This window comes from Amphiprion ocellaris, chromosome 7 (assembly GCF_022539595.1).
Source record: "Amphiprion ocellaris isolate individual 3 ecotype Okinawa chromosome 7, ASM2253959v1, whole genome shotgun sequence".
NCBI classification, from domain to species: domain Eukaryota; kingdom Metazoa; phylum Chordata; class Actinopteri; family Pomacentridae; genus Amphiprion; species Amphiprion ocellaris.
In genome coordinates this window covers 21,916,672-21,975,455 of record NC_072772.1, presented here as the reverse complement: position 1 = coordinate 21,975,455, position 58,784 = coordinate 21,916,672, and the positions used below count along the sequence as shown (strand labels likewise).

Genomic DNA, 58,784 nt, shown 5'->3' with positions numbered 1-58,784 from the left:
GCCTCCAGCTGAGACCAGAACACACAGCAGTGTTTATAAAGCAGTTCTCCTGCTGCACAGTTGCACTGGTTTAGCTCAGTGGTTACTTCGACCATCAATTCTCTCTACAGAATTGGCTGATCTCCATCCCTCCCTGGGATCAAACCACGGGTGCTGTCCGGTGTTTTTATGGTTCCCTCTCATTCCAAAATTCTCCTTTACTCTAATAAAGACATTGTTGCAGAGCTGCAAGTTCATTTCTGCTCAGCAACGTCTCATTAAGAAGTGCAGCATCAGATTCAGCAGCTGTATAAAAGCAGGGTTTGCTGTCTGCAGAGTCGCACTGGTTTAGCTCAGTGGTTACTTTTCTGCAACAGTCTACTTGATTTTGTGGTTCAATCCCTCCTCAGGGTAAAACCACAGACTCTGTCCAGTGTCTTCTGGTTTTCCTTTTGATTCCAACCTGCACCTTTCATGTCTGAGTTTAAACCTGAGCAGGTTTACAACATCTTCACAGAGTGCAAACAGCAAATACACTGAAGTCACTGATAGGGACTGAAAGTATTATTATTATTAGTGAGAGAGAGAAGTAGACCTGCTGTTTTCCTTCATATTTAAGTACAATGAGTTCATGTTATTAGTGTGCATGTGGTTATTAGTCTTTAAATGTCCTGCAGGTCTCAGACAGAAACAAGTTTTTACCACAGCCATGAAATCTGTTTCCAGCAGATCCAAATGATCAAATGGCTCCAGCAGAGGCCAAGATTTTGATGACTGGTCCTTGAAAATGGAAAAATCTTCCAAAAACTGTGAATTTGAGGACCCAGAAAGTTCCTGTAAGTGTGTCTATGTAAATATATGCATATTTCCCACTAGAAATGCAGTTTTTAGTGGACATTTCAACAGCTTTTGAGGTGTCTAACAGTGGAATCTAATGTGTGGGATTTAATGGTAAGTCAAGGTTCCAGTTTTTGTCTGCTTTGATAAAATGCTGATGTGGATTCATTCCTAGGACCACAGAAACTGCTCTTCATTCAACTTAATACCAACATGTGAACTGATGAATGAGTGAAGGTGAGACAGACTGTAGGGAGATGTTGAAACCTCTGACCTTTGATTTTCTGTCCATGAAAACTGAACTCCTCAAACAGCAGTTTCAAACACATTCCTCTCATCCACCCAAAGCTTCACTGTCAAACTTCTCTCTGAAGTGTCTCCTCCTAGTGGTCATTCATACGATCATATTCACATTACAACCTTCACACTGAACCAGTTCAGTCTAAACATCCAGATCCAACAAAGATCCCATCATGTCTGAATCTGATGAAGACAGTCATCTGAGGCACACTGGAGCTGCAACAGCAGACCTGTTTGCTGTTTGCTGCTCAGGATCATTTCTACAACTCTTTTTTCATGGTCAAAGGTTTTTTGGGGTCCCAGGATGTGGTCTGCTTGTGTCTGTAGGTGCAGGTGTTGATGGTTCACCTGCAGCATAATCCAACCATCTAGCATGTTGGATAAGAGCTCACTTTTAGAGCCAGCAATGCAGTGATTTAAGGTGGTTTCAGAAAACAAGAGCCTGATAAACAAATAAATTCCATCCAGTATGTGTCTCAGCTGACAGAGAAGGAGCTCCCAGGTTCAGCACACAGCTCACTAACATCACTGTAATCATCAGCAGTAATGAATCTGAATGGTTGAAGAGTCACAGCTGATAAACGCATGAAGAAAATGTCTCCATCATCCAACACTGACACAGAAGTTTCCTCAGTTTGAGTTTTTCTACACTGCAGCAGGAAACCTTCTCTATCAATCCCAAATGTTTGCAGCTTGACGCAGGTGAAATAGAAACAGCAGACAGAGATCAGTGTTGAGGCGGAGATCAGCTGGACGTCTGACTGCTTTCATGGCTCATTTTCAGCCTGTTTACAGCAACACGTATAGTTCTGTGTCTTACAAACCTCCTCAGAGGGAGAAAGATCAGGAAGAACAATGACAGGAGTCAACAGCAGATGTTTAGTTGTGTCAGATTGGTCTCACTCGGGGAAATCAGTGTTAAATTTAACAGTAAGCAAACTGATCTGTGTTATTGTGTAAATACTGACTGTTCTATGAGAAAACTGAGGATTTATAGCGTCAGCCCAGACCCGAGGAGAAGAAAAGACACTGGACAGCACCCGTGGTTTGATCCCAGAGAGGGATAGAGATCAGCTAATTCTGCAGAGAGAATTGATGGTCGAAGTAACCACTGAGCTAAACCAGTGCAACTGTGCAGACAGGAAACCCTGCTTTTATACAGCTGCTGAATCTGATGCTGCACTTCTTAATGGGACGTTGCAGAGCAGAAATGAACTTGCAGCTCTTCAGCAATGTCTTTATTAGAGCAAAGGAGCATTTTGGAATCAGAGGGAACTGTCGTGTTCTTTAATTGAACAAAATAACGTGGGACAACTGTGTGGTGTCAACATAAGGCTTTTACTGAGCAGCGGGAGCAGGCCGACAACAAACTGACGTTACAGCGTCGGCTACGTCACACGTTAGGTGCGTGTAGTGATGGTCCTCTGATACCCGAGGCTTCGACACATGCGCTGTAGCTCACGAAGCAAACGTATCGAGCCACTGTGCCGAGGCGTGGTTTGGTCACGTGACTCGTGACGTTTGAATCACTTCAGTGACGTTTGAAGCACTCAACTGCTTCGAATCACCTGATTGGTTCGGTTTGTTATGTGAATCACTCAGCGGGATCGAGTGTTCCGGGATAGGAGATCCCTATTTAGTGTTGTTCATTTGAATTGTTTTTCGCAGAATAGATTGTTTTTTTTGCTGTTGTTTTTGCTTTGAGAGTTAGTAGTATGTCAGATTTCGTATTTCGTAGAGAATAGATAGATTATATTTTTATATTTTTATATATATATATATATATATATATATATATATATATATATATATATATATATATATATATATATATATATATATATATATATATATTCCCAACTCACCACCCCCATGCCACAACACCTGGCACAGAACCTTGTCAGGTGCTTAGCTGACAGACTACAAACCAAAGAAAAGAACAGTTCACTGACTGTTGCTACGTACTTGTGGCTCTGCAGTTCAAAACTTTTGGATTCACCAATCAGAGTGGCAGCCAGTGTGAAAGAACATTTAATAACAGAATGCACAACAATTAACATAAAGAATGCCAAGCAGCAGTCATCTACGTCACAAGCACCACCGCAGCCTCGTCCTCCACCACCAGCAGCACCTTCCACAGGTATTCTTTTTCTCTTCTGAATAGGGAATGACTGACATTTCTGGTGATGATGATGATGATCTTCAATATTTTTCAGTTCAACTGTGGAGCCTATTAGACGAAGACGCAAGTAGAGCCTGGCAAATGCAAAGCGCCACAGCGAATGCAATTGTAGAAAGAACGGCAGACCCACTGGCTTACTGGGCAACCCACAAAACTGTTTACCCAAACTTGTACAATGGAGCCAAACATTTCCTGTGTACCTCAGCCTCATCTGTGCCGTGTGAACAGGTTTTTTTTTCTAAGGCTGGGGAGATAGTGAGTAAAAGAAGGAACTGCTTGAGTCCCAAACAATGTTCCCTGTAATTTTTCATGAGTCTGAGCAAACACACAAACTCCCTGAGCGTCCCTTGGACCAATGTGAGCAACATCAGACGTGTGCACTGTGGTCACACCAGCATCACATCCATTCAAGTTACATGGTTCATTAAAAGAATCAAATTACAGCATTTACATTTCTGTTAAAACACTTTGTCAACAGGAGCCAGTTGAAGGCTGCAGTGATTTTAGTGACACTACAATGTATAAGAGTGAAGTTATTGAATATTTGTCTCTCTTTACTGTTGCAGTGGTTTTGCAAATTGCAGACGGACCCTGTTCACTCCATAGACACCAATGTTATTCCTGTAGCTTGAAAGACAGCTACTTTTGATAAAACTGGGCTTGTAGCACATTGTCTGCCTTGCAACAATGGGAAAGAGGCACCGTTTATGTTTTGACAACCTATATCTAATGAATTATTGATGCTGGAAGTCCGAATCTGTGAATATCTTTCCAACTTTACTGAACTTGGGGTCACTACCACCTAAGGAGTGATATATTTAATTTTGAAAAAAGCATTTAGCCATACTTAAAGCTTTAAGTGCTTTATTAACACGGAACTAAAAATTTTGTATTGTTTTATTATCACAGGTTCTGTCTGAAAAGAGGTGGCATCATTTTAAACAGTGAAATCAAACTAATAAAATGTAATGACCAACCAGTGAGCAATACTGGATTCTGCAAAAACATAAACAACTTTTTTAAAAATCTAAATCTTAACACAGTTAATGTATTAAGTTATTTTTGTGTGTATGCATGTATTTATTGATTTATTTAGTACTGTTAACATATCAGAGTTCTGAGTGAGTTTTTCGTAAGATAGGCAAAGGCCATTTATTGATTACATATTGGCTCTTAAATGTTTATTAAAAACTAAAAAGCATTTAAAAAAAACAACTTAGGCATTTATTGAGTCACTAAAATACTGTAGAGTACAGACCACATCAGCATGATTATAAGCATCCTCTGGTAAATTAACAACCAGATACTGATGTCTCTCACCATATGGACTTCAGGAGATGACTGGGGGATGATAAACTGTGACCTACTGGTTGGATTCTCTCTGTTCTCATGTTTCTTACATGTTTGTCCCCCTGACAGCCAGGTCCTAATGTTTTTTGAGCAACACACCATACTATGACGTTTTTACAATGATGGTTCTACTATGGAACCAGTTTGACATGTTCAGGTGTTCTTTGTGTGAAAACTCAGAGATTTCAGGTATCAGAAGGTGGTTTTCAACTTTCTTTGTTAACTTTCTGCTTCAACTTTAAACTAAATTTCCTTCACTAACCCAGCCCTCTGGACTTCCAGTAAGCTGTGTTCCTATTGGCTGTCCAGGTGGCTGCTTGGTGTTATCAGGAACACCTGAGCAGCTCAGTGTTATCAGGAACACCTGAGCAGCTCAGTGTCTTCCTGCTTTATTTAGCTGCAGACAAACATTTCCTCTGCTTCTCTTCACCAGTGAACTGGGTTTGGCTCCATTGCTTTAGTTTGTTCTTTAGGTGTTGACTTGCAGCTTCCAGCAGTAAAATCGTCTTTAATGTGTTTCTTGGTGTGTTTTAGGGCTTTGTACTGAATAGTTGTCTTGGTAAATGAGGTTCTTTAGCCACAGTTAGCACATGGTGCTAATGTGTGCAGTGATTAGTGGATTTGGTCCAGCTGAGTTGTGTCTTTATCTTGGCTGTAGTGAGTCTTCAGAGGTTTTTGGTCAGACACATTCTGTATTCTTGTTTGTGAACCAACGTTGGTTGTCCAGAAGGTAAGAGTTCCTGTCCTGATTCTCTGTTCTCAGAGGTTCTCTGGTAGGCTGCAGGAGACTTTAGTGTTTGGGTTGTGCTAGTTTGGTTTTTGTACGGTTTCATTTGGACGACTATCTTGAGGCCCCTCCATGTGGTTTAGTGAGGTTTTCTGGAACAGTTCTACAAAGCAACCTGCAGCAGAAGAGACTTTGAGAGTTTTTAGGAAGTTCTGGAGACCAGACTGTAGAGCAGCAGAAACATTTGTCAGCAGTTTGAGCAGGAGAAGGTGAGCTTCAGAGTAGAAATGAGACAGAAACCTTATTGACCCGTGTGGTGAGGTCCTCTACCAAGAGTTTGAGCAGGTTGTGAAGAGTCTGTAGTTCTTTGGTCTGAAAGCACAAGAAGAGTCGACTCATTAAAGGAGAAAACAGGAGATATTGTTGGTTCTTCTGTCGCTCTGCAGTTTCCTTAGACTGAATATCAAGTTTATATTTTAAATGATTTACTATGTGAGCCCAAGAAGACTTCAATAAACTCCCTCCATCCCCTGGACACAACATATTTTATTACCATGTTAAATTTTTTTTTTTTTTTTTTTTTTTTTAATGTTTTTGAGTTTTAATCATAGTTTTTTCTCTTTGCTTGTTTAGTTTTGTCATCTGTGTAAAAGGTGCTCAACCAATAAAGTTGAATTGATAAACTGAATAAGTAACTAACTCATGATTGTGACAACAGAAATATTTTCATTGTGATTTAAGGGTTTATTTCATTTTTAAGGTTGGGGTTAAAATCTTGACAGAAAAAGAAGATTAAAAAAATAAACTACATAACAAAAAGCAGTTAAATCAAACAAAAAAATGTATACAATAAAACTTTTAAAAAGGTTTATTGTTAAAAAGATTTAAGAAATTTAAGATGTAATTTTCTAATTAAACATTTAATTTTTTAATTAAATGTTTTGTCTTTTTAAAGGCTTAATAATCTAATTAAATGTTTTGCATTTTTTTAAATGTTTAATATTCTTGTTCAATTATATTTTTTAAATGTTTAATTATGGAAAATATTTTATCTGTAATTTTTAATATTTTTATTTGAAAAATTTTGTTTAATTTCATAATGACATGTATGTTGTTGAATTATCTAATTCAATATTTTGTCTGTTTAATAGAGTTAAACATTAAATACAATTAAATTATATGTACATATACCACCTTTTAATGTTTAGTTTTCTTTTTAAATGCTTCATTGTATTTTCTGTTTAATTCCTATTTGAAGTTTTATTGTCTTTATGATGTAATTTTCTAATTAAACATTTAATTTTTTAATTAAATATTTTGTCTTTTTAAGGGTTTAATAATCTGATTAAATGTTTTGCATTTTTAAAAATGTTTAACATTCTTCTTGTTTAATTGTATTCTTTAAATGTTTAATGATGGAAAATACTTCATCTGTAATTTCTAATATTTGTATTTTAAAAATTTTGTTTAATTTCATAACGACATGTATTGTATCGTGTTGAATGATCTCATTCCATATTTTTGTCTGTTTAATAGAGTTAATTAATTAAATGTTTAATTATATTAAACAGACAAAATATGGAATGAGATCATTCAACACGATACAATACATGTCGTTATGAAATTAAACAAAATTTTTAAAATACAAATATTAGAAATTACAGATAAAGTATTTTCCATCATTAAACATTTAAAAAATACAATTAAACAAGAAGAATGTTAAACATTTTTAAAAATGCAAAACATTTAATCAGATTATTAAACCCTTAAAAAGACAAAACATGGGTGCCCATATAGCTCAACGGGTTAAGCGGGTGACCATGTACAGGGGCTGGTCCCTGACGCAGCGTCCCGGGTTCGAGTCCCGCTAGTGGCCCTTTGCTGCAAGTCTTCCCCCGTTTCCTGTCTGTCTCTCACTACACCTATCCAATAAAAAGACAAAACATTTAATTAAAAAATTAAATGTTTAATTAGAAAATTATATCTTAAAGACAATAAAAGTTCAAATAGGAATTACACTGAAAATACAATGAAGGATTTAAAAAGAAAATTAAACATTAAAAGGTGGTAAAACATTTAAAAAGAAAAACCTTAAAGATTTAATCGAAACATTAACAGACTGTCTGAAGGTTCAAACTAACAGAGAACTACTCAAGAACTTTTAAGATTTCAGTCCTCAGACTGTGTGAAGGTTCAAACTAACAGAGAAGTACTCAGGAACTTAGAAGATATCAGTCCTTGGACTGTCTGGAAGTTCAATCTAACAGAGAACTACTGTGGGACTTAGAAAATTTCAGCCCTCAGACTGTGTGAAAGCTCAGGTCCTGAGGACTCGGGAGGTCTGGAGGCTTTGAAAGTCTTGGAACTGAGGGTTCAACCCTCCAGCACAAAGGCTAAAGTCCAACCTCCTGAGAAAAACGATCGAGTCGAGACTCAAGTTAAAAAAAACTCGAAAATGGCAAAAAAAATAGATGATAAATGCGCAAAAAAAAAAAAAAAAAAGTATCGCGCGCAGCTTAGAGGGAACAGTGGTCCCAAAACTGTTGATAAATTATTTCTCAATAAAACCTCATAACCAGTTACATAAGCACACCCTCTTTACTGACCTCTTTACCAATAAACCCCAAGACATACTTTGCCAAAATCCATAATAATCCATAAAATCTTTATTTGCACCAGCCCCATGTGAAAATGACATCAGTCTGTATTTGTAGAGCATCTCATGAATGTAGCAGCACCGTTTAAATGTTTCATAACACAGAATATAAGCAAAGAGTATATAGGGATACAGACAAACATGGGAAATAAGAAACGTGCTCTTCAATAGTTATTGTCATTATTATTACTAGTAATATTATTTTTGTGTCCACTACAACCCATACAATCATCTAGTGTAGTCAAACAGGAATGTGTGCATGGCGAATCAAATCCAAAACAATCCATGAACCAACGACCACGTCTTGATTGCACTTCATATTATTGACCACTAGATGTCCTACTCGAGCACTGTGTGTCATTGAGGCCTCGAGTAATGAACCATGTTTTGAATGAAGTGTCGAAAGCTTCAACAAAGCCTCGATCAGCCATCACTAGGTGCCGTGCCTCAAAGAGTATTAACAACACAAAGAATAATACTGTGCTGTAGAAATACACCACAGGAAAGCTGTAGTGGTTTATCTTAAGTTCTGTAGTTCTTTCCTTACTTCTCTTCTCTTTTCTTGTTTCCATAACCACTTCATGAGGCGAAGAGCGAGATATCGTTTTACGCGTTTATTAAGCAACACTCAATCATAAGAACCAAGATAATGATGACAATGATAATGACATACGTGTATAAAACTATCGTGTTTGCTCTGGCTCCCGCTCGTATTACTGAAAACAAAACATAACAACTTCCGGCCACCATTCTTCTTCGTGGCTGCATTTTACACAGCCTACGGAAGCCTAACAGGATTAATATATTAAGTCGAAACACTCTCAACTCATCTCAATTTACAAAAATCTGCATTTCAGCACCGAAGATGATAATATCTTAAATTATAACAGGACTGCCAAAAATATGGCGCTTACAGGAACCATAAAAACACTGGACAGCACCCGTGGTTTGATCCAGGGAGGGATTGGAGATCAGCGAAGTCTGTAGAGAGAATTGATGGTCGAAGTAACCACTGAGCTGTAAACCAGTGCATCAGACGGAGCAGGAGAACTGCTTTATAAACACCTGCTGTGTGTTCTGGTCTCAGCTGGAGGCTGAACACACAGCAACTTCATCTCTGTTCATTTTTCTTGTGATGCTTGTTGCCCAACACAGCCAGTTTTTATTGAGGTGTCCAGGCTGAGGAGCATCAGTCTGAATGGACATGAGAGTTCATATCCAGTATAAGAAGCCTTTTAAATGTAAACCTCAGATGATCAGAACCTGCAATGGCTGCTTAAGTTAGGCTTTTTAAATTGTTGATAAAGTCCATAAGATCATTTTTCTATTTCAGTTACATTAGATAAGTTATGTCCTTGTAGTGCTCAACAAAACCCAACACTGTGAAAATAGAAACTAAGTAAACAACAAAAATATTCAGAAAAAAATGATGAAAATCTCACAGCAAGGTTGCCAGACAAAATATGTAAAACACAAAAAACAACAACAAACAAAAACACACCAGAATACTGTAGTCTTCAAAAAACAGTCTCCACATTGGGCATTACAGCTGCCAGGAAAAAAATCCCTGTTAAAAATCAGGTACATTTTCAAAGTGTAACAGTCAGCTATATTTACCACAGATGCAGAAACAGAATCTGTTATTTAACAGGTAGCTTCTCTTTCAGGATAAATCACTGTCATTTAATGAAAAATAAATGAAAAATAAAAACATACATTTCACTTGTAAAGCAGCAAACACCATTAAATTAAAGAAATATCAGGAAATGTGCAAATTATTACCTTTGGAAAAAAAACAAAAACGCAAAATAGCATCAACAAAATCCAAAATGAAAAATGTGTAACTTAACATGATTACATCCCTGAAGCTGCCAATAAAAGACTGTGAAAAAAAACACGTGTAAATTGACTAAATATTGTAGTGATGTTAAGATGCGAATTTTACAGTGAATGTTGGATCTCAAAGAACATTTATGTGAATTAATAAAATGTGAATAAGGTGGTTCTACTCAATGACAGTCTTGTCTTTCCATCAGCAAATGATCTGAGTGACTGATCAAAAAAATGGCTATTGGCGCCCTCAGAGATTTGCAGAGAAAGCCTGACTACACTATATAAAGTCTGTCTGAATGAATAAAACTAGCAATCACTGCAGAGTTCTCCATGAGTTGCTGTTTTTCAGCCCTCCAGCTGAGACCAGAACACACGAGCAGTGTTTATAAAGCAGTTCTACCTGCTCCTTCTGATGCACTGGTTTAGCTCAGTGGTTACTCTCGACCAATCAATTCTCTCTACAGACTTCGCTGATCTCCATCCCTCCCTGGATCAAACCACGGGTGCTGTCTCCAGTGTGTTTTATGTGTTCCTGTAAGCGCATTTTTTGCAGTCCTGTTATAATTGAAGAAATTATCATCTTCGGTGCTGAAATGCAGATTTTTGTAAATTGAGATAGGGTTGACGTGTTCTCGACTTAATTATTATCCTGTTAGGCTTCCGTAGGCTTGTAAATGCAGCACGAAGAAGAATGTGGCCGGAAGTTGTTATGTTTTGTTTTCAGTATACGAGCGGGAGCAGAGCAACACGATAGTTTTACCGTTGTCATTATCATTGTCATCATTATCTTGGTTCTTATGATGATGTTGCTTAATAAACGCGTAAAACGATATCTCGCCTCTCGCTCATGAAGTGGTTATGGAAACAAGAAAGAGAAGAGAAGTAAGGAAAGAACTACAGAACTTAAGATAACCACTACAGTTCCTGTGGTGTATTCTATAGCACAGTATTATCTTGTGTTGTTACTACTCTTTGGGCACGCACCTAACGTGTGACGTAGCCGACGCTGTAACGTCAGTTTGTTGTCGGCCTGCTCCCGCTGCTCAGTAAAAGCCTTATGTTGACACCACACAGTTGTCCCACGTTATTTTGTTCAATTAAAGAACACGACAGTTCCCTCTGATTCCAAAATGCTCCTTTGCTCTAATAAAGACATTACTGAAGAGCTGCAAGTTCATTTCTGCTCTGCAACGTCCCATTAAGAAGTGCAGCATCAGATTCAGCAGCTGTATAAAAGCAGGGTTTCCTGTCTGCAGAGTCGCACTGGTTTAGCTCAGTGGTTACTTTTCTGCAACAGTCTACTTGATTTTGTGGTTCAATCCCTCCTCAGGGTAAAACCACAGACTCTGTCCAGTGTCTTCTGGTTTTCCTTTTGATTCCAACCTGCACCTTTCATGTCTGAGTTTAAACCTGAGCAGGTTTACAACATCTTCACAGAGTGCAAACAGCAAATATACTGAAGTCACTGATAGGGACTGAAAGTATTATTATTATTAGTGAGAGAGAGAAGTAGACCTGCTGTTTTCCTTCATATTTAAGTACAATGAGTTCATGTTATTAGTGTGCATGTGGTTATTAGTCTTTAAATGTCCTGCAGGTCTCAGACAGAAACAAGTTTTTACCACAGCCATGAAATCTGTTTCCAGCAGATCCAAATGATCAAATGGCTCCAGCAGAGGCCAAGATTTTGATGACTGGTCCTTGAAAATGGAAAAATCTTCCAAAAACTGTGAATTTGAGGACCCAGAAAGCTCCTGTAAGTGTGTCTATGTAAATATATTCATATTTCCCACTAGAAATGCAGTTTTAGGTTGATATTTCAGCTGCTGAATCTGATGCTGCACTTCTTAATGGGACGTTGCAGAGCAGAAATGAACTTGCAGTTCTGCTACAATGTCTTTATTAGAGTAAAGGAGAATTTTGGAATCAGAGGGAACCATAAAAACACTGGACAGCACCCGTGGTTTGATCCCAGGGAGGGATGGAGATCAGCTAATTCTATAGAGAGAATTGATGGTCGAAGTAACCACTGAGCTAAACCAGTGCATCAGAAGGAGCAGGAGAGCTGCTTTATAAACGCTGCAGCTGGCAAAAAGTTTCTTGGGGTCTCAGGATGTTACACTGACCTGCCGCTTAAACTGAGGCCATGATTTTAATGAGATTGGTGTTTTTCTTCCAAAATAAATTGAGAGTTGAATGAGGACAATTTGTTGGCTGCAAATGATTCACAACAGCACCAAAATGAATCAATGAAATCACAATGTAAGGGATAACCTCCTTTAGCAACATTAATTTTGACAGTCTGATCAATATTTGGACAATACCTGTCACTGAAATAGGAAATGCTCTTTTAAGATGTATTTATATAGAAATTTTTGCACAAAGTTACTTTTGTAATGTTGAATACAATCTTTTTCATTTCCCCCCCTATGGTTCTAGAAGTTAGAATTGTTGAATTGAATCAGTCATAAGCACCAGTAAGTTCAGCAGGTTGCTTCATTTTGACTTTATGGATCTGTAGCTGTTTAGAGCATTCATTTCAAAATGTGATGATTAATGTCGTTCTGAAACAGCGTGACCGACTATATTATTATAAATCCACTGTGATGACCAGAGCTGCTTTGTGTTGGGAAGCTAAAATGTCACACATATATTTTATACTATGAATTTAAAACATTTCTCTCTGTGATGCAGTACACATAGCAGTGTTTACCCAAACATGTGCTTAGAGCAAACTTGAAACAAACCAATAATGAAACCCATGATGTGATCCAACACTTTTAATCTATAAGGGAATGCAAAAACAAAAATCACAACATTTAAAACTGTCAAATGTATGAGTGCATTTCCGCCAAAGCCTCCAGTGATGATGTTTAGTAGAGTGGCTCATGTGGGCTGGCTGTCTGTAAGCAGGACTGTCCACAGAGACACAGTCACCACAGGCCACAGTGAGGCTGGAGGCTGGTGCAGCAGTAAACCTGTGGCACCAGGACAGTCCTTGATATGTTCTGAAGAGAAACACACACACACAGATTAGACTCAGTCTCCTTCATCAACAGTGATGCTGATGATACTGAACTCTGTACTTCAGTCACAGCTGTAACACGTTTTATTCATATCTAGTTCATTTAATTTAAAAAAAAGTTTTACTTTCAGACCACTTCACCCATCTGACTTAAGATGTTGAGTTGAATGAAAGTCCTGTTGAGAGTTCATTGAAGTTTAACAACATTACCAGACTTCCTAGTAATCATAGTTTGAGAGTCAAAAGAAAGAGACCCTTGTTTTAGTAGTCTGAAGAAATTAACAAATTATAGTTTTGTAAACTGCAGTGGAGCTCAGTCAGTAAACTCTTGCAGTCATTGTGACAATGAGTTGCCACAACGTCTGTTCTTCATGTGAAGAAGTTACTCAGTTAAACACTGTGCAAATGTAGATCCATCCATTATCTATACACCGCTTAATCCTCATTAGGGTCACGGGGGGGGGGGGCTGGAGCCTATCCCAGCTGACTCGGGCGAAGGCAGGGGACACCCTAGACAGGTCGCCAGTCTGTCGCAGGGCTACATACAGAGACAAACAATCACTTTCACATTCACACCTACGGGCAATTTAGAATAATCAATTAACCTCAGCATATTTTTGGACTGTGGGAGGAAGCCAGAGTACCTGGAGAAAACCCACACATGCACAGGGAGAACATGCAAACTCCATGCAGAAAGATCCCGGGAAAGCCGGGACGCGAACCAGGGATCTTCTCGCTGCAAGGCGAAAGTGCTAACCACTACGCCACTGTGCAGCCCGCAAATGTAGATGTTCACAAATAATGTTTGACAGCATGACTGAAAAGTTGTTGATTCCACTAAATATTTTGAATTTATTGAATTTGTTTTCTTTAGTATTTTTAAGGCAGCAAAGATCCCTATATCCTGAAGCTGAATCAATGTTCAAAAAAAAATAATTAAAGTTATATAGTTCAGAAGCTGTACTGTAATATGGTAAAATACTGTAAAAACTATAGTAAAACTGAATGTGCATTCTTTAAATTGGGGAACACTGATATCAGATTATTTTGACTCTTGACGAGTAAAAGTGATCCCACTCACACTTTCAATTTGGCCATTGAGGAACAATTACATGAATTCTAGATGGTTTTAAGTTTGTAATAAAATGTCCAAAAGTAGTGAAAGATCATCCTCCTCTCAAGTGCATCATACACTGATCAGCCACAACATTCTGACCACTGACAGGTGAAGTGAAGAACATCCATCATCTTGCTTTAATGCAACGTTCTGCTGGGAAACCTTGAGTCCTGACATTCATGTGGATGTTTGACATGTACCACCCACCAAAACATTACAGGTCAAGTAATCCCCCGCCCCCATAGCAACAGCAGTCCTTGATGCCAGTTGCTACCCTCAGCAGGACAATCCACCCCGACACTTCACAAAAACTGCTCATTAGTTGCTCAGGGAACACGACAGAGCTAAGGTGTTCACTCAGGTTCCACACTCCCCAGATCCAAATCTTACTGAGCATCTATGGGATGTTCCAGGATCAGCCTGATCTAGGTAGATCCTGTGTCCATGCCCCACTGGGTTAGAGGAGTTTTAGCAGCGTAAAAGAGACCAACACAGTATCAGACAGGTGGTCATAATGTTATGCCTGACTGGTGTATGTGCTTGCTCAAGTTCTACACAAAAGTATCCACAACAAAACCAGCAGCTTGGTGGGAAATAAAAAGGAAAATGTATGTTGCTTTGCAGTTTCTTCTACTTGAAATGAATTACACATCTGCGTTTTCGGGCTGTACATTGGCTTGGTGGTTAGCACTTTTGCCTTGCAGCTAGAAGATCCCTGGTTTGTGTCCCGGGATCTTTCTGCATGGAGTTCGCATGTTCTTCCTTTACATGTGTGGGTTCTCACCAGGTTCTCCAGCTTCCTTCCACAGTCCAAAAACATGCTGAAGTTAATTGGTGATTCTAAATTGTCTGGAGGTGTGAATGTGAGTGTGATTGTTTGTCTCTGTATGTAGTCCTGTGATAGACTGGTGACCTGTCCAGGTGTCCCCTACCTTCACCCCAAGTCAGCTGGGATAGACTCCAGCCCCCCATGACCTTATCGATAGTGGATGGATTTGTATTTTATCTTAGTACTGAATAGAAATTCTACTCACGTTTTCCTTTTCTTACACTGTAGTCAATGATGATTAGCTTCTTTTCAGGCCTCTCCTTTCTCCTCAGTATGCACGTGTAGTTGGTGGTCACATTGCCGTACATCTGTTTGTGGTTTGGGAGCAAGACTTTGCACGTGTCATTGGGTTCTGATTCCAGCTTTGTCTCGTCTGATGCCCGGAATTCACAGTTGTAGGGTGGAGAGTCTGTACAGTTTGCATACTTGCACTCCAACCTACCAAAGGATCGAATGGTGGGATTAATGTAAGACTCACTGGATTTACTGTCAAACCTACAGCAAATCAAACACAATTGTGTCATTCATGAAGATACTAGAAGACTGAACCTGAGGCTGGTTTTGTTCTTTATGCAAGCGGTAAAAATGCCGAAATCTCCTTCCTTTTTGGCAGAGGTTGAACCTGCAATCAAATGGCAGGTAGTTTGTATAAAGCATGCGATGAACATTATAAGATGCTCTTCAGATTTTTATGCACAGTTTAATTTCTTTTACCAGATGAGATAGCTGAACACTTTAAGTTGGATGGTTTTATGGATGTCTGGTTACACATCATAAATATCTCAAGCCGAAAGGTCACATAGCTCTTTAAGCCAGCACTTATCTCACACCCTGTACTGTAGAGCCATGTACATTTAATAATTCCGTTCTATCCCTCTTCTCCCTTTAAAAATCCCTCATTACTGCACGATGAGCAGGGCAGCCTGAGAGTAAGGAGTTGCAGTAGCTGATGCATGATATCATGAGGTTTTATGTTAATAATTATTTTTCTTTCGTGTCTTCTTGGTTTTACTTCTGGTCTTTGTCTTGTCTTAGCCTGTGATGCTCTGTCTTTCTCCCAGTGTCCTTTGTCAGTCAGTTCACCTGCCTCTCTGCATTTGGAAAATCATTCCTACTTACAAATAGTACATGCATGTATTCCTATAGCCCTGTGATAGACTGGTGACCTGTCCAGGGTGTCCCCTGCCTTCACTGTAAGTCAGCTGGGACAGACTCCAGCCCTCACCCCAATGACGATTAAGCGGTGTATAGATAATGGATGCATGAATGTATACCAATGACTACACTGAAACTACACAACCACTCCTCTTTATTATAACTCCCAGTTTCACCCCTGAGCCTCAGATCTCTGTCCTCACTACAGAGGTCTGAGATCTCCACTTGTGTGTTACTAACTTCACATTTCATTCTGCATTTTCAGGGCTACATGGTTCAGTTCTCATCAGGGTACAACACCAGAGTAAGTTGTGCTGCACATCTAACCTGCTCTTGAGCCGGTTGTGATTGAGATAACCATAATGCAACACTGCGTACTGACGAGCCAGTCCTCTTGGAAAATGGCGTATAAGCAGAAGATCCTGTGGAGCTCAGTGTGCAAACAATGAGAGGGGTGAGCTTTCTGGTCCGTCTAAACTCTTTATCTTTGCAAGATGGGAAAACATATAGGCTCTCATAGCCAGAACATTCTGCATTACAAGAAGGTCCAGTTACATTTTATTATCATTCTGCTGTGGGTTAAAAAAAAAAAATGCCCCAGAAAAATAGTGATGGGGAAATGTTTTGGTGGGACATTGGGAGGTGAATTTTTGGTGAAGTACTACTGCTAATTTACCACAAAAAAAGGGAAAAAAAATAGTAGTAGGGTTACCTTACTGCACAAGACAACTTTTTGGAAAACTTGAAATTTTCAGGCTTTTGATGATTATGATCTGTTTAGTCCAAACATAAACTAGTAGATTGTATGCAGTGGAAATCCCAGTGTTCAGCCCTTCATTTATTTTTTCCTGTAGACTGTAAAGAATTTCAAAGCATTTGTTCTACAGGCCTTGAATTAGTAGACTATAGTAATATAAGAGAGACTGATAAAATCACTTAAATGATTTAAGTTTCTGATTCAGTGTTCTGGATGACTTGTGTTTGAACTCATGAGATTTGCAGTAAGCCTAAAACAAAAAGCTTGAAAAATGTTTATATTTTTGTTTTTTATTTGCTCCTGAGACTGTTTAAGAAATCCAGGGCTGCAGCTGAAAGAACAAGGCCTAAACTGTCTTACACGCAATAAGAAGAACACATTAACTGAGTGGAATACATAGCTGGCAGTGATAATGACAGCAGTGATTTGGCAGCTTTTCTTCCTGCTTTGGCTGCAGCAGCTTTGTTGTTTTAAGCCTGTATCTTATTTCTGATTTTCTCATAGTTTAGGAATGTAGTTTGTTGTTGTATTGAGAAATATACAACTCTAGGCGTGTCCACACTGCTGTTTTAATATTAACACATTCATAGCTGGGTTCAGAAACCATGTGACGACTGAACAAGTTGTTAACAAATTGGTAGTTTTAGTGAAGCCAGATAAAGAAAATAAGATCTGGGGTGTGTTTAACTTGCTTCATAGTGCAGGCCTTTAAGTTTTTAAACTTGTATTTCAGTTCCAAGCAATGCTGACTCAATTGACATCATTATAGAACTATTTACTATTCTATAACTATTTACTATTAATTCATCATAGGGCTCCAAAGATGTGGAAACACTCTGATATGTCCAAATGGCAGACTTCTCCTTTAAACTAGACTAATCACTTCCTGGCTTTTCTCAGCTCAGACTGTGGTTTTATTTAGATCATTTATATGATGTCATTAATGGATCAGTTTAACTCTTAAAGGAGAACGTCCCAAAATGTTGAAGTAACAGAATAGCTCCATTATATCAGAGGTAGACGGTGTCATGTTGACTAAAATCTAATTCCAATTTGAACCAAGTCAATCACAAAACAGCAACAGTAAAAAAACAAACAACAAACATGAGTGTAAGGACTGAGAGTGGAACAGAGCCATGGGCTACCAGTGATATAATCCAATCTCTCAGATCTGATTAAGGCTGGTTCTGCTGATTGATGAGCTTGTTACAGAAGCAACAGTAGCCACTAAAACACTGTTACCATCTTCCTGAATCTCAGAGCAGGAACCTCAACTGCCCAACCCGTCTTTCTTTACCGCTGCGATCATACATTTTACATGATGAGACAGTACGCCTAAACAGACAAAATCGACTACTTAATTATGGTATTTTTAAAGCTAAAACCCTTTTTGTGTTCTTTGAAGTGAGCTTACCAATGAAGAGGAAGAGGAGAGACACAGAGATGTGCATTTTCCTGATCTGATTCTGATGTTTGACAGAAAACAGAAAAAGAAGAAAGTTAAGCTGTTGATCAGTTTGCAGACTACATTAAAAAATGTCAAATGGCACTTGATGCAAATGCTGCAAGTCTGTTCATTACGGTAAATGAATACATTCACACCTTGAGATCATGCAAATTGATTTTGAAGTCCTTTGCAGCAGCGCAGAAAGAACACTTCACAAGCTTGTGAACATCATCAGAGTATTACATGAGCCAGCATGTACTTCACTTGTATGACCACAGTATTCGTCATCATAACATCACGGAACATGCAACTTAACAAACACCAACAGGTTTCTGCTTCAAGTATTTGCAAAGTATATAAACAGAAATGCAAAAAGGCAACATACTGCAGTGTCTTACCAGTGATCTTCCTTGTGATCTTTTCTGTTCTGACCCACAACAGTGGAAGACAGTAATGACACACAATCAGTGATATGCTGGGCTGGGCATAAGGAGAGCAGCAGCTGGAATGGAGTTGGGTGGGAGGGTTGGGTTGAAGATCCTCTTAAAGTGCAGCTGTCCTGTACGCTGCAGACTGTCTGTCAGAAATGGAAAGTTTTTTAAATTTTGCATTCCTGACTGATTTTCCTCACATTGTACCCTCTCTGTGATATATCAACTTGACATACACACATATATATATATATATATATTTGTGATACATTTAGTAGAGGTTTAAACAAAATTATGTTGGGATGGGATTTGTTAAGTGGCAGAGTCAGTCAAGGGAATAATATCTAACACTATAGTAAAACCCAAGCAGATGATATTCCCTGCTGAACAACAGACTGGAGTCATCTGAGGATAAACCGAGCTGCAAAGTGGGACACTGTTTATCAGAAGACTCTCCGGAGAAACATGAGAGTCTCCTGGACAATATCATCCTTTAGTTTCATGTTATGGCCATCAGCTTCAATGACTTCATCTTTGTTTATGAAAGATCGTGTTTGTCATCTCCTGCTTGGTAGACAGCTATATTACAATATCAATGAGCCTCAGCTGCTGCTGCTGTGGAGAAGATGCTAGTGAGGAACTCAAATGACTGAAATCAAGGTGCTTGTTAGGGCGTATTCTCATTATTGTGGAAAAAAATGTATTTGTATGTTCATTATTGTTTATGTGGTGCACTGTGATGGCTCTACATTATGAATAATGCAGGTACAGCCCTGAAAAACTGTTCTGTGGGGCCTGACACTCGGACAAAACATTACTGATATATTAAACTCAGATGGAACAACAAACACCATTTTGTTTCCTGTCAAGGTCCTGACTGAGTAGCACTAAGAGTTAACATTACAGTCCAAGGATCCTTCTGAAAAACTGAAAGGGCTGACTATGGGGCCGTTTCGTGCCGTCATTTAACACAGCGCCCAGCTGGATTTTAGAACGGTAAATTCTGCACCAACCAACATAGTGTCATCAAACAGCTTGCTGTAATTTGAATCATCACTAGCTGAGCTAATGATGTAATTGAACCAAAAGCTCAGCTATTGAATGAAAATGATATTTTCTAATGTAGATATGAGTCTTTTGGACTGATTTAACAGATCCAACAGAATTTGATCCACTCTGTCCAAATGTATTTGGAAAGTCTAGAAGAGTGGTATGATTAAATTTTATATATGATATATAACATACACTCACTGGCCACTTTATTCGGTACACATGTTCAATTACTTGTAAACACAAATTATTCCATCCATCCATCCATTATCTATACACCACTTAATCCTCATTAGGGTCTCTGGGGGTTGGAGTTTATCCCAGCTGACTTAGGGTGAAGGAAGGAGACACCCTGGACAGGTCACCAGTCTATCACAGGACTACATATAGAGACAAACAATCACACTCACATTCACACCTATGGGCATAACAAAAATCATAGTAATCAATAATCAGCCAATCGCATGGCAGCAACTGAATGGATTTAGGCATGTTGACGTGGTCAAAATTACTTGCTGAAGTTCAAACCGAGCATCAGAATGGGGAAGAAAGGGGATTTAAGTGGCTTTGAACGTAGCATAGCTGTTGGTGTGAGTATTTCCGAAACTGTTGATCTATTGGATTTTCACACACAACCATCTCTATGGTTTACAGACAGGCAGCATTCAGATGGTCAGAACTTGGTGTAAACAACATGGATCATGGATCCATCCTGCCTTGCATCAGCGGTTCAGGCTGCTGCTGGTGTAATGGTGTGGGGGATATTTTCTTGCCACACTTAGGGCCCCTTAGTACCAACCGAGCATGGTTTAAACACCACAGCCTTCCTGAGTACTGTTGCTAACCACGTCCATCCCTTTATGACCACAGTGTATTATCTTCTGATGCTACTTCCAGCAGGATAATGCTCCATGTCACAAAGCTCAAATCATCTCAAACTGGTTTCTTGAACATGACAGTGAGTTCACTGGACTCCAATGGCCTCCACAGTCACCAGATCTCAGTCCAATAGAACCTTTGGGATGTGGTGGAACGGGAGATTGGTATCTTGGATGTGCAGCCGACAAATCTGCAGCAACTGCATGATGCTATCATGTCAATATGGACCAAAATCTCTGAGGAATGTGTCCAACACCTTGATGAAAATATGCCATGAAGAATGAATACAGTTCTGAAGGCAAAAAGGGTCCAACCTTTTACTAATGAAGTGGCCAGTGAGTGTACATCTAGAATTATAAAGCCCATATGGTCAAGATTGCTTTGTAAAGGAGGTGCATTATATTGTATGCTGACAAGGTTACTTGGTCCACTGAATATAAAATCTCAATTCCACCATTTCCACCCTCATGTTTGACTGTGGGATTGGTGGTCTTGTTGTGTTTTGTGTGTCTGGAGTCCTTCTTGGTCAATACTGGAGAAACTGTGAAGATATGATTTAATACAGTTGAAAACATAAGCTGCTTTTCTTGTCACTGGTTCGTTATATTGGCAGCAGTTGTGGACAATAATAAAACATCAACATAAAAAGTGAGTAGAATATTTACAGCAAGCACAATGACTCTTAAAGACAAACTGAAAATCTTTTTTTTTTACCTTATTAACATGTCCACACAGTGTTTTTAATATGCTAGAGGAAATATCATGAATGAAATAAACACTCAATCCTCTCTTGAGGATTTCCACATTGATTTTATTCATTATTCATTACTTTAAGTTCAGGCTTTAAAAATCAATCAATAAAAATACATCCAATTTGCTGTTTGCCTTTGCTTTTATGTAGAAGAAAACAAAAAACAAAGAAATCAGTCAAATCAGTCTTCAACACTGACTATTCATGAAGAACATTCTTCAGTAATGTTATGTGAGACAGAACTTTCAAGTGTGCCTTTATTGATAGAGAAGGGACACTGAAAGTAAGATTAAAATAATAATATGTTTGGACGCTTTAAAAAACATACATGTCAAATCTAATTGCCATTGGTCATACATGCATGTTGAGGGCCCTTCTCTTTCCTGTCTCTTGTCAAAAACTAAGCCTTTTGATACTCAGTGTGTTCCCATCAGTTCTACACAACAATTACCTTATCACTCTGTCCTTTGCTGGTGCCACTGCATGTTTTTCTCAGCCTTGAAAATGGAAATAAAATGTGTTGTAGTCATTAGTGCATTAGGACTAATGGATATGGGTTTTATTATGATTTCATTTCCTGGATCTCCATCCCCATAGAGAAATGAGTAAACAACCACACCTTTAGAAGTGGAAAGTAATGCTGGACTGTGCGAAAAGGCTTGTCTGAAAACATTTGCAAATGGAAATGTACCAATCAGATAGTGTTCCCGCTAAAACAATGAATGCAATAAAACAAACCATCTATCATGTTTGATGGTTGTATGCATAAATATTACTAAAGCAATGCTACAAATTCTAAAACTGTGCATGGCAGTAGTTCAGAAGTTTCTTTATCAAAATGACCAGATTGTAAAGTCTTATATATTGTCACAGAAGGTCAGTTTAAGATCAGTAGTCTCTAAAAAAAATCATTTGATTACTAAACACTGCTTTTTAGTTTTCCTCATGAGTTAAAAGTCTGTGAGTTAATGAGTCATGAATATTTGTGGAATGGGCAGTAATCGCTGATGGCTTGTTTGTTCAGTCTGGCTCTATCAATAACATGAGCAGCAACACATCCAGTAGGGGTCTACAAACCTTTGCCATGTCAGAGAAACAACACATTTTGAACTACAAAGACACTTAGAGAGCACAGAGCTCCAGCGAGGCCAACATCCTGCCCACAAAGTAGAGAAAAGTGATCCAGTTCTGCACCCGAATTGAATGTGTTCTTCCTTCCACCAAAGTGCATGAAATTCAGCCTGATAGTTGTTGGAAAATCTTTTTGACCGACAGTCATGCAAAACAAACATTGAAATCATTCTGTATTCCTAGTGATGTAGTGTGACATAATTCAATGGAAAGAGACGTACAAATAAATCGAACACTGAACTTGAACTCTAAAAATGACCTCTGATTGGATGACTGTAATCTTGAGCAAACTGAGACATGAAACAGACAGAAATGTCATATTTTTATCATGTTCTCTTTATTAGAAAATGTTGATCGGTTGACCACTCCTGGGAAGGTTCTCCACTGTTCCATGTTTGTCCATTTATGGATAAAGTCTCTCATTGTGGTTCTTTGGAGTCCCAGAGTCTTAACAATGGCTTTGTAACTCTTTCCAGACTGATAAATGTCAATGACTTTGTTTCTCATCTGTTCTTGAATCTTTTTAGAACGTGGCATCATGTGTTGCTCTTTGAGACCCTTTAGCTACTTCTTAATGCCAAACAGGTTCTATTTAGTGATGTTGAGATTCAACAAGCCTGGCGGTAATCATATGTGGGTGTGGATGGTGAAAATGAACCCAAATTCCAAACTAATTTGGTCAATTGGTAGATTAATAGCTAGGGAGGCAATTACTTTTTCACATCAGGCAAAATGGACTGGACAACAAAATTAGTTTGATGATCTGAAACATTTAAGTGTGACATATTCAAAAATAAAAGATGTTTGTAAACACTTTGTCACTGACTGTATATAGTTACTTCAGAAGTGGTACCGCTCCACGCCACTGTCTGCTCAGCTGGGATATGTGCTCTGCTACATGTTCATGTACAATGATGGAGTTAGACTACATGAACACAAGTACTGTAAACAATAGAGTATGAGCCACTCCACTAAACAGAAAAAGTGATAATATCTTTCTATATTACCCTAAGCATCTTTCCTGAATTATGTTCTGTCAAAAAGTTTTCAAACTGGTGCATATTGTATAACATACTGTCAAGTCCATAAATATCTGAACATTGACACAATTTTCAGCATTTTGGCTCTGTGCAGCAACACAATAGATTTGAAATGAAATAAGATGCGCCTTAAATGCAGATTTATGATTAAGTTAGTTTGTTCAATTATGTTTGGTCCCTTATGAAGGTGGAGGGCATGTACAAAATGTGTTGTAATTCCTACACCTTTCACCTGACTTGGATGTAAATGTCCTCAAATTGAAGATGAGAGTCTTAAAGAACATTTAAAGAACATCTTGATTGTTTCATTTCAAATCCATTGTGGTGGTGTACAGAGCTGAAATGCTGAACATTGTGTCAGTGTTCAAATATTTATGCACCTGACTGTATTTTCCAATACCAGTATATGTCTGATAGGTCATGATATAGGCTGATATAGAACTATATTGGTTCTGCAATAAAATCAACTCTAGTTTAAGTTCACTTGTTGCAGCTGCTTTGTACTTTAGCTTCGCTAGCATTTTGAATGAGGGATTGGGTTGGTTATTGATTACTGGTTAATAGATTAATCGGCATAAATAAATGTACCAGTTTAAAATATATTAACCAAGAAGGCAGAAGCTGAAGGACACATGAGAAGATGTGTTGTACACAGGCTGTAGTACCAGGTTACATCACTAGGTGTAGCCACTTACTGTTTAACACTGTATTGACCTGAGATGAGTAGGTGGTCACTGGGACTACCCCATTGTAGCAAGCAGAGAGCATTGTGGGAGTTTAGCTAGTGAAGGACATAGACTGTATAATAATATATATAATATAATAATCATTTATTATACAGTCTATGGTGAAGGGCCACCATGACAACATTTCCTGTGACTTATGTCACCTGACTGTGTCTGTATGAGGACACAGAATAAAGGCCATAGAGTTTTCATCATGTTAAAAATGAATAAATTACAGATGAATGAGGCTGCTAAATATTAATTTGGACATTTGTTTAAAATCTGCATACCTATCAGGGACTTTAGACATTCAGAGTATTTCTATGCTGTGATGTTACTAAATCAACCTCTGTGCAATTTAAAGCATTTTCACCTGAAAAAGAAAATAACAAACATCCTCACATGTAGCCTGCAAGGCCTGCAAAACTATGATGTCCTGATATCCTGATCACAAGGCCAGATTGAAATTTGGAAAACTTCAGAAAAAATGGAATTTTTACCTCAAACTTCACGCTCACATGAGGACATTTTTGTCCTTTTCATTTTAGATATTTGTACATAGTGATGCAAAAAAATTTTAAAAAATATAACGATTCATGGGCTGCACAGTGGCTTGGTGGTTAGCACTTTCACCTTGCAGCTAGAAGATCCCTGGTTCACGCCCTGGCCTTCCTGGGATCATTCTGCATGGAGTTTGCATGTTCTCCCTGTGCATGATTGGGCTTTGTCTGGTTCTTTGGCTTCCTCCCACAGTCTAAAATCATGCTGAGGTTAATTGGTGATTCTAAACTGTGAATGTGAGTGTGATTGTTTGTCTCTATATGTAGTCCTGTGATAGAGTGGTGACCTGTCCAGGGTGTCCCCTGCCTTCACCCTAAGTCAGCTGGGATAGACTCCAGCCCCCCATGACCCTAATGAGGATAAAGCAGTGTGCATAGATGATGGATGGACGGATAATGATTCATATAATAACTAAACATATGATTGGCGAGGTTAGTTTTATAGAATTTAGTACAGTAAAGCTGTTACTTATACTTGGGTTCTTCTCAAAAAAGATCTCGTCTCCTCATCAATATTTCAATAAAGTTGTTGTTAAAGTGAAATCTGAGCAATGGTCACACATTATCCAACACCTTTTCCCTGAAATATGAATTCAATATCAATTATGGTGACAGTGACTGTACCAAGAATGATTTTTTGTTTGTTTGCAAAAATATCTAAATAATCCTAATACATTTATTGTTGGTTGTTTCAGATTCAGTCTTCCTTCATTTTCAGTTCACATAGCTCTTAGCTTCTTTCTAAACAGCAGTGGAACACAGTGCTGGTCTGGACAGTAAGTGTATACGAGTTAACAGAAAAGTGGGTGTATTTGCACACAGCCGTATGAACTGAATGTCATGATAAATGATTGATGAACAGAGTGTGTACAGATGATCTGCCATTTCATTTATTAGGTGAAATGTTGTGTGGGTGTTTACAAGAATCTGATGGGTGACGAAAGGGGGGTTTGAGTAGCAGAGCTTTCTGCTGCTCTGAGGCTCATCTCAGTCAGTCATGGGTCTTTCTGACATTCAGACGTGGACATGGACACTGTTTGTGTACCTGAGCTGGATGCAGGCCGAACGAACGCGGGCAGAACCGTAAGTTTACTTGGACTGTTTGACAATTAAAAAACAGCTTTTGTGTAAAGATGGTCTTGTTTATTTACACTGGCATTCATTAGCTTATTACACACAGCATTAAACTGCACAGTTGGAACAGTGCCTTTGTCTACCCATTGCTCAGTTTACAGTACTCCCACGTAGTGTGGTCTTAGTCATGTTGTTGTCCTCTCTTTAACTGCCAAGACAAACTAAAACAAGATGTTTTCTGCTAGGGAGAGGGACGACAGGTGCCCAAGCTCAGATCTATGTTCACTACTAGTCAAAAGTTTCATAATGCCCCAATTTTTTCATTTTTTAAAATTGAAATTCAAGTAGTTCAAGTCCATTGAGTATCTTGAGATGTTACAAAGGTAAGTGGTGAACTGCCAGAGGTTAAAAAAAGGTAAAGTTACCCAAGACTGAAAAATAATGTACATTTCAGAATTATACAAAAATGCCTTTTTCAGGGAACAAGAAATGGGTTAAAAACTTAAAGCTGTTCTGCAGCAATGGAGGTTGATCTAGCCTTGAATGTTGGTGCTACCAAATCCTACAGGTGTCCCAACTTTTCTTGATTAATTACAACCCCCTCTGTCTGCATGAAAGTAGTGTTGGAACACACCGTGGCACCAAACCCTCCAGAGCATTATTTGAACAGTATTGTACTGCAGAAAGTAGTGTGTTGATATAAAAATGGGGAGGAAAAGGCAATTAACAATCGAAGAGAGACAGACCATCATAACACTTAAAAATGTAGGTCTTTCCTACAGAGTAATTGTGAAGTTTTTCTGTTTCTGCAGGCAGTACATGGTGGCCATTCCTGCAGTTCTTGAAGCTGGAGCTGAAACTAAATTCTGCGCGAGTCTCCTGCAGCCCAACAAGACTCTGATCATGACTGTCAGTTTGATGTCCAAAGAAACAAACACAACTCTTCTGGAGAAGACGTCCAACGCAGAATTTCATACCTGCGTTCAGTTTCAGGTCAGACAAATATTTATTCATTCCAATTCCATTTGACATTTAAAATTTCAATGCAAACTATCTTGTGGTTTAACCTACAAATATTGTACACTAGAAATACGGTTCGTAAACATCAAAATTATGAATGATGACGACAAGTAAGTGTTGCTGTTCATAGTGAAGACTTCTCTTTCTGCCACAGGTTCCTTTAGTGCAGAATGAGGAGACGCACAAGTTTAAGGTGGAGGTACGAGGCGACAAATTTTATGCAAAAAATGTCAAGAATGTCTTGATCAGAGTCTACCAACCAATGACATTCGTCCAAACAGATAAGCCAATCTACCTTCCAGGACAAACAGGTAACAATCACTAATGTTTTAATGACTTTGTTTTGAAGTTGAGAGAGTTCAGGACAAAGATGAAAGGAGACTGAACCAAGTCATTAGCAATTTGTCTCATGTTTCAACATTTTTCAAAATTTTGATTAATATGGCCTACAGCTTTTTTTAAAAAAATTAATATTTCAATATTTAATTTTGTGTATGAATAAATTAGGATGCAAACAGCATGAATGCTGTATATCTCTCGGTCTAGTTTAGTACATGCAACAACAGTCATGGAAAAGACTGCTGACTTAAAAATTGTCCAGAAGATGATCATTAACACCTTCCACAAGGAGGGTAGGCCACAGAAGGTCACTGACTGTTCACAGAGTGAAGCATATTAAAGGAAAGCTGACTGGAAGGAACAAGGCGGTACGAAAATGTTCAGAAGCAACAGGGATGACTGCAGCCTTGAGAGGAGGGTCAAGAAAAGTCAATGAAAAAATTTCATGAGGATTGAATTGAAGCTGTCAGTGCATCAAGACCCAGCAAGAACAGACATCTGAACAAACTGTTGCCTTCCTGTCATGTCATGTGCTGCGGTTGGTCCACTGTGTTTTATCCAGTCAGAAGTCTCTACAGCATCTACCAGGAGATTTTAAAGCACTTCTTGCTTCCATCTCCTTCCAAGCTTTATGGACTTGCAGATTTCCTTTTTTGCGTAACTGAGCACCTGCCCAGAGAGTCAAAACTACTACTGAATGTTTTACTGACCGTGATTTTACTGTGCTTGATTGGTCAGTCAGCTCACCTGACCTGCCTGAAGGCTGCTATCAAAGCAACCTGGGCTTCATTAACATCTCAGCTGTGCCACAGGCTGGTCACCGCCATGACACTACACACTTACACAGCAGTTTGTGGTATAGGAGCCCCAGCTGAGTAGTGAGTGTATGAAGAAGGACATTTCTGTACTGTAAATACTTTTTAAAATTCTAATAATATTAATATTCTAATAATTTGACTGATATTGCTGAGATATAAGTCATAATCTTTAAAAATGAAACAAAAAAGGCATGAAATATTTCATTTTATGCACAATGAATTATAGAGTATAGAAATATGAAAATGTTACTTTTTGAATTACATTATGGAAGACACAACTTTTTCACGGGAGTCACTAATTACAAAAATTCTGCTGTTAATGGTCACAATTTTTGTGCAACAGACATTATTTATATTTATATGAAGCACAATTTATGTATATTGTATTTGTCTCTCTATATAGACTAGCTGTCATCACTCATGATTTCTACACATTCAGATCACCTACACATGCACAGTTGATTCCTGTGAAATGATGCATGTGTTGCTGTTCATAACGTAATGCGGTCCAGGTTTTAGTAAGAGGTAGTGACAGGAAATAGAATATGGCTTTTGCTCGCTGAAAATGAGGGTATACAAGAAAAATATGGACATGTTCGGCCCTTTTACTCATCAGATTGGTTTAAATGTTTCATAGTCCAAACAGCAACAGCCACAGTGAGATGAGGAGCTTTGTGTTAGTCAGCAGCTTACAGATAACATCCAGTTTTAGGCGCTACTGTACCAGTAACCATAAGCACTCATTTAATCACCAGTTGTAAGAATATAATATTCCAGTGTAGGAGAGAATCTGAAACAAGCATGCTGAATATGATTTAAATATCTGGGTAAATCTGATCATTATTGAATATAAATTTTGTTAGAATTTGCCTCAATTTGAAGAAATATTTATCTTTTTTCATGTTCTAAGAATTTGCAATGTTTGCTATCCATGTCATACTTGATATAAATGTGTTGCCTGCCTAGCATGTCTCTGGATTCCTCTAAAAGCACCATGTCATCTCTTTGACTTTCTTCCAGTGCATTTCAGAGTCATTGCACTGGACACAAAGTTTAGACCTGCTCATCAGCTGGTGAGTGTTGGATTCTCCACCTTCTTCAAGACCTGCAATGTCAGTGAGGCACAATGTGCACAGCACTGAAACTGAAGAGAGGTTACATGTTGAAGTGAAATCTCTATGTTTGTGTTCTTTACTCTGCTCTGTTCACTCAGTCTTTATGAATGACTCAGTGCCAGGACTGCTGTTTAGGCTTGAAGACCAGCAGTACAACCACAACCCCCTTAGGCAAACCTGCCTGTGAGAGTTGAAGGTCTTCAAATATTTGAGCAAATGCTGTGATAAATATGTTGACACAGTTGCCCTGTTTTGCAACATTTTGGTGAAGTGAATCCAGTTTAAAAGTCAAAAAAGTCGTTTCAGCTGGAATACCAAAAACTGAAATATAAAACATAAGTTAGAAGATTCTATAGTATAACTTTTTCTAGAGACAAATGTGAATGATATTCTCTCTGCCAATCAGTTTGATTTCAGTGGTATTAGGTGGAAACATTTGGACCAGAGTACAGTCAGTGAGCCGTGACATCTGAACCTGCAACCAAGCATGAGTGACTTAGAACAAAGAAACAGCAGGCTCTGATCACACAGTAATAAAATCAAACCCCCACCATTATCCTCCTGTGGGATGCTTGTTTGATCAACAGATGTCTCACAGCGCTGAGACACCAATCTGCACACCAGACCAGATGTGTGTGAAACAAAATGTATTCCAGTTGTCAAAATGGAGTTAAGTCTGGGCCATGGAAACTTATTTTTCCAAAGAGCTCAATGCTTCAGACAAAAACAATAAGATGCATATTAGTCCCACTGAATGCCTTGTGAGAGACAAGACAAGGAGACAAGAGTTTTTTATCCTCATGAAAGTTTACAAGAGACCTTTATGGTTGATTTGATAGTGATAATAATGGATTAGATTTATATAGCACTTTTCTATCAAGGCATACTCAAAGCATGTACAATGAATCCATTATTTATTCACTCATTCTCACTCTGGTGGTGGTAAACTACATTTGTAGCCACAGCTGCCCTGGGGCAGACTGATGGAAACGTGGCTGTCAATCCGCACCAACTGCTCCTCCGACCACCACCAACATTCATAAACCAGTGTGAGTAGCAGCACTGGAGGCAAGGTGGGTAAAGTGTTTTGCCCAAACACACAACAGCATGGGAACCAAACCGCCTACCCTTCGATCACTGGACAACCCGCTCTACCACCTGAGCCACAGCTGCCCCCTAGTGACTCCTCAGCCTGGACCTGAGTTCGGGTCTGTGACCCCCAACAACACCAAATCAGTATCAGGACATGAGGTGGAAACTAAGTCCCAAATCATGGGTCAGAGTCTAAGACTTGACCATGTTCAAATGTCTAAAAAGCTTCTTTAAAGATCTTCAAAGATTTATTTATATTATATCTTTATGTATTGTTTTGTTTCTGATATATTTCTTTTAAAAGTCATATTGCCTTTGTTGTACACCATTATATTTTGAATACTCCATGTATCACTTTCTAAAAAGCATGTGATCTGTCTTTACACCAAAAATACGTTTTACTTTCTGATCTTCCAGCTGACACACATACACAATGTCATCAAAACATCAGTGATTACTAGAACGTATTTCATGCACATGTCTGAACTCTATTCTTTAGTTTAACAGCATTTGCCATTAATATATTATATTTTATTTTTAGTATATCACACTCCAAAAATATTACACTACAGACATTTTCACTTCAGATGGTGGTACGGAGTCAAATCCCTTCCTCAAGATATGCAAAAAACTCCAAAGATCATCATCGTCATCAGTCTGAGTTAGTTTGTGACCTTTTGAATTTCACTAAATACCAAATAACCTACTACCCAAAACAGCAGCTGATTCTAGTTCTCAGTTTTCTCATCTCTTTATCTAAAAACACAATATTACACTGTTTTGCATTTTCTTCTGTTATTCTCACCCACTATCATGTTTGTCTTGTGTTGTTTTTGTGTCTTAGTGTGTATTACTGTTTGTGTCACAGCTTGTAGTTGTTGTCTTGTTTAAGGTAATAAATGTGAGCTTTATAACTGGTTATCGTTTACATTTCAGTGCTTGAATCGTATAGGATACGGCCACCTAGTTTTCAGAATTAACCTTATTCCTTCAGCTCTGAGGCTGTCTTTGATCATGCAATACAAATCACGCTGTTGCAATAATCTTTTAGAAATTATATTGTGTAATAATTCTGTATGATCATTTATCATTTTCAGTTTGAGCATATTTTCCTTTTACCTGTTCTAACAAATCTGCTTTTCTCTTCTTCCAGTACACTATCATTGAAATCGAGGTAAGACTTCGACCCTGATGTCTTTATAACGTTAAACCTGTAAAAACATTTTCTTGAGCTTTCTCCAAAGCATGGATGTATAAGTGGGCAACAGCTTAGTACCAACCCAAACCCTTAAAAGAAGCAGTAAAGTTACATTTACAGCTTGCTAGTTCACTTCCTATTATTTGTTACAGTGTAGAATGAGTGATTAAGTGTCTTTAAAGTGTTTCAAAATGCTAAATCAAAAGATAGACACGTTGTTTTTTTTTTCTATCATTTTCTGTCACAGAAGTCACAATAGGCTCTCTCTTTTGTCCCCGTTTGTTTCAACAGGATGCAAAGGGCAACCGGATTGGACAGTGGCTCAACAAAACATCCGCTGGTAAAATACTGCAGCTCTCTTACTCTTTGAACTCTGAGGCCCATGAAGGACTTTATAATGTTATTGTGAAGACTGATGGAAAGACAACACATCACAGCTTCAAAGTGAAGAAATATGGTATGTTATGTTCCTCTTTAATGGTTCACTTTTTGTTTTTTGAAATGACAGAGGAATGCTAACAACCATATTTTCTCCACAGTTTTGCCAAAATTTGATGTACAGATCAACACATTTGATGAAATAAGTATTGCACAAAGTGAAATAACTGCAGACGTATGTGCAACGTAAGTAGTAGGATTTTTATTTCTTCATTGCATGACATTTTACTATGAGGAATACAAAAGCCTTTTTCTATCAAACCCATGACTTCTTTCTATTTTTATTTTCCTCTCAGATATACATACGGGCAGCCTGTGCCTGGCAATGCAGAACTTACGAAGTGTGAATATGGAAGGCCTTTTAGCTGGACGTCAGAACCCAGCTGCCAAAGCAAGACAATGCAGGTACATTGCTGTATATGCTGAATGTCTTCTCTACAGCATCCAACACATCCAGCCTTACTCTGTTCATGTCTGTGTTTACTTTGTGAAACACCAGTAATGTTGTGTAGATTGTTGTTGACCTATCCACATACCCCAGCCTCCTCCTACTGAGTATGCCCAACACAGGGGAACTTCAGTTTTGACATTAACAGTCAGTGTGAATCAAAATACCATCACACCTTAATTTACTAAAATCAGGGTCATTAACAACAAATATGAAATGGTTTTGGTGCAGGGAGTGCACATCAGTCAGCATGATGCACTCGGAGTGTACCAGCAGTGAAAACCAAATGACATACAGATTAAAACAAATGTTTACTATAAGTGTCATGCAAACGTTAGATGATAGCAGTGCAAATCAGCTGGTAAACTCCACTGTGTCAGCCACTCCTGCAACCGGAGTCAAAGACCAGCCCACAGCACTGAAATGAACTTGGCAGCTTATCTGTACAACCTACCAAGTAATAAAGATAAACAAAATAAAAGAAATAACATACAGTAAACAGCCTGTAAATTGAACAGAATGTCCATTATTCTTAGTAATCACAGCTTAACATTATAGAGATTCTCTCATACCTTGGTACTGCTGTCATTATTTCTGGATTTTTATAAGCCATTTTCAAAAATCCACTTTAGTACGGGAAAGACCAGGAACAATATGAAGCTGACAGCCTAAACAGTGAAAATTACACTTTTATCTCTGTTTTTCTATACTTTTTGATCCCACAAGGAATCCAATTTGTTAGTAAGCTAGTGTCAGCTACACTATGGCACCTCTGGAGCAAATAGGGCCCAGCAGTGGTAGCTGATCAGTAGCCCAAAGCCTTCACTACTAAGCCATCTCTAAACCAAGTACATGATTTGCATTGTGCAGTAAGGCAACCCTGCTAGTTGTTTCAGTGGATTATTCTTTTTAACGACAGTGCATGAAAATGTTCCTTTAAACAACATCCTCTGCTACATCCTTCACTTAACGGCTGCCAAGACGACTGTGATTGCTTTACAGAAATACAAACAAGAGTTTTTTTTGCCCCAGTAGCAGATTGATAGTGAGGTGCAGCCAGACCATTCTGCAGAACAGAACATTCTGCGTGGCTTAGAGTATTTAGATTTTTGGGGGCAGGTCCAAGCTTTACAGTAAAATAACATCGTAACTAATAATTTAACTGCAGCTGATACACTGTTTGCCAGCTCACTGTGTGAACAAAAGTACACAAAGTCATTTGCCGTTAGAGCCTGACCAATCATCCATCCATCCATCCCTTATACACCACTTAATCCTCATTAGGGTCATGGGGGGCTGGAGTCTATCCCAGTTGACTTAGAGTGAAGGCAGGAGACACTCTGGACAGGTCACCAGTCTATCACAGGACTACATATAGAGACAAACAATCACACTCACATTCACACCTACAGACAATTTAGAGTTACCAATTAATCTCAGCATGTTTTTGGACTGTGGGAGGAAGCTGGATAAAGATGTAGAAAGATCCTGGGAAGGCCGGGGATCTTCTAGTTTCAAGGCAATGGTGTTAACCACTGATCCACTGTGCAGCCCCTGACCAATCATCCATTCATCCATCCATTATCCAGGTTGTTTTCTCCTGACTCAGATGTACTTTGGATAAAAGCGTCTAAGTGAAAATGTAGAATTGTAGAAATGATGCAAAGTACAGTACTTATTTGTAACTTGCCTGAGGTACAATATGGAGAAATGATTACTCACATTCATGTAATAGTAATATAATTACTTTTTGTACTTTCCAGACAAACAAGAATGGCTGTGCCACTTTTACCTTCAAGGTGTACTCTTTCAGACGTCTACTTCAAAGTTTTGGTTATGGCAGACATATCCAAGAAGAAAAGTTAATTCTCCGTGCCAAAGTGACAGAGGATGGGACAGGCAAGTCTCAAGCTAGCCTGGAAACTCGGGAGTTATATTTCCAAAACGAATATACCAAAATCTTAAGCAGTGTTGCAATCACATTGTGAAATATGGAAGCTTTTTCAACAGGTATTTCACGCTCACAAGAGAAAGCAATAAAAGTTTCACCTATGGTTACAAAGCTGTCCTTCATTGATACACCCAAGATGTACAAACCAGGATCAATTGTGGAAGGAAAAGTAAGTGCAAGATAGATGTGATTTTATGTACGGGGCAACCGAAGCCATGCACTTTCTCAGAGATTTAGCTTTGTATTTCCAACAGGTTAAAGTGGTTCACTACAATGATACACCAGTCCCTGACAAAGTGCTCTACCTGCATTATGGTGAAAGTCAACAGACCATCGAAACTGACGGCAATGGTGTCGCAGCTTTCTCACTGAACACAACGAACCTCTCTGGGAACATCAGACTCAAAGTATGTACGATATTCTACGTTGCGTCTGTGAACCAAACCTTTCAGTCACATCAGTACAGATTGAAGATGATGGCATAGCTTCATTATACTGCATCTGCTTTGGTCACTTTTTGTTAGAAGTTTTGACAAATGTGGGTTCAAACCAGGAGTTGAGCAAATATAGGTTATTTTTAAAAGCTCAATCCTGATAATGTATTTGTGGCGAGCGTAGCTAGGAGGGCTGCAGAATATGGGGAGAGCTTAGAGCCAGGGCCGTGGTAAAATTGCCCAGTAGCTCTTAAACTAAGCTCGACAATGGCACCTTGGGTAAACCCCCAAGGAAAGTTCACAGGTTCGTGGGGGGTGGGGTGTACCACCACCAACACCACGTCCCTATGCTTTTTCCCTATGTTTCAGGCTCAGCTGACATCTAAATTACCCTCGTGGTTCAGACAGCATGATGAGGTTGTAGCTAACACCGTAATCAGGTCTACTTCTTCATCCCGTGTTGAAGCGGTCAACTCTTTAGAGGTGAAGAAGAAAGATGAGAAACTTCGCTGTCACACTGAAGAGACCATCTTCATTAAATACACCATACTTGGACAGGGCAAGGACTCTGTGGATGTGCTGCATTTGGTGAGTGAGTGCCTATTTTTAGCCATGCTAGCAGTTGGGCCTCGGCGAGGGCACCATCAGTCTGTCGGACTTTATCTCCACCGCCATCGCGACATTACTTTAACTCTTTGGTGTGCAGTGTCAATCAGGAGACACCCATTTTCCATTGTATTTGGGTCACTTTTGACCCATGTTGCACAAAAGGTTTAAAGTTAAATGTCTCAACTACTGCTGGATGAACTGCCATGGCGTTTGTTGCAAACATTCATGTCCCCTGATTGACATATCTAATCACTTTAATGAAGAATGGGCCTGCTTTAAAAAAAAAAAAAAAAAAACAGCCGGCAGGGGGTGACATCTCTGAAGTCAAACTGTATAGAAGTCTATGAAAAATGATCGTACTTCTCCCATTGTTAAGTAAATATGTTCCTAATGGATTTATGGTCTCAGTCACTATTTTCAAGATTTTGAATGTAGCAGCATGTTCTTTTTGCAAATTATGGTCCCATTTATAGTAGAAAAGACAATGAAGCAGGATATGTTCAAATGTGAGGCTACCTTGTGACTGACAGTTTGCTCATGTATCGCTGCTTGTAATGTCTTCAGTGTTCTCAGTCATTGATCCACCAGTCACTCATCACATGTAGTTTCAAAAGACCAATAGGGTGACCGTCTAATTCCCCACGAGGCATCAAAACAGTAGTCCACAAATCAACGGGTGATGACACAGTGCCTACATACATCTTTAATATATAGCTTAAGCTAATGGATTTCCTATCAATCCTTGTCTGTAGTTGGCTAACAAATGTTAGCCTGTCAAAATATTATTGAAAAGGTGCATTTGCTTGTGAACAGAGCCACTATCATGGTTGTGGTCTATTTGTCTCATTGAATTTGTAGAGTTAGTCAACAGCTTGATGAAAATTTAAACAATAAATCAACTTATCATAGTGGCTGTTGTTGCTGCAATTCATTTTAGTCACTATAGGACCTATGATAATATATATGTCTAACTTCTAAACAATCTGATGATAAATCAAATCAGCTGGCACTGAAATCTGATTTTTTAACAAGGTTTTACAGTGAGGTAACAATTCTTTGAACCGTTGCTGTTTTTATTTTTCCAGGTCTTATCTAGAGGAGCCATCATCATGCAAGGATCCAAAAAGGTTGATTTGCAGAATCAACAAGGTATTGACGGCTTTAATAATGACTACGGCTGTAGATGTGTGTCCATACAGACCCAGCTCACTCGGCAGAAACACTTTCTGTTGACTTGTGAATTACATACTAGATTGTGCTTTTGAATCAGAGACTAGAATGTTCTGACATCTACAGGTATAAACTAAATCTGTTTAAAGTCTGTTCTGAAATAGGCATTTCTAACCTTTAAGTGGCAATCTTCAAGATTTTTATTTAAACAAATATCAGTTAAGGTGCTATCTGTCACTGATAGATGGTCCAGTGGTGATGGAGCCTCTTTCCAAAAATTGCAAAGTATTGCAGTATTTCTATATTTGCAATGTTACTAACTGGATGTTTGTGGCAACATTCCCAGAAAAGATGTTGTATTAAGTTGCTGCTAATGCAGACTGAACACTTTCTACTGCTGCAGTTTCACATTAAAAGTATTTAACGGGCAAAACACAACTTAATTGTTATCATTAAGTAGTGAAAAGAAATGCAATGTGTCTGCCAGGGCTTAGCACTTAGCGCAATTCTTCATTTAAAAAAAAGCACCCACAAAGCATTTTTCGACAGTGGATTAGTTTGAAATATTGCAGGGAGTAATGGAACAAGAGCGATCGGGCACAGTGAGCTGTTGGAAATAAGTTGCAGGTGACTGAAATGCCTAATTCCTTGCCTTCTCTGTGTGTGGACAAATGCATTTTAGATGCTGAATAACTGTTTGCTTTTGTTTTTGTTTCAGTGAATCGGGGCCAAGTGTCCTTTCATTTGACAGTTTCTCCAGAGATGGCACCAGACATTCAGGTAGTGGCTTATGCTGTCCTCCCTGGTGGGAAAGTAATCAAACACAGTGCTGACTTCTCCACTGAGAAATGCTTCAGTCACAAGGTTAGTAGATGACATGTAATATATCAGGTTCACATTTGGCTCTTTATGTGACAGTGTCTTGATATGATGAAGTTCAGGCAACATATTTATTGCACAAAAATATCAGATCTATAAAAACTGTTTTGTGATGGATAGTCCAATATTGTTATGTTTATTTCAGTCATATTATCATTTCTATTTGTAGTACACTTAATTTGATAAACAACACTCCAAAAATACGGTTCTTAGTTGTCTATAACCTTATATTTTGAACTTGTCAACTGTGGCTGAGGTCAGATGACCAACTGGAATGTATCGGTTTACAGTTGTGCATTTGTGTGCTTTGTGTTTCAGGTGTCGCTGGAGTTTTCACCAATGTCAGCTGTTCCAGGAGAGGACATCAACATGCAGGTGACGGCCCAGCCAGACTCTCTGTGTGGTGTGAGTGTTGTGGACCAAAGTGTCCTCATCCAGGAGCCAGGGAAGACTTTCGATGCTGGAAAGGTAACTGCTGGAATTCTTTAAAAAAAAAAAAAAGCCAAATAGTAAAAAAAATGATAATAAGATGATACACTAATTAAGATAAAGGAAATTAGGTTACAAAACAAGTTGTTCAGAGTATATCAGCTCCACAGGGGAACTCGATCCTAACTGACTAGTGTGGAGTTCCAAGTATTTATGTTCACCTCCAAATCACATGACTCACAGCATGTTATTGACCTAAAAATGCATGACTCAAGGTGTGAATGCCTGTGAAACTACTTAGTGAGAGATCTAAGGACTGTGTGACAATTATCTGATAAATCATGTCTTAGATCCTGTCCTCTGTTTGGAGATGGCTGTTCCATTTTAACATACACCAATCAACCACAACATTTAAACCACTGACAGATAAAGTGAATAACATTGATCATATTGGTACTTTGAGGTGTTCTGCTGGAAAACTTTGGATTCTGGCATCTGTGTTGAGATTTAGACACTAAAATAAACGTTGTTCCCCAACAAGCACACTCCCTCATGCAAATGGAAATCCCAAATGTCACTGGCCTACCCCACCAGGAAAATGCACCCCACCACATTGCAAAAACATCAAACAATCAGGAACATCTAAAGGAACATGACAATCGCCCAGGATATTGATTTGACCTCCATCTTCCAAGACCCCATTCTGATCAAGCATCAACAGGATGCAGTGGAACAAGTTTGATTTCTATCCCCACTGCACAACCCAGAGTACCCAAAGGATCCACTGCCAATGTCCTGGTCCAGACCCCCTAGAGCACCATGAGAGGCCCTCTGGTCCAGGTCCAATGGTTCAGAACATTTTTGATAACATAAGGGAGACCAACACAATATTAGGCAGGTGGTCATAATGTTATGCCTGATCGGTGTAGATGGCCCTCTTAATTCTTCACTCAAACAATGTCTTGTCCAGACTGTGGACATTGCTGTACTCAAAGGAATATCTACAACACCATTCATCAGGTACTCACAATTCAGTCCTGGCATCTTCCCCAGGCAGTTTCACCACCATTAAAATGACATTACTTCGGTCCTTGTCAAAACAATCCAGATTCTATGTATATGCAATTATTTTTTCTTTCAATGGTAACACATGGAGTACTTCATTCTATACATGAAGCTGAAACATCCAAAAGAATTATGAATGATCAAAACACATTTTTCAGTATAGGAGCTGTTTTTAAAAATCTGTGAGTTTGTCTTATTTACTTTTGTGAAACTAGTCCTGACTGATAAAAATGTTACTTGCAAGAATTTTTTTGTTTGTGTGTGTTTCTGTTTCAGAGCCTTTATACCTTTATTAGAGTGGGCTATTGACTTTATATAAAAGATGGGGGTACCCTCCTGGTTTGAAAAGTAAAGCCAACAATTGAGTGCTTTAAACCTGCATTCTTTCTAATGGCCAGCATGATGCAACTCCTCTGTTGGCAAAAAGAACTGTCTAGAAGTCTGTGGGAAAATGACCTGACTTCTCACTGGGTTTGTTATCCTAGTAAACATCTTTGTTATGAGTTTATGGTCTCAATTGTGATTTTTTACAACAGGGTATACTTTAGGGCGTAGCTACCTTGTGCTTGACAGGTTGCTACTGTATTGCTGTGGATGGTGTCTTTTGGTTATCAAGCAGATCCACCTCTCACTTGCTACATCTGATTTCAACAGACTAAGATAGAAATGGCCAAACTCCAAATCCCTTCCAAATTAGGGTCCACAAACCAATGGGTGACATCATGGTAACAAAGCCAGTGAGAAGTAGGGTAATTTTCCTAAAGACTTCGAGACAATCTGAATTATTTTTGCCAACAGAGGAGTCGCCTCCTGCTGGCTATGGGAAAGAATGGTTTAAAGCACTCAATTATTGGCTTTATTTTTCAAACCGGGAAGGTACCACCATCTTTTTATATACGGTATTCATCTTTACAGTCTTTACATCTTGTGCAGTCTATGGAAAAGACAGAAAATGTAGGGAGAGAGATAGGAAACAACATGACTCAAACTTTGCCTGTTGTGTTTTACAGTCTCACTGCTTATTTTGCTGACTGCTAGTGGTAGAATCAGTCAACAAGCCAACAGACAGCAACAGACACCACAGAAAGTGCATCTCATTTGCAGAAAAACAACAACACATTTTAACAGGAGAACTGACACACTTCTTTGCCTGAAATGATATTTTCATGATTTATGATGCATATGAAGGGTCTGCCTGAAGGAAATGCTGATGGTCATGTTCTGTTAAGTTAATGTCTTAATACTCTAATGATTTTAAATTAATGTTTACGGAAATTTGTCATTTTAGATATTCGATTTGCTGCCTGTCAAGAAAATGTCCAGAGTTCTACTAGACAACGAAGATGCTGAAATTTGCTTCAGTGTGAGACAAAAAAAAAAGTCCAGTTTTCTCTTTCAAATCCTGGACATTTTGAGAAACATTTCTTGTTTAACGGTTTTTAAAGTGCTTTTGTGTATAACTGAATAATCTGCACTACTGTTGTTCTGGTTCACCCAGTTATATAGTGAAAAATTCACATTTTGCTAAATTATCTAGAGTTTGGGGTTGAGGATGGCAACAAACTTGTTGTCATCATGTGACCATCCACAATTTCACGGAAGATTTCACAGTCGCATCGGTGAGGATATGTGACTTTAGTCAATTTGGGAATTGTTTCTCAGGATAATCTGAGCAAAGCTTAACTTTGTCATGTATGTCTGATTTCTTCAGCTTTGATGAGAAAGAATTCAATGCCTTTGTTCGAATATTCTCTCAGAAGACCAGCTTCAAGAATATCAACTCCAACGCCAGTAGTGACAGTGCGCACTTTTTTCCCTGAGACTTGGATATGGGACTTGGTGGAAATTGGGTGAGCTTTTGTCTTTTTGGTTTTCCAGAACAGTCCTGTATATCCAGACCTTCTATCATTTGTTATGATAAGACTTTATATCAGCCTTTTTATCGAAGAAAATGAATATTTTATGTTGTAAGTTGTAAATTGTAATGTTTCACACAATAAAATGCTGGCAGTAGAGATAGCTTTTCATAACAGTGTGGGGGAGATTGTCTGAAATCTGACATTGTCAGAACCATGATGAGGGAATAATGTATGACTTAGAACTTGGAAAAACATATGTACTTATTGCCTAACAGAAGACAAAATTGATATACGCAACAGCTTGCTGTAATAGATAGAGAAGAATTCAATTGAGAAAAAGAGATATGAATTTGGATGGAAGCGTTAACGGCATGTGTTTGCACTGGTTTCAAGGTCAAAGTAAGGATGCTGAGTAGAAGAAATATTGAGAATTTTGCACCATTCTGACTTGACTTTCACTTTCAGACAGCATATTATTACATTTAATTGTACATTGAAGAGTTTGTCTTTCATCTAATAACATCATTCATATCTGGCTGGTTGAAACCATATAAAAGAAGGATTTTTAACTTGTACAATGTGTTTGTGTACATTGTCTCATCCAGATCATCTGGAACGAAGGATGTGTCCCTCACTGTCCCAGACACCATCACCACCTGGGAGACGGAGACTTTCTGTTTGTCTCCTCAGGGTTTTGGTTTGGCTCCTCGTAAACAAATCACTGTCTTCCAGCCCTTCTTCCTGGAACTCACGCTGCCCTACTCCATCATCCGGGGGGAGCGGTTTGAACTGAAGGCAACCGTCTTCAACTACCTGTCAAGCTGCATCATGGTAATCAATTCATACTATCAATACAACTTACTCTTTAGGTTCTTGAAGACGTTTTCACTTCTCGGAGTCTGTTTCCTCCTGAATCTTGGCAGCCACAAACGACAAGCAAAGAAGCATGTTAGAAGTTGTAGATTATCTATCAATTATTATTCATCAGTTGATCTATTGACTATTTTGGAAATTAACTGCTAAATCTCAATGATCTTTTCATCTTAGTGCATTTAACTTTAACAAACTATGTGTGATTGTTTAATGCAGAACAGTACTAAATGTAAACAAGTGCTTTCATATTAATGTATAAAACTCTGGTTAAACTTTCAACTCCAACATGATGAAAATAAATCAAAAAGAGGACTCATTATTTAAGCCAGCAATCAGCTCCAAAAAGTTCAGACTGTATATTAAGCAAAATGCACCATGGACACAGTGGCTGTTTCACAAGAACAGTGCAGCTATGGCAGCTCCTTTTCTCCTCATTGTGTAATTGTTCTCTGACTTGAATAGCGGTTTCAAATTCTAAGAAAATATAGCCAAGTTCAAGACACAGATGATGTTGAGATGAATAAATCAGAATTGTAGCAAAGCAGGGCAGCAGGTTGGAAGTGTTTGGTGGTTCACATGTAGTCTTAATGAGCTGCATTTCAGACATTATTTCATACTTGTTCCCTCATCTTACAGCAGAAACAGATAAATATGTAAATGAAAGCAGTTTTATTGGGAATTCATGCAATATAGTACAATATATGTGAGCACAGAGAGGAGCAGAAAAGAAAACAGAAGTGAAGTGTTTCTGCACCGAGAAGCATGTGTGTTTCTTCCTGCGCTGTTGTAATCCAAACTTTGCGCAGTAAAGAAACCACCTTTTTGATTTATAATAACCTTGTGTACTTCCAGATTTTGGAAGACTTTGGCCTTCTGACACTTTCACACTGAACAGAGTTCACCAATGCGTGAAGCTGTAGCGCTGACCAGAGCTGACCAGTGACCGGAGTCCAAAATGACCAGTTTGATGACGCAGCACTTAGAGAGTGATACAGAAGAAAAACATTTGTTTATTAAACTGTAGCATTCAAGAAAAAAAAATAAATACCAAGTATCACCTTAAAACATTGATGGCGACTCCTTTTTGGTGTGCACATTTTCAGTTATGTGAACTAATCATAGTTGGCCCTGTTGCAGAGTTTTCAAACAGCCAGATGTACAACAATCCTGCAGAAAATGTAAACATGCTTGAACAATCAATAGTATTGATTGTTACAAGCCACATCCTGAATTGAAAGAAGGTACCAACCCCAAGGATGAGACATTTTATAGTTTAAAACTATTTCCACCAAACCTAATTTAGAGCGTGATTCCTCCAGAAACTCCAGTAAAACACTGAACACCAAAGAGAGCTGCTGCTGATGTTCAGCATAAACCACTGTCATGACCAGTGAAGAGTTTAATCACCTCCTGCTCTGTCTGTAACTTCCATGGAGGAGAGACGATGCAAAATATTGCAGTGTTTCTGATTCTTTTTCAATTGTGTCTCTTGAACAGGTGACTGTGACTCCCACGCCCTCCTCAGATTACACCCTCACCCCCCTCTCTGGTAATCAGTACACTTCCTGTCTGTGTGGCAATGAGCGCAAGACCTTCAGCTGGACCATGAACCCCACAGCCTTAGGTGAAGCAGCATCATTAGAAATAGCAATATGTGAATACACTCAACTTAGTAGAACACCAGTGTTTATAGTATGTGTCTGCCACATTAGAGGAGTGCAACATGAAGCAAGTTTGACATAGCAGGGCTTTCTTTGTCCACAATTTTCCACTCAATAAGCTGTGGTGTCAGCAGTGTAAAACAGACTTGGCAGCTAATCAGAACCAAGTATAAAAGCCTACTTGTGCATTTTCTGCATCACCAACATAAAACATGTATCTTACCATGGCAACAGTACACATACAGTTTGTGCTACTGTATCAACACAGCTTTGTTCAGCGTGACCATTAACTCAGGTTTGCAGATATAACATTTTCCCTCAGGTGAGAATCTGCATCAATCATAGAGAGAAAGATGCTTATTACAGCTGATTTAAATCCAAAACTCTGAACAGAACGTCCTCCATGGCTGTTAGCGGAGCAGCATTAGTTCCCATGGTGATCAACCAGGGGATCAAACAGACTGAAAACACTGACTCATGAACTAATCTTGCTTCACAGTACACCACTCTGGTAGATTTTCTTTTCATTCACTATGAAAGTGCAACCTAAATCAGTTGTCCTCTTACTAAAGTCTGTTTCTTTTAGGGGTTGTGAATGTGTCGGTGAGTGCTGAAGCAGTGACATCCCACGTTTTATGTGATAATGAGATTGTGAGCGTCCCAGACAGAGGTCGCATTGACGTGGTCACGCGGTCTCTGATAGTAAAGGTTGGTGTCTTAATAACAAGGTGAACTATGAAATGTGATTTTGTAACCCAAACCAGATTCGCACCAAGTTGAATGGGCTCTCTTTTGCCCCATGCTCCACTTCTCAATTAAGTTTCAAGAAAACTGACTTGGTAGGGTTTCTGTAACCCTGCTCACAGACACAAAGACAGCAACAACAACAGAAAAATGTACAGTCTGTAAACAGTAGACTGTACGTATGTAGTTATGAAATGGAATTACCTATGAGTTGATTCTCCTTTCAGGCTGAGGGAACAGAAGTGACAACGACCCACAACTGGCTGTTCTGCCCAAAAGGTCAGTATGATTTAAACCACACATTTCTAAATTGTTTGTCAAGGACCTTACATGCATTAGTAAGCTTTTTGTTTGTATGTTTTGGTTTGTTTTTTCATATTTTCAGTCAGATAACACTGACATACTAAGGCTTTATTTTAAACAAAATCTTCCTGTGAGGATGAATTATTTCAGATTTATGACAACTGACATTTGACAGAGAAACCCGGCTGCCATTTTGTTTTGCTTTTCTCTGTACACAGGAGATGCTTTGACAGAAGAAGTCGAGCTCCGACTCCCTGAGAATGTAACTGATGGATCTGTCCGAGTTTCACTATCAGTGCTGGGTAAACTGACTGACTGATTTGACCTCAGACTTGCTGTTTACATTTAGTGTTTCTGTAGTATGTTGCCTATTGTTTGAAGGAGTGGAGATGAGGTGGGATGGAAGAAAACATGGAATAAAGATTCTTGAGTTTTTGAATCTGTGGGTGATTTTTTTTGGGCCCAAGCCTCTTGAAGGCAAAGTAAACCTCCTCAAGAAGGCTATTCAGGGTCATTTGTTTGAATGCGTTTTTGTACAGGTGACATCCTCGGCCGGGCCCTGAAGAACATAGATGGTCTTCTGAGGATGCCTTTTGGATGTGGAGAACAGAACATGGTGCTCCTGGTCCCCAACATCTACATCCTGCAGTACCTAGAAAACACAGAGCAGCTGACTCCAGCCATCAGAGAGAAGGCTTCCAACTTCATGAAAAATGGTGAGTGCCTGTGTGCTTTTTCATTGCAGTGAAATAGAAAACAGATATTTAGACTTTGGAAAGTGGGATTAAAATAGCCTTTCTATTTTCAGGACTGTAACCAAAACCTGCAACATTTTTAGATATTCAGATACCTAACAGCCAAAAACATCTCTACTGTTAAATTCATTTTTTTTTTCACATAGTCTGTATAAATGTAAAGGACAGCATGACTAAAAGGAATCCTGAGGGTTGAGGTAAGAACTAAAAGCACATAAACATAAGATTTTATTTATTTTATTTTACCAGGTAAGTTAATTGAGAACTAGTTCTCATGTTTGATAACGACCTGGTCCAGCGGCAGCATACAACAAAATGAACAACAAAAACAGGTTACATATACAGCAAATCAGACAGTATTACAAAAACAAAATACACAAAGACTTTTAATAATAGAAAGGCTAAAACCAGGTGCAGTGGTCCTGAAGTGTTTCTCTAGCTGATCTGTTAAATGACAAGAGTGAGATGTATGAGGAGAGTTTTAGAGACTTTTGTAGAGCGTTCCAGTCATTAGCGGCAGAAAACTGACATGAGGATTGACCAAAGTGGTACGAACTTTGGGAATGAGGAGGTAAAGGAAACTGTTGGAACGAAGAGTACGGGTGGAGTTATGAATGTAAGTAATGAGCGCACATAAGGTGGTGTTTTACCAATGAGGGTTTTGTAGATGAGAAGAAACCAGCGTAATTGTCTATGGGAGTAAAGAGAAGGCCAGTTCACCAGTTTGTAGAAGCTGCAGTGGTGGGTGTTGTAAGGAGCTCCACTAGCAAAGTGGATGGCAGAGTGGTAGATGGTATCTAATTTATGGATAAGAACAAACTCTCTTTATTATTAGTACATTTTCTGATGTACAAAATTGAGAAAAGTAAAAATCCTAGTTTTGTGTTAATTTCATAGTGCTCATAAAAAGTTTCAGATAAAGCATGTTTCTCTTGTCCTGCAGGCTACCAGAGACAACTGAATTACAAGCATCATGATGGTGCTTACAGCACATTTGGATCAGGACCAGGAAACACTTGGTGAGTTCATCATTTAACCTCAACTACTCAACATGGTCTGCAGGAGAGTTTGTTTTTGCAGACCTTTTGACTTGTCAAAGTAGGAAACCCACATGTAAAGGGAATGGACAGATATGATGACAACATTTCATTTATGCCGGCCTCACATTACGGGACTTTTAGGTCGATTTCATTTTCAGGTTAATTTCAACCCTTACAATAGTCAGAGGAGGAATCGGGTATCTTGATCTGAACTGATGTTGTGCCATGAATATTTGGAAAGGTGAGGGGTTTGTACATTCAGTCTGAAACCTTCCTGAACTTCCTGTAGACTCATGGGGATGCCCAAATAATATCAAACATGTTTGAGGTTTACAAGTTAAAATCGAGATGGTTACGGTTATCTCACTATCACCAAGAACAACACTCAGCATTCTGGCCCTTGAAGGTAACATCGTCTTACCTCCTATTCTTGCTGAAGTATAGACAAACCGTGTTGACAAAAATGTTTTCATCAAGACTCATTTATTGTTCAGCTTTTGTATTTTTCTCACCCCGAAGTATTATATGTGTTACAGCGAGTTCTGTCACCACAGTCCATGTGAGGTAGCGCTCTGCTCCGTCATCGTACAGCACTACTACTACTAATAATATCCTCTAGTGTGTCATGTGCCAGTATTTTCCAGTCTTGTAGCACAACATTAGCTATGTTCTCAGCACGCTGCTATGCTCCCATATGACCACTGAGACACTACACTGGACCATTGTTTTTTTTCTTTAATAAATAAAAATGTCTGCTGTGAAAAGGTTGTCAGGATTGACTGTATATAAAGATAGATGTAGTGAGCTATGACATCCCCATTGATTTAATCAAAGTTGCAGCTTCTTTCCTGGCATCATCTTGGAGCCAGGCGGCTGCACAGTGGTGTAGTGGTTTGCACTGTTGCCTTGCAGCTAGAAGATCCCTGGTTCACATATCGGCCTTCCCAGTATCTTTCTGCATTGAGTTCACATGTTCTCCCTGTACATGTGTGGGTTTTCTCCAGGTTCTCCAGCTTCCTCCCACAGTCCAAAAACATGCTGAGGTTAACTGGTGATTCTAAATTGTCTGTAGGTGTGAATGTGAGTGTGACTGTTTGTCTCTCTGTGTAGTCCTGTGATAGACTGGTGACCTGTCCAGGGTGTCCCCAGCCTTCACCCTCAGTCAGCTGGGATAGACTCCAGCTCCCCTGACCCTAATGAGGATTAAATGAGTATAGATAATGGATGGATGATCTTGGACCAGGGCCTTCCAAGTGACATATGGGATTTGTTACTTTTCACACTCTGGAAACGTTCCCCGCTGCTTTGGATAAAGCTTCCTCAAAACTCCGACCAGTTCACACGGAGGCTAACATTAGCTACATTAGCTACGTTTTGCTACCATTGCACATATCATATTCTAATCAAGTAAAAACATTAAACTTAATAAAATAATGAGCAAAGTAACAGATACATTGTTCAAACCATGTTGCATAGATCTGAGTTTACCAGCTACATTGTAGAACACAGAATACTCCCCCACAGAGTACACCTCCATTTTCACTTATTACTTTAGTTTACTGATAGGGTTAGAGTTACTGATAGGTCACTAGATCATGCAGCAGGTCACACTGATCTGGGGAGCTGGTCTGTTGTATAGACTTTTAGTCTTTACCAGCTCCTTCAAAATTAAGTCATTTTCCAGGTTCTCCTCAAACATGCAGTATGAGACCATCATCTGACTGCACCTTAGCCAGCTTCAGCGGTGGAGCCAGACAGTTTTTTTTTATTGGTGACAAGGATGAGACTATCACACTCACTGGATTAGCACAATGTTTTTTGATTTTTTTCCCCCAGCAAATTGCTGTAGGCCCAATTGTTGGTCACCAACACTTATTATTGTTTATGCAGGCAAGATTAACATGTAGAGATGCATGAGAACTCATCCAGTTTAATGAAGTTTTTTATGTAACCGTCAACTAATTAAAACCTCAGACAATTCCCTGTGTTATGGTTTTTTATTGCTGATAAAGCCCATTGGAGATTTACAATTTAAGTAAAACAGGTACACTTAAAGCACTTCATCAGAAGTGTCCCTCTGCTCAAGACATCCACCTAGTTCAGACATCACACTCTCTTCATCCAGACTGTAATTTCTTTCTTTTGGCTGCAGGTTCTGCGTCAGTCTTACATTGTTCAGCACTTGTCCCAGCTCTTCAGACTCAGTCTTCATCCCTATTGTCCCCTAGAGTTTGGACAACAGATTTAACTAAATCCATAGCTAAACCTACATTTTCAGTGAGAATAATAAAAAATCTTTAAATTACTACAAAACCAGTGTAAACATTTTTTGTTTAGTCAGAACTACTTAGCTGTGTGTGTGACTGAATGGGGGCTGGCTGTGCTGTTAAAATGCATCTGTGCAGCAACAACAACTGTGGAGAAACAGTTCCACAAAGAAGTTCTGCCAGAAAAATAGCAGCTACTGGATATAATTCCAGTTCTGAGTACAGGTGTAGCCCTCTCACAGGGTTCTTGATTGGTTGTGTGGGGTGACCAGACTTTAGTTTGTGTTTGTCTTTAGTTGCTGTGGTCACTTATCAAAGCCATCTGCTGTATCTGAGGCCAACTAAAGCTCAGGTGGTTCCACTGTCATAGACAGTAACTTTACACCACTGGCTCCTTAGCCAAGTATGTATATTCATCTAATTAACCCTAATATGCTTTGATTTTTGTTCAACTACACATCATCAGTTGAGTAAAACTAACCAGTTTCATAACAAAATGAATATTTAACTTCCTGCTGCATTTAAGTCATTGTTGAATTTCAAGTAAAAATGACAACCGTCTTTTTCATTCAGACATTCTTCACCTAGGCCTATACAAACTGTACATGTTGAAGGCTTCAAATATTGTATGAACAACCTCCATGTGCAGCTCAAGTACTCCTCTCTTTTTAAAATTGCATCAGAGATGACTAGTCCTGTTTTGCCTTTCCTCAGGTTGACTGCTTTTGTTCTGAGATCCTTTGTCAGAGCTCAGTCCTTCATCTACATTGACCCTACAAAGATTGAACAGTCAAAGACTTGGCTGATTGGAAAACAACAACAAAATGGCTGTTTTCAACAGTCAGGAAAACTCCTGAACAACAGAATGAAGGTAGGGGCAAAGTGCCTGATGGGGCTGCAGATGTGAGAAGATTTAAACCTGTGTTTGTGTCCTACTTTCCATGCTCACACACCTAGCTGTGACAGAGCGACAGCGTCATCCCAGTGGGGAGTTCTTTGATGTATTTAACTTGTGTATGAAGTAAGAACCATGTAACAGCACATGTCAGTGGGACCAGATTGCTCTTCAGATGAAAAAAACAGCTTAAAATTTAGCCTAACAATTGTGTCTGCCCTGCCTCGTTCGCTCATAGCTCATCTAATTATTGAGGAGTTAACACATCATGCAGTAGTTTTGAGTTCTTTTGTTCAGACATGAGGTGCATAGATAAATGTTGATTACCTGGACAGTTTCTACTACTGCATTAATAAGACATGATGAACGTTTTTGAGATGTTAATGCATCATGTGACCTACAGGTTTTTTTGGAGATACTGACTGGACCAATTAAAATTTATCTGAATAAAGACACCATTGACAGCTGATTTAAAACACTGGTACATTTGATGTGTGCCACATGCAATAGTTTTGACACAAAAGCTTTAAAGCATTTCTAGTTACTTTCTGCAGTCGGCCCACTTCACTCACAATATACAGTATATATGTTGTGTGGTCTGATGATCTGAAAGTAATTGCAAAAAGCCCACTAAAAGCTTCAAAGCATGATGTGATCAGCAGGTTCTGCAGTGCTGAACTCACCGATTCATTGAAAAAGACTGACTACCGCTCATTCCTGTTCAAATGTTGAAGATTAAGATGAGATCTGTGCTGTGCTTCTTCTCTACAGGGCGGTGTGTCTGATGAAGTGACTCTCAGCGCATACATTACTGCAGCGTTTTTGGAGATGAATATGTCGGTGTCTGTGAGTACACTCTTTGTGTCGCTATTCACTCATTGCGTTTTCATCACTGTTGGACTGAGAGAGAAATTGTTGTGTAGATGTACTGAAAACAAGATCAGAACACAACAGACTAGAGATGTGCCAATCCAGTTTTATTTTATTTAAAATTTCGCCCCCCCCAATCATACAGTTAACCAAACAATATAAAGCTTCAGTCAATATCAAGTCCAAATTGCATATCATTTTTTTCTTGGTAATATATACAGGTCTGAAAATCCAGTGAATACGCTTGACAGCTGATTAGCCCTTCAGTGCATTAAGAAAATCAATGCATTTGTTATTTTTATTTCACAAAATATCATATCTAACATGCCTATGATATACAGGAGACACACCTGATTAAAAAAAAAAAAAAAAAAACTTGTAGCTGATCACAAACCTACTTTACAAGCTCCATTAGGACAATCTCTGAAACGTAGGTTGGAGAGGGTGAGGTGTACTGAGGCTCAACACGCTCCAAAAGATGGTGAAAACCTGTATTCTCTACCACAATGATGTGCTGTTCATCCAGCATGTTGAATTCAGTTTCCGTTTCTGTGAACTTGTTGGCCTCCTTGCATAGTTGTGTATTAATAATATGTACAATTGTGTAGAAAATCTGTCTCTCTTTTCAAAAGTCTCATCCGGTGTGTGTTGTTTTGGTGCCACCTCTGCAAGTACTATCTGAGTAAAGTTGCTTTGTTTTGATGAATAATAAATTTTCAGGTGCTTTATCAAACTGGTGGTATTGAATGCAGCTCTGTAACTACTGGCTCAAGTGGAAGTTTGATTGTATTCATTTGTGTCTCTATGCTGCAGACATTTTAGCCTTGTGCTCTCCCTTTATGACACCCATGTGACAGCTGACACAAAGCAAAGGACTGGCTTTAGTTGTTCTTCATAAAGCCCATACCGATCTTTGAGATCAGATTGAGACATCCTTCCAACAGATTAAACATGCTGACATTGCAGAGCACACAGTCAAGTCTTTGACCAGAACAGCACATGGTAACAAGTTTGACCCAGTCTTATTGTTTCACAAAATGAACAGTTTTTGGTTTTAGTGTACTTGTCCTTGGACTCTGGAAAAAATGTTCTAAAACAAAATAAACTGTCTGTGTTTTAGCTGTGAGATTGTTTACTCTAACATTTCATGCTGCAGCATCCTGTGGTGAATAAGAGCCTGTCGTGCCTCAAGGAGTCCATCAGTGACTTGAGCAACACCTACACCACAGCTCTGATGGCATACGTCTTCACCTTGGCAGGAGACATGAAGACCCGTGGTCTCCTTCTGGATCACCTTGACAAGGTTGCAATCAAACAAGGTAAATTATCCTCATGCAGGAAGTCATTCAGGCTTTGTTACTGTGACTGTAACTTACTCTGTGTGTGTTTGTGGATGGCTGTTTTTAGGGGGTTTCTTGCACTGGTCTCAGAGATCAGCAGAAACATCAACTTCTCTGTCTGTGGAGATCAGCTCCTATGTGCTGATGGCCAAACTCAGCGCCTCCCCGACTAATGAAGATCTGGGCTACGCCTCGGGCATCGTGAGGTGGTTGACGAGGCAGCAGAACTATTATGGAGGCTTCTCCTCCACACAGGTACTGCATAGGCAAAATGATGCATGCTGGGCTTTCTTTGGAGCCATGCTTTTCACTGTGCATTGCATGTCATCTGTGTATTTAATGGAACCAAAATAATCAAATAAAAATAATACTTGTAGAAATAAATCTGGTCAGTGCATTTAATGAGATCTGACCTGTAGAAGCTAAAAATAGTTGTGGTCCTGTGTGGTTAGGCCACTTTGCAATTTTAACTTCAGTGGGAATGTAAACTGGAACAATTATTTCATATACAATGAAGGTAAGTTGATTTCAGTGTTGTCAGAATTTGAATTTTACAGTTCAAGGTCGGGGTGGGGGGGGTGCTGGGCTGCACAGTAGTGGTTAGCACTTTCGCCTTGCAGCTAGAAGATCCCTGGTTCGCGTCCCGGCCTTCATGAGATTTTTCTGCATGGAGTTTGCATGTTCTCCCTGTGCATGTGTGGGTTTTCTCCAGGTTCTCTGGTTTCTTCCCACAGTCCAAAACTATGCTGGAGTTTATTCTGAAGATTATTCTAAATTGCCCGTAGGTGTGAATGTGAGTGTGATTGTTTGTCTCTATACGTAGTCCTGCGACAGACTGGTAACCTGTCCAGGTTGTCTCCTGCTTTCACCCTAAGTCGGCTGGAATAGACTCCAACCCCCTGTGACCCTAATGAGGATTGAGTGCTGTATAGATGATGGATGAATGGATGGTACTTAGATATGAACTCTATTATGGCCTTGCAGGAAAAGTCAGGTGATGACTAAAGACAATGGTATTTATTCCCAGTGGATCATGAATGTCAACCCATCCAATTTTTCACAACTCCTATATAAAGAACATCTGACCCACACACACAGATTTTTTTCCAAATGTCAGTGAAAGTAAACTGTCAAGGGAATATATTATGTAGCTGCTTAGATTTATACCTATGTCTGTAAGTTTAAATAGACACTAAATACTAAAAGACTTTCCCAAACTCAAGCATACAAATACAACCAAAAAACACACTGTGTAATGCCAACTCAGTGATTTTATATCTCTGCGTTGTAGGACACAGTGGTGGCTCTTCAGGCTCTGGCTCTCTATGCCACTCTGGTGTTCAGTCCTCAGGGTTCAAGCACAGTGAAAGTCCAGTCTCCCAGTGGACAGCTGACATTTAACGTGAATCAGGACAACAGGCTGCTCTACCAGGAGAGAATCCTGCAGGACGTGACAGGAAAGTTCAGCCTGGAGGTGCAGGGCACTGCATGTGCTTCAGTGCAGGTCAGTGAAAAGAAGGACTCTCAAAAGGCTGTTTTCTGCTGCAGGAACTTGTGAGCTGTTTAAGGTCAACCTTCACCTTTGTGTCCATTCCAACTGCAAGAACCACCAGTTTAGATGTTTTTAGGGCCATTTTAATGGGGAAAGAAGTACCCTCCTCAAAGTAAGCACTTCTGAGTGGCTCAGAAAAACTGCCATGCAGGTCTTGATGCTGAATGGATGAACTCTGAAAGGATAACAAGCACCGTTTCTCTGTCCTTTTGATGTCCTTATCGAGTAGTCATCTTCTTTCTATTGTCGCCATCAACAATGTAAAAATTCACATAATTCCTAACTAACTTTCACTGTTTTATTTTGTACATGCTCATAGACCTAGAGTTGTGTCCATTTGTTGTTTTTTATGCATTCAAAGTTGACGTTTGCTGGATCCTACACTGCCATTGTCACAGAAAGGCTATAAGGGCCAATTATGGAGCCTTTCCTGAGCTCTGCGTTTTAAAGCTACTTACCATGTCTTGCCTGTGTACAGACACGTATCACTGCCGTGACTCTGTTCGGCTGTTTCATTGAAAAAGTCCCTCTTTGGGACAATACCTGATAGTCAAGTGATTCTGGCGTTTTTGACTCCTGGCTGACCTTATCATTTGTTGCATGTAATTCCTTGACTCTTGTTCCCCACATTTTCTGTCTTCACATTATGATGCTGCCACCACCAGTGCTTCATGGTGGGGATGACGTCTTCATAACGATGTGCTGTGTTTGGTGTCTACCAAACATAGCATCTAGTCTGATGGCCAAAAAGCTCAATTTTGGTCTCACAAGGCCAAGGAAACTTCTTTCAGTCATCTTAAGAGTCTCTCACAGGCCTTTGAGTGAACTCTAGTTGAGATATATCTTTTGCATTCTCCCATTAGGCCTGTGGCAAAGGCGGTTGTATGCACAGTCTGTCCCAACTCAGCTGCTGAATCTTGTAATTCCTTTAGAAGACTCATAGGTGTCTTGGTGGCCTTCCACACAAATCTCTTTCTTGCACTGTCACTCAGGTTTTGAGGATGGCCTGTACTAATCAGATTTACCCGTGTGCCGTATTCCTTCCATTTCATAATGATGGCTATAACTGGACTCCAAGGATTTTTCAGTGACTTGGAAATTTCATTGTATCCATCTCCTAGCTTATGCTTTTCAAAACCCTTTTCACAGTGTTGTTTGAAATGTTTTGTCGTTATGGTGCAATTATAGTCATTAGCACTGATACAACACTGACTAGACCCTCCAGATGAAGGTGTTTTTATACTACAGTCACTTGAGACACATTGACTGCACTCAGATGATCTCCATTTGACTAGCTGTGTGACTTCTTGGTTGCACCTGTGTTAAATCTGTTGAGTCACTTTAAAGGGGATAAATACTTACACAATCACTTATTTTACATTTTTTATTTTAATGAATTGGCGGTTCCTTGTAAAAATCAGTTTTCACTTTGAAATGAAAGATTTTTTTGTTGTAAATACTAAGTCTATTTTTCCTAATACAAGTATTAGAATGTCACTACGAATATTATGGGACCTGTGACACAGCATGGAATAGTGGTCTGTCTAACTGGAAATCTGGCTATGGATGGATGGACGTTAATACCCTTTTTGGTTACTGTTTTCCAGGTTTCTCTTGACTACAACATCCCAACTCCTACTGATGTCACCAGTCTCAGTGTGGCCGTCAAACCAGAGGCCAACTGCACCAGCCAGTCTCACAGACCCAAACTCACTCTGAAGCTAAAGTCCCTGTGAGTGATCAGCAACTAGATAACTCTTACAGAGACAATATTACAATATAACTTATGACCTCATGTTTGTACTAACAGATACAGTGGAGAGGAGAGCAGTACAAACATGGTGATCCTAGATATCAAAACACTCTCTGGATTTGTGCCAGACCCAGAGTCTTTGAAACAGGTGGGTTTTTACAGTAAATTTAACCACACCAGGTTTTTTTTATGTGTGTGTCAGATGTTGTTGTCATGGTGACAGTGCTGATAAGTCAAGTGGATGTCATCCTCACAGCTAAAAAATGCCATGTTGGTGGATCGTGTTGAGCAGAAGGAAGACCATGTTCTGGCGTACTTACGAGAGGTGAGAGGAATTCACAGTGGATAGACAGAGACAGTAGATGATGCTCTTCAGATTTGTGAACAACAGTGTTTTTCTCCCAACAGTTGAGCACCGGCACAGGCATCAACCACACCTTAGAGTTCATACAGGAGCTCCCAGTGCAGAATCTGAAACCAGCCGTGGTCAAGATCTATGATTACTACCAACCAAGTAAAACCCAAAGGACTTTACAGGAAGCACAATACACACTGGCACACTTTGCTCCTTAATACAGCAGATCAATACAAAATCTGTGCCTAAGATTACATCATTTCAGCACCTGTCTGAATAAAATCCAGCTTAAGAAGCTAAAGTAGTTCTTAGTAGCAACATGCATAATTTCTGACAGCCTTAGAATATTTAATTGAAATTTTAAAATCCAGTGTATTTTACTTATTAGCAAGTACAAGTGCTTGTTATAGCATTGGCATAAAAACAGATAGTAAATTACAGCATGGTAGAGCACAGTTATATAAATATGAAATACCTACAGAGAGGTTTAACTGTCAACAAATTTGGAACTGTAATTAACACTTCAAATGTTCTTATATCTGTGTACAGCTGCATGTATTGTGTTTTGCATTTATTAAGTATTCGCACAGTTTAAATGAGGTTTCACTGTGTTTGTCTCTCTAATTAAGCTTTTTTCCCTCTTCACAGGTGACCAGGCTGAGACAGAATACATATACTCTTGTGCTGCAGGTAAGAATCTGTAAAAGATACAGGAAAACGTTGAAATTTGTAATAATCTGACAGGGTTTCCTCTACATTCATTCAGCAGCGGTGGCGCGCCACTGCTAAATCCCAGCCGCCGCTCCTTAAAATTTCTTTTCTTTTTTTTTTTTTTTTTTTTTTTTAATCGTCACAAATACTCCACCGCCGCATGTCTCCACCTTCACAGCAGTCTTGCACTGTGTCGGGTACTCGCGAATACTAAGGTAAACTGCAGACAACTATCTTGCTCAGTATGTACTCTTTGATACGTCGGGTTAATAATACGACATTAATTACTCGCGAGAGTGTCGTCTTGAAAGTGACGTCACGTCAAGCACCCAGGCAGCAGGTCAGAGAGTCAGAGGAGTGTCCCTTGGAAATTAGGGCAGCGACTTACCAGAGAAAAGTTATTAGCTTAAGATAACTCAAGTTAAACAGACATTCGCAAAATATTGATAGCCAGCTAACATTACATATCGGTAGCTTCAGTTAATTGAGCCCGGTGCCAACTCAGTGTCGCTAACGTGAGTAAACTATTGATAGCATTAAGCTAATATCTGCACACCATGTATGAATAACTGCTGACTGCATTTTCAGATGAGCTTGTTCAAAATTTTTATTTTTTTTTTAATTTTAACATTCAGCCTTTAAAAAGCCATTTTCAACTGGCCATTCAATAAATAGATTGTACAAGGAAACTCTGCAGTCAAATGTCATTTGTTTACGTTGCCACTGCTCCCGGGCAGCCTGCTGCTGCTGCTGAAAAAAATCCTAGAGGAAACACTGAATCCCTTTAAACAATGTGAGATTTCAGAACACACCGAGGAAGAAATGTTGATCTGCAGTATGTTCTGTGTGTTGGTTTGCTCTAAAAACCTACTTATAGACTGTAAAAAGAAAAAAAAGAAAAAAACGTGTTTTTTAAAAGGAAAATGACAAGATTTTCTCTACATGATATTAAACTGTATCTTTTTTTTTCTTCCATTTGCAGCTTGAAGAGTGAGGTGTGGTCAGCTCTCATATCTTGAATGATTCTGTCATTCTGATTTGATGAGACTTCTCTTTAGGATTGGATTAAAGATAACTAGGTCCACATGGGTGTACACATCACTGATTTGTAAATGCTCTGTCTCATCGGTTGTAACTGACTGTATTTCTAGAGTGCATGTTCACGCATAATATATAATATGTAGGATATGTGTAACAATGGCTGAACAATTAAATCATTTTAGACATTATAATTAAGACTGTTTAAGCTACTGTGATGCAGCATGTCTGAACCTGGAATTAAACTGTTTCGTTATTGCTTCTACAATTTCACGCTGTACTGTTATTTTTGAAGCTCGACTTAAAAACACCTATATCAAATATGTCAAATTGCAATCGAGACATCTGTCAAAGAGATGACAATAAATGGATCCATCTCTATATTTTGAACATGCTGGTTGACAAATGGTTCACAACTATGACTTTGTCTGACTAAACCTGATAATCATCATTAAGATTGACCCCGGTGAAGAGGAGGGTTTATTGGAGTTTTGATCCATTATGGGTTTCACATGATGTGTCCATCTGAATGTGGTAATAATATTAAAACATTGCATTGTTAAACAAGTTCCAAAACTCAAGTAACACTTAAAACTGTCACAAGACCCTCAACTTGAATCCCCTAAAGTGAGCACTAAGGAGACAGTGGCACACAGAACCTCTCACAAAAACTGCCGAACATTCTTGTCAAAAAGCTAACTGACCTGGACATCCCACCCCTCACTTGTGACTGGATTCAGAACTTCCTGAGGGATCGCCCACAAACAGTGAGAGTTAGACCCCAGAGATCGTCCATCCTGACACTCAGCACAGACTCCCCTCAGGGCTGCATGCTGAGCCCCTTCCTCTATGCGCTGTACACATATGACAGCATCCCCTCCCACTCAAACATCATCGTCAAATTTGTAGACGACACAACAATGGTGGATCTCATCATTGGTGGCAATGAAACAGACTACAGGGAGAAGGTCCAGAGGCTCGTGGCATGGTGCTCAGATAATAGACTTATGCTGATGGACTTCAAGAAGTCAAGAGGAGATCATGCTCCGCTACAAATCAATAATGTCCGTGTGGAGAGAGTGTTCCTCCTTCAGGTTCCCTGGGGTGCACAATGCTGATGACAATGTGGTCCACCAACACGTCAGCAGTGGTCAGAAACGCTCAGCAGAGTCTCCACTTCCTTAGACTGTTGCGGAAATGTCACCTGGAGGCAAATCTGTTGCAGACTTTTTATCGTTGTATGATAGAAAGCGAGCTGGCATACTACATCACAGTGTAGTATGCTGGTTGTACAACTGGCGACAGAAAAGCCCTGCAGGAGGTGATAAGGTCAGCACAGAAAATAATCGGATGCCCCCTGCCCTCCCTGGAAGACATTGCAAACTCCTCTCAGCGAGGCAAAGAAAATCCTGTCTGACCTCTCACACGCTGGCCGGGGGCTCTTCAGCCTTCTGCCGTCTGACAGGAGGTACAGAAACACTGCATGCCAGACAAACCGGCTGGGGAATAGTTTTTATCTGTGGGCAATTAAACTTTTAAACTCAAAGAAATAACCCCCACGGATACTTCTGGACAACTTTCTCTTGGTCAAACGTGGGACAGAGCAACATGAGTGCGTGTACATGAGGACTTTTATTGTTCTTTCTATATATTACTTTTATTATGTCCTGCATATTGCATATTTGTACTTTTTAAAGTGCACCATGGGGAGATACTCCCGCCAATGTATTGTATTGTATTGTATTATGTTAGATACTACTGCTGTGTTTTGAGTAGTTTTTGAAGGTGCAGTTCCTGCTCTGTGCCACTAGAGGGAGTGTCCACCGTGGTGAGCGCTAGTTGTAGGTCGCGAGGCCTTGTCGTCCCTCTGAAGAAGCTACCGAACGAACACAACCAATGGCTCCTGTCTCTGCTTTTTCTGTACAAAG

The 58,784-nt window shown here is 39.2% G+C and overlaps 1 protein-coding gene across 1 annotated transcript; it reads left to right on the top strand.

The window, feature by feature from the left end:
- Nucleotides 1-25,685: 25,685 nt before the first annotated feature.
- Nucleotides 25,686-57,124, top strand: LOC111580894 (alpha-2-macroglobulin-like). The gene is made up of 36 exons (XM_023288810.3): nt 25,686-25,844; nt 26,648-26,828; nt 27,010-27,166; nt 29,033-29,085; nt 31,373-31,393; nt 31,709-31,874; nt 31,957-32,041; nt 32,152-32,260; nt 34,067-34,202; nt 34,314-34,423; nt 34,509-34,661; nt 35,058-35,276; nt 36,383-36,446; nt 37,186-37,331; nt 37,665-37,814; nt 40,129-40,203; nt 40,378-40,459; nt 40,552-40,690; nt 41,305-41,530; nt 43,070-43,196; nt 43,820-43,941; nt 44,205-44,256; nt 44,499-44,582; nt 44,820-44,996; nt 45,979-46,054; nt 49,057-49,213; nt 50,009-50,083; nt 51,264-51,426; nt 51,515-51,702; nt 52,739-52,951; nt 54,607-54,731; nt 54,810-54,900; nt 55,009-55,077; nt 55,161-55,266; nt 55,756-55,797; nt 56,801-57,124. The coding sequence occupies exons 1-36, from the start codon at nt 25,759-25,761 to the stop codon at nt 56,803-56,805; spliced, it is 4,230 nt and encodes a 1,409-aa protein (XP_023144578.2). The 5' UTR covers nt 25,686-25,758; the 3' UTR covers nt 56,806-57,124.
- The last annotated feature ends 1,660 nt before the right edge of the window (nt 57,125-58,784 follow it).

Excerpts from the sequence above, each read along its gene's own strand:
- LOC111580894 (XM_023288810.3), top strand. The coding sequence starts at position 25,759 with ATGGGTCTTTCTGACATTCAGACGTGGACATGGACACTGTTTGTGTAC. Across the intron at positions 27,167-29,032 it reads CTACCTTCCAGGACAAACAG|TGCATTTCAGAGTCATTGCA; the intron begins GTAACAATCACT and ends ACTTTCTTCCAG. Across the intron at positions 51,427-51,514 it reads CAAGGTTGCAATCAAACAAG|GGGGTTTCTTGCACTGGTCT; the intron begins GTAAATTATCCT and ends GGCTGTTTTTAG.